Here is a 72,089-nt window from a genome sequence, read left to right on the forward strand (position 1 = left end):
AAGGAAGAAAACATTATATTTACAACATGTATGATATCCCAAGGAAGAAAACATTATATTTATAACATGTATGATATCCCAAGGAAGAAAACATTATATTTACAACATGTATGATATCCCAAGGAAGAAAACATTATATTTACAACATGTATGATATCCCAAGGAAGAAAACATTATATTTATTTATAACATGTATGATATCCCAAGGAAGAAAACATTATATTTACAACATGTATGATATCCCAAGGAAGAAAACATTATATTTACAACATGTATGATATCCCAAGGAAGAAAACATTATATTTACAACATGTATGATATCCCAAGGAAGAAAACATTATATTTACAACATGTATGATATCCCAAGGAAGAAAACATTATATTTACAACATGTATGATATCCCAAGGAAGAAAACATTATATTTACAACATGTATGATATCCCAAGGAAGAAAACATTATATTTACAACATGTATGATATCCCAAGGAAGAAAACATTATATTTACAACGTGTATGATATCCCAAGGAAGAAAACATTATATTTACAACGTGTATGATATCCCAAGGAAGAAAACATTATATTTACAACATGTATGATATCCCAAGGAAGAAAACATTATATTTACAACGTGTATGATATCCCAAGGAAGAAAACATTATATTTACAACATGTATGATATCCCAAGGAAGAAAACATTATATTTACAACATGTATGATATCCCAAGGAAGAAAACATTATATTTACAACATGTATGATATCCCAAGGAAGAAAACATTATATTTACAACATGTATGATATCCCAAGGAAGAAAACATTATATTTACAACATGTATGATATCCCAAGGAAGAAAACATTATATTTACAAGAAAACATGTATGATATCCCAAGGAAGAAAACATTATATTTACAACATGTATGATATCCCAAGGAAGAAAACATTATATTTACAACATGTATGATATCCCAAGGAAGAGAACATTATATTTACAACGTGTATGATATCCCAAGGAAGAAAACATTATATTTACAACATGTATGATATCCCAAGGAAGAAAACATTATATTTACAACATGTATGATATCCCAAGGAAGAAAACATTATATTTATAACATGTATGATATCCCAAGGAAGAAAACATTATATTTACAACATGTATGATATCCCAAGGAAGAAAACATTATATTTACAACGTATATGATATCCCAAGGAAGAAAACATTATATTTATAACATGTATGATATCCCAAGGAAGAAAACATTATATTTACAACATGTATGATATCCCAAGGAAGAAAACATTATATTTACAACATGTATGATATCCCAAGGAAGAAAACATTATATTTACAACATGTATGATATCCCAAGGAAGAAAACATTATATTTACAACATGTATGATATCCCAAGGAAGAAAACATTATATTTACATCGTGTATGATATCCCAAGGAAGAAAACATTATATTTACAACATGTATGATATCCCAAGGAAGAAAACATTATATTTACAACATGTATGATATCCCAAGGAAGAAAACATTATATTTACAACATGTATGATATCCCAAGGAAGAAAACATATTTACAACATGTATGATATCCCAAGGAAGAAAACATTATATTTATAACATGTATGATATCCCAAGGAAGAAAACATTATATTTACAACGTGTATGATATCCCAAGGAAGAAAACATTATATTTATAACATGTATGATATCCCAAGGAAGAAAACATTATATTTATAACATGTATGATATCCCAAGGAAGAAAACATTATATTTACAACATGTATGATATCCCAAGGAAGAAAACATTATATTTACAACATGTATGATATCCCAAGGAAGAAAACATTATATTTACAACATGTATGATATCCCAAGGAAGAAAACATATTTACAACATGTATGATATCCCAAGGAAGAAAACATTATATTTACAACATGTATGATATCCCAAGGAAGAAAACATTATATTTACAACATGTATGATATCCCAAGGAAGAAAACATATTTACAACATGTATGATATCCCAAGGAAGAAAACATTATATTTACAACATGTATGATATCCCAAGGAAGAGAACATTATATTTACAACGTGTATGATATCCCAAGGAAGAAAACATTATATTTACAACGTGTATGATATCCCAAGGAAGAAAACATTATATTTACAACATGTATGATATCCCAAGGAAGAAAACATTATATTTACAACATGTATGATATCCCAAGGAAGAAAACATTATATTTATAACATGTATGATATCCCAAGGAAGAAAACATTATATTTACAACATGTATGATATCCCAAGGAAGAAAACATTATATTTACAACGTATATGATATCATGTATGATATCCCAAGGAAGAAAACATTATATTTATAACATGTATGATATCCCAAGGAAGAAAACATTATATTTACAACATGTATGATATCCCAAGGAAGAAAACATTATATTTATAACATGTATGATATCCCAAGGAAGAAAACATTATATTTACAACATGTATGATATCCCAAGGAAGAAAACATTATATTTACAACGTATATGATATCCCAAGGAAGAAAACATTATATTTACATCGTGTATGATATCCCAAGGAAGAAAACATTATATTTACAACATGTATGATATCCCAAGGAAGAAAACATTATATTTACAACATGTATGATATCCCAAGGAAGAAAACATTATATTTACAACATGTATGATATCCCAAGGAAGAAAACATATTTACAACATGTATGATATCCCAAGGAAGAAAACATTATATTTACAACATGTATGATATCCCAAGGAAGAGAACATTATATTTACAACGTGTATGATATCCCAAGGAAGAAAACATTATATTTATAACATGTATGATATCCCAAGGAAGAAAACATTATATTTATAACATGTATGATATCCCAAGGAAGAAAACATTATATTTACAACATGTATGATATCCCAAGGAAGAAAACATTATATTTACAACATGTATGATATCCCAAGGAAGAAAACATTATATTTACAACATGTATGATATCCCAAGGAAGAAAACATTATATTTACAACATGTATGATATCCCAAGGAAGAAAACATTATATTTACAACATGTATGATATCCCAAGGAAGAAAACATTATATTTACAACATGTATGATATCCCAAGGAAGAGAACATTATATTTACAACGTGTATGATATCCCAAGGAAGAAAACATTATATTTACAACATGTATGATATCCCAAGGAAGAAAACATTATATTTACAACATGTATGATATCCCAAGGAAGAAAACATTATATTTATAACATGTATGATATCCCAAGGAAGAGAACATTATATTTACAACGTGTATGATATCCCAAGGAAGAAAACATATTTACAACGTATATGATATCCCAAGGAAGAAAACATTATATTTATAACATGTATGATATCCCAAGGAAGAAAACATTATATTTACAACATGTATGATATCCCAAGGAAGAAAACATTATATTTATAACATGTATGATATCCCAAGGAAGAAAACATTATATTTACAACATGTATGATATCCCAAGGAAGAAAACATTATATTTACAACGTATATGATATCCCAAGGAAGAAAACATTATATTTACATCGTGTATGATATCCCAAGGAAGAAAACATTATATTTACAACATGTATGATATCCCAAGGAAGAGAACATTATATTTACAACGTGTATGATATCCCAAGGAAGAAAACATTATATTTACAACATGTATGATATCCCAAGGAAGAAAACATTATATTTACAACATGTATGATATCCCAAGGAAGAAAACATTATATTTATAACATGTATGATATCCCAAGGAAGAGAACATTATATTTACAACGTGTATGATATCCCAAGGAAGAAAACATTATATTTATAACATGTATGATATCCCAAGGAAGAAAACATTATATTTATAACATGTATGATATCCCAAGGAAGAAAACATTATATTTACAACGTGTATGATATCCCAAGGAAGAAAACATTATATTTACAACGTGTATGATATCCCAAGGAAGAAAACATTATATTTACAACGTGTATGATATCCCAAAGAAGAAAACATTATATTTACAACATGTATGATATCCCAAGGAAGAAAACATTATATTTACAACGTGTATGATATCCCAAAGAAGAAAACATTATATTTACAACATGTATGATATCCCAAGGAAGAAAACATTATATTTATAACATGTATGATATCCCAAGGAAGAAAACATTATATTTACAACGTGTATGATATCCCAAGGAAGAAAACATTATATTTATAACATGTATGATATCCCAAGGAAGAAAACATTATATTTACAACATGTATGATATCCCAAGGAAGAAAACATATTTACAACATGTATGATATCCCAAGGAAGAAAACATTATATTTATAACATGTATGATATCCCAAGGAAGAAAACATTATATTTACAACATGTATGATATCCCAAGGAAGAAAACATTATATTTACAACATGTATGATATCCCAAGGAAGAAAACATTATATTTACAACATGTATGATATCCCAAGGAAGAAAACATTATATTTACAACATGTATGATATCCCAAGGAAGAAAACATTATATTTACAACGTATATGATATCCCAAGGAAGAAAACATTATATTTACAACATGTATGATATCCCAAGGAAGAAAACATTATATTTACAACATGTATGATATCCCAAGGAAGAAAACATTATATTTACAACGTATATGATATCCCAAGGAAGAAAACATTATATTTACAACGTGTATGATATCCCAAGGAAGAAAACATTATATTTACAACATGTATGATATCCCAAGGAAGAAAACATTATATTTACAACGTGTATGATATCCCAAGGAAGAAAACATTATATTTACAACATGTATGATATCCCAAGGAAGAAAACATTATATTTACAACATGTATGATATCCCAAGGAAGAAAACATTATATTTACAACATGTATGATATCCCAAGGAAGAAAACATATTTACAACATGTATGATATCCCAAGGAAGAAAACATATTTACAACATGTATGATATCCCAAGGAAGAAAACATTATATTTACAACATGTATGATATCCCAAGGAAGAAAACATTATATTTACAACATGTATGATATCCCAAGGAAGAAAACATTATATTTACAACATGTATGATATCCCAAGGAAGAAAACATTATATTTACAACGTGTATGATATCCCAAGGAAGAAAACATTATATTTACAACGTGTATGATATCCCAAGGAAGAAAACATTATATTTATAACATGTATGATATCCCAAGGAAGAAAACATTATATTTACAACGTGTATGATATCCCAAGGAAGAAAACATTATATTTACAACATGTATAATATCCCAAGGAAGAAAACATTATATGTATAACATGTATGATATCCCAAGGAAGAAAACATTATATTTACAACATGTATGATATCCCAAGGAAGAAAACATTATATTTACAACATGTATGATATCCCAAGGAAGAAAACATTATATTTACAACGTGTATGATATCCCAAGGAAGAAAACATTATTTTATAACATGTATGATATCCCAAGGAAGAAAACATTATTTTATAACATGTATGATATCCCAAGGAAGAAAACATTATTTTATAACGTGTATGATATCCCAAGGAAGAAAACATTATTTTATAACATGTATGATATCCCAAGGAAGAAAACATTATTTTATAACGTGTATGATATCCCAAGGAAGAAAACATTATTTTACAACATGTATGATATCCCAAGGAAGAAAACATTATATTTACAACATGTATGATATGCCAAGGAAGAAAACATTATATTTATAACATGTATGATATCCCAAGGAAGAAAACATTATATTTACAACATGTATGATATCCCAAGGAAGAAAACATTATATTTACAACATGTATGATATCCCAAGGAAGAAAACATTATATTTACAACATGTATGATATCCCAAGGAAGAAAACATTATATTTACAACATGTATGATATCCCAAGGAAGAAAACATTATATTTACAACATGTATGATATCCCAAGGAAGAAAACATTATATTTACAACATGTATGATATCCCAAGGAAGAAAACATTATATTTACAACATGTATGATATCCCAAGGAAGAAAACATTATATTTACAACATGTATGATATCCCAAGGAAGAAAACATTATATTTACAACATGTATGATATCCCAAGGAAGAAAACATTATATTTACAACATGTATGATATCCCAAGGAAGAAAACATTATATTTACAACATGTATGATATCCCAAGGAAGAAAACATTATATTTACAACATGTATGATATCCCAAGGAAGAAAACATTATATTTACAATGTGTATGATATCCCAAGGAAGAAAACATTATATTTACAACGTGTATGATATCCCAAGGAAGAAAACATTATATTTATAACATGTATGATATCCCAAGGAAGAAAACATTATATTTACAACGTGTATGATATCCCAAGGAAGAAAACATTATATTTACAACATGTATGATATCCCAAGGAAGAAAACATTATATTTACAACGTATATGATATCCCAAGGAAGAAAACATTATATTTACAACGTGTATGATATCCCAAGGAAGAAAACATTATATTTACAACATGTATGATATCCCAAGGAAGAAAACATTATATTTATAACATGTATGATATCCCAAGGAAGAAAAACAACATTATTTACCGTGACTGTCTAAATAAACGTATTCCAAAATATAAATGTGCCTTATACTGTATTACACAATTACTGTATATTCCTGTCTTCTTCACAAGAACAACCTTGTCGATCATTTTGAGTTGTCTTATGCCACACAAAAGTGTAATATCTCTTATGAGAGAACGTCAGTTCTTAGAGGGCAGTCTGCATATTTCTGCCAAACCGTTGAATCAGACCAAGCTGCTACAGAGACAGAGCGCATGATGCTGCATCTATTCTGGAGCTTCCAGTGAGATAAATCAGGATAAAGGAAACATTGGGGAAAACAAGTGCTGCTGCAATACGACGCAATCACTATACACTGTACTGTAGCTTCTCCATTATTCAATACAGAAGTACATCTAGTGAGAGAAGAGGAGAGGAGAGGAGAGGAAGACAGGGAGAGGAGGGGGAGAGGAGAGGGGAGGAGGGGGACTGGAGGAGAGGAGGAGAGGGGAGGGGAAGAGGGGGGGGGTAGGAGGAGAGGAGGAGAGGGGAGGAAGAGAGTGGAGGGGGAGAGGGGAGAGGAGGGGAAGAGGAGGGGAGAGGAGGAAGGGAGAGGAGCAGGGGAGGAGGAGTAGAGAGGAGCAGGGGAAGAGGAGGAGAGAGGAGCAGGGGAGGAGGAGGAGAGAGGAGCAGGGGAGGAGAGAGGAGCAGGGGAGGAGGAGGAGAGAGGAGCAGGGGAGGAGGAGGAGAGAGGGAGGGGAGGAGGAGGAGAGAGGAGCAGGGGAGGAGGAGGAGAGAGGAGCAGGGGGAGGAGGAGGAGAGAGGAGCAGGGGAAGAGGAGGAGAGAGGAGCAGGGGAGGAGGAGGAGAGAGGAGCAGGGGAGGAGGAGGAGAGAGGAGCAGGGGAAGAGGAGGAGAGAGGAGCAGGGGAGGAGGAGGAGAGAGGAGCAGGGGAGGAGGAGGAGAGAGGAGCAGGGGAAGAGGAGGAGAGAGGAGCAGGGGAGGAGGAGGAGAGAGGAGCAGGGGAGGAGAGGTACAGCGATACTGATCAATAACTGTAACTTTCCATTCACTTATATTTGTGATACTTTTTAGTAGCATAAACATATTACATTCTATCAGTGGAGGCTCCTCAGGGGAGGAAGGGGAGGACCATCCTCCTCAGTAAATAAAAATAAAAATAGTGAGACATTTAAAACGTTATCATTTTTAGAGAAAACTATAAATATATTCAGGTCAACAAATAATTGATTAAAAGACACTGTTTTGCAATGAAGGCCTACAGTAACCTGAAGGGTCGAACCATGGTGTAGCCGGAGGACAGCTAGCTTCGGTCCTCCTCTGGGTACATTGACTTCAATACAAAACCTAGGAGGCAGATGGTTGCCACCCCCTTTCATAGACTTACACAGTAATTATGACAACTTCTTGAGGACGTCCTCAACCTATCAGAGCTTTTGCAGCATGAGCATACATGTTGTCTACCCAATCAAAATGTCAAAGAATTCATCTAGTACTGAAAGCATAAGCTACAGCTAGTTAGCACTGCAGTGCATAACATGTAGTGAGTAGTTGACTCAAAGAGAGAGAAAGACAATAATTAAACAGTTTTCAACAAATATATTTCATAAATATATATATATAAATAAAAATGAAGGGGAAGCAAGAGAGAGAGAGCTATATTTAGTCATTTCTTTTCACGTTCACTTGCTTAGCTAGCAAATGTAGCTAGCTAGTTTAGCCTACTCAAACACCTGGCTCAAACAGAGGAATGCTATTTTAGCTAGCTGGCTATGACTAGGTAAGCTTTTGAGTTTACTAATTTATTGCCACTGGGGCCCGTCGGGGGGTAACTGCTGAACTGTTTGATGACTGTACGCTGTTTGTTTATGGCTATTATGACAGTCAACTGTGTTTCTGTGGGATCAGGAGTGTATTCATTCCGCCGATTCTGTTGAAAAACTTTTAAAATGGAACAAAACAAAGACAAAACATACCTGAATTTGTCCAATAGAAACTCTTGTTTGCAACTGTTGGACTAATTATTACACCCTAAATCCGCTAGATGCAGGCAAGAGTGTGGAAGGTGGTATTGAACGTATCACGGTCTCTCACCTAAAAAACGTATCTCGGCCTGTGTGCACCTACGTTGTAAACTTTAGTTCATAGGCTAGGTTGCAGCAACCTCATGATTGGTATCAAATCCTGTAGTAGCCTAAACCTATCAATGTTACATTGAACTGGGTGAATAGAATATGAAAGACAGTCATCCAAGACAGTGGTGATTTTAGCATATAAATCTTGGTGGGGCCAGCAAAGCACCACACAACACAACAATGCATGAATTGCACTATAATGATGACAAACAGTGCCCACAAACTGTTAGGGCCTACATAAAGCTGTCCCAACAGCAGAGCTTTCTTTTCAGCACCAAGGAGTGAATCCTTACCACCACTACACCTGGCTATCAGCGGAGCCTTGTCTGGCAGTCTGGCAGTTTATTAAGCCTCATTTAAGAAAATATTGTGGCAGACGGCAGGGAGAAGTGAGGGGAGCGGTAATTGAGGAGAGATAATTTGCAGGTCGCTGGCTCAGACCCAAGCCTTATATGGACTTCCTGCCCGAACGAGGCAAGACTGAGACTCGTTAAGCCAGGGAGTGCTTGGGGATAAAGGAGGAAGTAGCCTGCACAAAGGGGCAGAGGAGGTGAGAGACAAGGGAGGTAAGAAGAGCGAGAGAAACGAGAGCAAAATCTGTGAGATTGCCCGTTGTGACCTGGACTGTCGGACTACCCCCTGGTGTACCAGACCGGATTGGCTGAGAACCCGAGTGTGAGGACTACCCCCTGGTGTACCAGACCTTATTGGCTGACAACCAGAGTGTGAGGACTACCCCTGGAAAACGTAGACAATAACTATTTCTTCAGCACTTTTGAAATGTACTGCGACAGAATTCAGAACATGGGCCATTCTTGCAGTATTCTCCCTGTACACCAAGTCAGAACCGTAGGATAAATAAAGTGGGTATATAAGCAGACAATGAAAGCTCTTACAATATTCGATGATGACATTTCTCTAAAACAGACTATAGGCTACATGTGGACCACCAAGTCAGAACTGTCGGTTAAGTTATGAGGGGGAAGGGACCAAATTATTAGGGTGAGGCACATGAGCTACTAACAGCTTACTACACAACATACACTTAGTATTACTTTCTTAGCTACAGTAACATATCTCCCTGGTATATTAAATCCCTGGTATATTACATCCTTTATGCAGCAGCATACAAGACATGTTTGTACTCACCGTTGTGCTCACAGGAAGGTGGCGCAGCGGTCCTTCTTGTGGGCAACTGTGTCAACAAATTTTTGTCACGGATCTTCAGGTCGGAGTTCCCAACTTGGAATTCTGAGTTGGATGACGTGTTTTCCCAGTCAAAACTTGTTTGTTTCTTAGTTCCCAGTTGTCTTGAACTCACTGAAGTCTGAGATTTCCCAGTTCTGAGTTTCCAGTTGTTTTGAACTTGGCAGAAGTCATGCTGGATTGACAGCATGGCCAATGTATTCAAGCTTTTCTGGACCATGTTGTTGTGTGTGAATGCTTATCCTTTTAAGATTAGAAAAGAGACCCTTAAAACCAGACTTGGACCACACACCCTCTCCACCTTACATCAGGCAAAGCAAAATGGTCAAATCAAATTTTATTGGTCACATATACATGGTTAGCAGATGTTATTGCGAGTGTAGCGAAATGCTTGTGATTGCTTTGCAATGTTTGCAGTTAGCCACTAATTCCTTCCAAACCACTCACTGTTTATTTATTTTTTACATTGTTTGCACACTGACATGTGGCACGTATTAATGCCAAAATAACATGTAAAACAGGCAAATTATTTATTATTATCCAATATGCTGTAATAAAAATAAGGCCATGCTCATCATTTTAAAAATCTTCCTCCCTGATCTTAAACGGCACCGGCCCCCGCTGCATTCTATGCAAATGGTTGTGGTGCCTGTGCAATAGATGTGTAATTACCATTTGACCATTTGATCACGTAATTTCTTAAATAAATAAATAAATAGCATAAAGTAAAGTGCTACCCACCAGTAAACAAGCCCTCCTCCAGTCCCCTCACTGCGTTCCAAATGGCACCTTATACATTATATAATGCACTACCCTGTGGGCACTGGTTCAAGCTAGTGCACTAAATAGTGACTAGGGTGCCATTTGGGATGCACCCAGTGCCATTTACAGCTCGGATGCTCCCTGCATCGTGACTGTGGGTCGTGATCACTTAAACACAGTAAATAATAGGGTAATGTTGCTGTCTGAGTATGTGGTTTTCAGCGAAGATACAGAGAATTGTATGGCTGAAGTATAACATATGAGTGACAGATGTATGGCTGAAGTATAACATATGAGTGACAGATGTATGGCTGAAGTATAACATATGAGTGACAGATGTATGGCTGAAGTATAACATATGAGTGACAGATGTATGGCTGAAGTATAATATATGAGTGACAGATGTATGGCTGAAGTATAACATATGAGTGACAGATGTATGGCTGAAGTATAACATATGAGTGACAGGTGTATGGCTGAAGTATAACATATGAGTGACAGATGTATGGCTGAAGTATAACATATGAGTGACAGATGTATGGCTGAAGTATAACATATGAGTGACAGATGTATGGCTGAAGTATAATATATGAGTGACAGATGTATGGCTGAAGTATAACATATGAGTGACAGATGTATGGCTGAAGTATAACATATGAGTGACAGGTGTATGGCTGAAGTATAACATATGAGTGACAGGTGTATGGCTGAAGTATAACATATGAGTGACAGATGTATGGCTGAAGTATAATATATGAGTGACAGATGTATGGCTGAAGTATAACATATGAGTGACAGATGTATGGCTGAAGTATAACATATGAGTGACAGGTGTATGGCTGAAGTATAACATATGAGTGACAGATGTATGGCTGAAGTATAACATATGAGTGACAGATGTATGGCTGAAGTATAACATATGAGTGACAGGTGTATGGCTGAAGTATAACATATGAGTGACAGGTGTATGGCTGAAGTATAACATATGAGTGACAGGTGTATGGCTGAAGTATAACATATGAGTGACAGATGTATGGCTGAAGTATAACATATGAGTGACATGTGTATGGCTGAAGTATAACATATGAGTGACAGGTGTATGGCTGAAGTATAACATATGAATGACAGATGTATGGCTGAAGTATAACATATGAGTGACAGGTGTATGGCTGAAGTATAACATATGAATGACAGATGTATGGCTGAAGTATAACATATGAGTGACAGATGTATGGCTGAAGTATAACATATGAGTGACAGATGTATGGCTGAAGTATAACATATGAGTGACAGGTGTATGGCTGAAGTATAACATATGAGTGACAGATGTATGGCTGAAGTATGACATATGAGTGACAGATGTATGGCTGAAGTATAACATATGAGTGACAGATGTATGGCTGAAGTATAACATATGAGTGACAGATGTATGGCTGAAGTATGACATATGAGTGACAGATGTATGGCTGAAGTATAACATATGAGTGACAGATGTATGGCTGAAGTATAACATATGAGTGACAGATGTATGGCTGAAGTATAACATATGAGTGACAGATGTATGGCTGAAGTATAACATATGAATGACTGTGTGTAATGAGGTTGTAAAATGGATGGATTAAAAGGGTGTGTATGTGTGTGTGGTGAATGACAAGTGCACTCCCTGCAGTGGAACATTGCTGACTTCTTCCTTTCAGCAGCTCCTGTCTGGTACTGTGTATCGTCTACATCCAGGATGTGAGCTTATTACAGACATCCTGCTCCCCCTTTCTCTCTCCCGGTCTCTCTCTCTCAATTCAATTGACTTTATTGACAAAGTATCCATATAAAAATATATTTTAATTGGAGGGACCAACAGCAATAATAGTAGTAGTTGAAATGTGATTACCTTTAACAGCAACTACAACAATAATAATAACACAATAAAGCAATAGTAGTAGACCAGTCTCAACCTGACAGAGAAGACACATGACATGGTCTCTCTCTCCCTCTCTCTCTCTCTCTCTCTCTCTTTCTCTCTCTCCCTGTCCTCTCTCTCTCCCCTTCTCTCTGTCTGTCTGATGGATGTCTGTCTGATTTGTGCTGGTGCTGATGGCTACTAGCAGGTAATTAAAGAATTTGGTATTTTATGATAGAGATGTGTCTTGTCCCAAACAGTACTGAGAATTAGCCTCTTCCCTAGAATCATATCTTCTTCTGTGTTTGGCATCCCCCATACACTGTCTCCCATGGAATCTGTCACCTCATGTTCCCCATACCTGGCTGTCTATTCATTCTACACACACTCAGAACCCACTGTGGATCTCTCAACATCTGACACGTTCACTCCCTCATCTTCTATACCCTCATCCCCCTATTCTCTCTATTTTCATTCCTCTCCCTATCTGACTGCCTGGCTTGCTAGCACTCCTTCTCATTTACAGGGGCTATATCTGTCTCCCTAAATGTATTCAGGCTGTCCTTGCAAGCAGGCTACAGCGACCATCACATCTGAGCAGCCCTTGTAGAAGTAGAACTGCTCACAGTGTAATGAAATCTAACAGAGCTGTCCTTACAGCCGGGCAGGGCAGAGTGAGAGGGAGGGAGGGAGGGAGGAGGGGAGGAATGGAAGGAGGGTTATGTAAGGACTGGGCTGTGCTGCTGCTATTGGAACACGAGACATTCTCCTACAGAGAGAAACAACAGTCCTCTAAAGGGGAGAGAGAGAAAAAGAAAGAGAGAAAGAGAGAAATAGAGAGGAAACAGGACAGGGATAGAGAGAGAGGGCAGGGAGAGAGAGAGGGAGAGAGAGAGAGAGAGAGAGAGAGAGAGAGAGAGAGAGAGAGAGAGAGAGGGGACAGGGGGAAAGAGAGAGGACAGGGAGAGAGAGAGAGGACAGGGGGAGAGAGAGAGGACAGGGGGAGAGAGAGGACAGGGAGAGAGAGAGAGCGCAGACAGGGAGAAAGAGAGAGAGGACAGGGAGAGAGAGAGGACAGGGGGAGGGAGAGAGAGAGTAGGAGAGAGAGAGAGAGAGAGAGAGGACAGGGGGGAGAAAGAGAGAGAGGACAGGGGGAGAGATACACACATTGAGGGAATATAAGAGAGAGAGAGAGAGAGAGAGAGAGAGAGAGAGAGAGAGAGAGAGAGAGAGAGAGGACAGGGAAAAAGAGAGAGGAGAGGGAGAGAGAGAGAGAGAGAGAGAGAGAGAGAGAGAGAGAGAGAGAGAGAGAGAGAGAGAGAGAGAGAGAGAGAGAGAGAGAGAGAGAGAGAGAGAGAGAGAGAGAGAGAGAGAGAGAAAGAGATACACACATTGAGGGAATGTAAGAGAGGGAGAGACAGCAAGAGGATGAAAGAAAGGGAGAGGAACGATAGGATCATAGAGACAGCAAGAGAGGTATAGATTGAGAGAGGAAAGATAGGATCAGAGACAGGAAGAGAGGTATAGATTGAGAGAGGGAGGGGAACGATAGGATCATAGAGACAGCAAGAGAGGTATAGATTGAGAGAGGAACGATAGGATCATAGAGACAGCAAGAGAGGTATAGATTGAGAGAGGAACGATAGGATCATAGAGACAGCAAGAGAGGTATAGATTGAGAGAGGAACGATAGGGTCATAGAGACAGCAAGAGAGGTATAGATTGAGAGAGGAATGATAGGATCATAGAGACAGCAAGAGAGGTATAGATTGAGAGAGGGAGGGGAATGATAGGATCATAGAGACAGCAAGAGAGGTATAGATTGAGAGAGGAACGATAGGATCATAGAGACAGCAAGAGAGGTATAGATTGAGAGAGGAACGATAGGATCATAGAGACAGCAAGAGAGGTATAGATTGAGAGAGGAACGATAGGATCATAGAGACAGCAAGAGAGGTATAGATTGAGAGAGGAACGATAGGATCATAGAGACAGCAAGAGAGGTATAGATTGAGAGAGGAACGATAGGATCATAGAGACAGCAAGAGAGGTATAGATTGAGAGAGGAAAGATAGGATCATAGAGACAGCAAGAGAGGTATAGATTGAGAGAGGAACGATAGGATCATAGAGACAGCAAGAGAGGTATAGATTGAGAGAGGAACGATAGGATCATAGAGACAGCAAGAGAGGTATAGATTGAGAGAGGAACGATAGGATCATAGAGACAGCAAGAGAGGTATAGATTGAGAGAGGGCGGGAAAGAGAGTGTGTGTCAAAGAGAAAGAGTCAAATAAATTGAGTGAAATCGGGATCTGTGGGGCTGATAGGGGTTTTGCTCTGCAGCCCATTCTAAGCTTCCTGCGTTTGTCTGACTGCTAGGGTGGAGTCTGTGTGCTGTGTGAGGGACTGATGGAGGGATAAGTCAGAAGAAGGAAGGAGAAGACAGGATAAGAGAGGAGATGGAGAGAGAGAGTAGGAGAGAGCAAATGAGAGGTAAAGAGACAAGACGGGGAGAAGAGTGAGAGACGAGAGGAGTGGAGAGGGAAGAGGAAGAAGGGGGGGAGGAGAGGAGAGGAGTGGAGTGGAGAGGAGAGGAGAGGAGAGGAGACGAGAGGAGTGGAGAGGGAAGAGGGAAGAGGAAGGGGGGGAGGAGAGGAGTGGAGAGGAGAGGACAGGAGAGGAGACGAGAGGGAAGAGTAAGGGGGAGGAGAGGAGTGGAGAGAAGAGAAGAGAAGAGAAGAGGAGAGGAGAGGAGAGGAGAGGAGACGAGAGGAGTGGAGAGGAGAGGAGAGGAGAGGAGAGGAGAGGAGAGGAGAGGAGAGGAGAGGACAGGACAGGACAGGACAGGACAGGACAGGACAGGACAGGACAGGACAGGACAGGACAGGAGAGGAGAGGAGAGGAGAGGAGAGGAGAGGAGAGGAGAGGAGAGGAGAGGAGAGGAGAGGAGAGGAGAGGAGAGGAGAGGAGAGGAGAGGAGAGGAGAGGAGAGGAGAGGGAAGCGGGAGGGATGAAGGGAGTGAGGAGTGGACAGGAGAGAGGAAGGGGGGGAGGAGAGGAAAGGAGAGCTGAAGGGCATGAGGAAAGAGGGAGTGAGGGGAGAGAAGAGGGAGAGATAAAGGGAGTGAGGAGAGGACAGGAGAGAGGAAGGGGGTGAGGAGAGGAAAGGAGAGCTGAAGGGCATGAGGAAAGAGAGAGTGAGGGGAGAGAAGAGGGAGAGATAAAGGGAGTGAGGAGAGGAAGGGAGTGAGGAGATAGGGAGTGAGGGAAGAGGGAGAGAGGAAGGGAGTGAGGAGAGGAGAGGACAGGAGAGGAGAGGAAAGGAAAGAGGGAGAGATGAAGGGAGTGAGGAGTGGACAGGAGAGGAGAGGAGAGAGGAAGGGAGGGAGGAGAGGAAAGAGGAAGGGAGAGAGGAGAGGAAAGAGGGAGTGAGGAGTGGACAGGAGAGGTGAGGAAAGAGGGAGAGATGAGGGATAATTTGTGGAAAGGAGAGGAATTGAAGAGGGAAGAGGCTAATGTGGGGGAGGTGGAATGAATAACAACACATCCACAATGGTGGGATGCAGAGGAAAGAAAGGAGGGGAGAAGAGGGGGGTGGGAGAGGGGTGGGGCTCCTGTAGACTATACGCATAGGGAAACCACTGCATTCTCCTCTCTCTCTCCCTTCCTCCCTGTCTCAGTCACATGCAGACAGGGAAGAAGTGCACCTTGCAAGGCTCTTAGCTACGCTCTTAGCTATGCTATACACCCTGTACTTAACTGCTACTTAACATAGAAATTACCCTCCCGCAGTTTTATCAATGAAAGAGCCTGTCTATTTCCCTCTGCATAGCTACAACTAGGACACCTCTCTCCCTCTCCCTCTCCCTCTCCTTTCTCCTTCATTCTCCTTCTCTCTCCTTCTCTGTCTCTCTCGGTCTCTGTCTCTCTCTGTATCTGTCTCTCTCTGTATCTGTCTCTCACTCTCTGTCTGTGATGCTCTCCTAACAGAGCTGTTGTGGTGGGGGAGGGGAAAGACAGAGCTGAAGAGGGAATGGAGGCTGAGTCACAGTCTACAGACAGACGATGCCTTCCAGGTCCCTCCAACCTTGGTCCTCCTCCCTATTCACATAACCACATCTGCTACCCACGATAACCCCCGCCTCCACTCCTCCCTACCACTCCCTCCCGTCCTCCTCCATTCATTGTGTCTAAAAGTGTATACATGACCTTTTAATTACGTGCCTCCGAATGACCTCTACTGTCAGCTTAGTTAGTTGGTGTCGTGTAAATATTTGGAACATGGGAAGGGAATGTGGAGTGAGAGAAACACCACCACCTAGTGGGGGAGGTTGGGTTCTGCATGTAGTGATGGGCGTTGTTTGACTGCAGTTGCAAACATGGTTTAGGTTGACCAGTCTGAGGTGAATTTTGTCGTTACATTTTCAGGTTACCATATGTGTGTATTTATATGTGTACCGGGCATTGTGTACTGCTTGCTTGTTCACATCTATTAATCACTGGTACACACGCGCACGCACACGCACACACACACACACACACACACACGCACGCACGCACGCACGCACGCACGCACACACACACACACACACACACACAGTGGGCCAAATATGTGTATTCAAATGTGATTTAACACAGAATGAAGACCTACCGTCTACAGTCCACTCTTGGTTATAAGACCACACAACAGCCCATAGACTCCTCTACTTCACTAAATCCCATTGTGAAGTATAGAGCTGTAATATGGGTCAAGGACACTCACTTGCAGACAATTCATTTGAAACACACTGATGAATTGACTGACACTTCTGACATCGCTCTACAACATTCAGATCAAAAGCCATAAAAGGACAGTTCAACTGGGACATGAGAGAGATATACGGACATTAGACTAGAATGGTAACAATTTGGCCACCTGTCTGGATGCCAGTCCCCTTTAGCCTGATAAAATTGCATTCCATCAATCTTACAGCCTTGAGGGGAGCCAGATACTCTACTTTAAGTGGATGAGGTTTGTCCATTTGGCCTAATATTGACATCCAGTATTTCCTCTAACATAGACCACAGCATTCACTGTGTAAAGCTCTCGATACACGGAGAGCTGTTGGGACTAGGGGGTGATGGGGGTTAGAGTACTGCTCAGCACCCACTCACCTCTACCCAATGGAACTTCACGTGGATCTAGATGGACTGGATGGGTGTGTCAGCAGTATGGTGAACATACTTATCCCATCACAGGGCTAAGTGGAGCTATCACCTATTTCAATATTGCAAAACAAAATAAACAGTCCAAATCAAACCTCTCAGATCGACAAGAAATGCCCCCACCACCAGAAGCAGGAAATACGCCCACCACCAGAAGCAGGAAATGCCCCCACCACCAGAAGCAGGAAATGCCCCCACCACCAGAAGCAGGAAATGCCCCCACCACCAGAAGCAGGAAATGCGCCCACCACCAGAAGCAGGAAATGCGCCCACCACCAGAAGCAGGAAATGCCCCCACCACCAGAAGCAGGAAATGCCCCCACCACCAGAAGCAGGAAATGCCCCCACCACCAGAAGCAGGAAATGCGCCCACCACCAGAAGCAGGAAATGCCCCCACCACCAGAAGCAGGAAATGCCCCCACCACCAGAAGCAGGAAATGCCCCCACCACCAGAAGCAGGAAATGCCCCCACCACCAGAAGCAGGAAATGCCCCCACCACCAGAAGCAGGAAATGCGCCCACCACCAGAAGCAGGAAATGCGCCCACCACCAGAAGCAGGAAATGCAACCACCACCAGAAGCAGGAAATGCCCCCACCACCAGAAGCAGGAAATGCGCCAGAATTTAGCAGCCAAACAAAAGTCATAGGTCCTAGTTGTGGGACCCTAGTTGTGGGACCCTAGTTGTGGGACCCTAGTTGTGGAACCCTAGTTGTGGGACCCTAGTTGTGGGACCCTGGCTATGTCACAAACGGCACCTGATTCCCTACAGAGTGCACTACTCTATAGCAAATAGGGTGCCATTTCTCTTTAAAATCTCTTCACTGAGAAGACGAGGCCATGTCTGCTGAGGCGGTTGATGAGAGTGGTCCTGGCAAACGCTGCTCCTGGACTGGATGTGTTAATTAACCACAGCACAGGGTTTAGTTCTCGCCCCTGTATCTGTTTGCATTATCGTGTATCTACCTTCACAATGTCATGAGAGAGAGACTTGATAGGAAGGAATTGTGGTTCATTCAGAATGGTGATCGCTGTCTGTACAATAGCGACAGGCGTGGCTACATGGCCAGGCTCTGTGGACCAATCAAAGTCAACATAGTAAATCAACACAAATGATGTTTACCAATGATAATCAAGACGTAGATAAGAATAAGCAAAAAACTGTGGACAGTGGACAGACCATGAACAGACACAACCCTGGCCTGCATTACTAGCAAACCAAACCAACACATCAACCAGAGACTGCGCCAACCTGCTCCATGTTTCTGGGTACAGATCCTAGCGTTGGGTGTTCCCTGAGAGGGGTGCAGAGCCTCAGCATAACCATACCTGAAAATCATTAGACTGAAAGATCTTCGTTCCATCTGTTAGAGGAGAGGGAGCAGTGACAGGGAGCACTCAAAGTTTTGACTGCTAGCCTCCACTTCCATAAACTGATCAAATGAATACAGTGCCTCATTTTAAATAATAATGAATTAAATATGTTTCTACTTATCTAATCAACGATACCTGCATCCAAAACTTGAATAAGCATAAAACATTTATGGCGGTTCTTCTCATTAGACACATGGCTGACTGGACTATTCATATAAATGTCTCATCAGGCCTGAGTCGACTACAGGGCCTGCTTCCTGCTGGGTCCAGCCTTGGTGAGCACGCCAAAGGAGAACTCTGGAAACTGAGGAGCAGAAAAATCAACCAATTAACTGGAAAATTTAGCTCATTACCTTATAGTCCAATACAGATCATTTCTTCTTGTTATCGTTTTCCAGTACAGTAACTGTGTGCTATATTCACACAGATCTGACAGCTATAGAGGTTAGCTCAGCGAGGGACTCACAGTTCAATGAAGAGGAGGCTATTCATTTGTCTCGTCTCTCTACTCTGCCCTTCTTTCACTGCCCTTAATATGGCCAACCAACTGTGACTGTCCCTTTCTTTTACAAGATTGGTAACCAAGCTTCCTGATTAAGCTAATTACCACACACATCTAATGTGGAAAAATACACTGTATGTGCCAATATGGACTCTAGTGCACTCTAGTGCACTATGTACTGTAATGAATGGGGTGTTAGGCCCTGGTCAGAAGTAGTGCACTATGTACTGTAATGAATAGGGTGTTAGGTCCTGGTCAAAAGTAGTGCACTATGTACTGTAATGAATGGGGTGTTAGGCCCTGGTCAGAAGTAGTGCACTATGTACTGTAATGAATGGGGTGTTAGGCCCTGGTCAGAAGTAGTGCACTATGTACTGTAATGAATAGGGTGTTAGGCCCTGGTCAGAAGTAGTGCACTATGTACTGTAATGAATGGGGTGTTAGGCCCTGGTCAGAAGTAGTGCACTATGTACTGTAATGAATAGGGTGTTAGGCCCTGGTCAGAAGTAGTGCACTATGTACTGTAATGAATGGGGTGTTAGGCCCTGGTCAGAAGTAGTGCACTATGTACTGTAATGAATAGGGTGTTAGGCCCTGGTCAGAAGTAGTGCACTATGTAGAGTATAGGAGCTTCAATCACCAGATGCCACCAACACCTTCATGCACAGAGTACTGAACCTGGGGAGGGAGGAAAGGGAAGGAGGGAGAATGGGAGAGAGAGAGAGAGGGGGAGAGAGAATGGGAGAGAGAGGAGAGGGAGAGGGAGAGGGAGAATGGGAGAGAGAGGAGAGGGAGAGGGAGAGGGAGAGAGAGAGAGAGAGAGAGAGAGAGAGAGAGAGAGAGAGAGAGAGAGAGGGAAAGAGAGAATGGGAGAGGAGAGAGAGAGGGGGAAGAGGGGGAAGAGAGAATGGGAGAGAGATGAGAGGGAGAGAGAGAGAGAGAGAGAGAGAGAGAGAGAGAGAGAGAGAGAGAGAGAGAGAGAGAGAGGGAGGGGGAGGGAGAGAGAGGGAGAGAGAGAGAGAGAGAGAGGGGGAGGGAAAGAGAGGATGGGAGCGAGAGGAGTGGGAGAGGGCGAGGGAGAGGGAGAAGGGGAGAGAGAGGGAGAGGGAGAGGAAGAGAGGGAGAGATAGAGAGAGAGAGATAAAATATATATGAATAACATTTAACACGTGTATGTTCCTGTAAGCTACTGATGCCAGGTGAAAGGTACAGTAGAGGTAGGACACATCACAGGCATTATATTCCCGAGTGCAGCATTGTTGTCCAGAACCAGTGTTGAGACACTCCACAGACATAATGAGGAGAGAAATATGATGAATCACTTGAGACTGATGTATGACTCATTATCATCTAGCTCTCTCCACATGAAGAAAGACACGGGTTGTTTACAATCTTTTTTCTTTCCACATTGGATGTTTGTGAGTAAATGAGGCTTCACCAGAAACAGTAGTTTCATCAGAAGCTAGTAATTTAAAAAATATGTGGACGGTCGCTGTTGCTTGACCTAATTAGTAGTGAAAGCAGGGAAGGGGAGAGAGTTGAAGATACTAAGGTAGACTATGGACATGGCAGGAGTTCTACCTATAATATAATACACACTTTTAGCGCATGAATTCCAGTCATGCGTGCATACATTTTAGATACTAGGTGGTCCCGGGAATCAAACACACTAACCTGGCGCTGCAAGCACCATACTGGACCAACTGAGCTACAGAGGACCACCTACATGGGTACAGGTGGGTACAGTACGGAACAGTAGATGGGCTTGAACAGTGGGCTTGGTATTGAGTAGGTTGGGTAGCCATGATGGATAAAATACTGGCTAAAGAAGGGGTAGCCAGGTTACCAGTCCATTTCTGCTTTGGTAAAACTGGTCAAAACAGCTACTCATCAGCAAGACAACAATGTAGCATTATTGAGTAATTGAATGCAGGCAGACACGGTCAGGTCCAGAGGGTCAAGGTTTGTTGTTGTGTTACATCTTAACGTTGACTCCTCCTCATACAGGAAGCGCTGGAATCTCCTGACCACCCATGGGTCTGAGCCAATGAAGGATATGGCATGCTGGACAATCTGCTTACTGAAGAACAGGCTAGCCCTGAGGAATACACACACACATACATACACATACACATACATACGCACATGCACATGCACAGGCATATACACGCACACACACACAGTCATAGTACTTCCAAATGCACTCTCGATTTGCACCATCACCCACAGAATTCAACACAGACAGATGCCATTAACTAATTTCATATACTTTCATCTATTCATCTATAGACGTGTCCTCTAAATCCACCTCAACATTGCCAAGAACTGACTGTCCCATACCAATAAAATGACATTACTTTGAATGGGAATGCAGTGAACACAGACAGTCTGTACATCAGAGATCTGCCAATACCTCTTCTTAACTTTGGCTCCTACAATGGGGAGAGGTTGGTGGTCAAATTTCTTCCTCAGCTTTCTCAGGGAGCCGCTCTCTGCAAAGCCGTAGATGGCTTACTTCCGTGTCACAGCCTCCCTACAGGGAAGGGAGGAACATCTCTTTAGCCAAGTCACCATCACAACAAACTGTTAAAGAGATATTTCACTTTAAAAATTCAGTCTGTCAGAATTCACCATGGCAACAAACATATTTTTAAGGGATAGTCCACCCCTAAACGAACATTTGGCTGATATTTTCTATCCTCAAAAATGGTTTATGAGACCACATCTCATGTGAATTGTCAATTCTTCACAGATGGCTGCCGGTACAAACACGCAGACATAAACAAAAACATTCACGAACACAACTAACAGTGCAGCTCTCTACCTTTTTAAACTGGTCCCTGGTGTACAGGATGCTCATGTCAGCTGGGATGGAGTCAAATCCACAGCTGCCAATCACACCGCTCTGCTGAGGTGGTCCAGCTGCATTCTCTCCAGGAACTATGGACCTTAACACAACACGACCATACAAACTACCATTCAAACACTATGCCAATCGAGCAAAGGTTCTGTTGTCTTTTCAGGTCTGATATCTGATTCAAGGTTAATTTTACAGTAATGCTATTGGTCAACTACTCAGATTTTGAATGTAAACAACTCTGATGTTATAAAAGGGTCTTAGGTTCATTGTCTCTTTCTCTTTTTTGCTCCTGATCTGTGTTGGTGAATCTCTCCCATAAGCTATGGGCCTTGGCACTCTCTCTCTCTCCCATAAGCTACGGGCCATGGCACTCTCTCTCTCCCATAAGCTATGGGCCATGGCACTCTCTCTCTCCCATAAGCTATGGGCCATGGCACTCTCTCTCTCCCATAAGCTATGGGCCATGGCACTCTCTCTCTCTCCCATAAGCTATGGGCCATGGCACTCTCTCTCTCCCATAAGCTATGGGCCTTGGCACTCTCTCTCTCTCCCATAAGCTATGGGCCATGGCACTCTCTCTCTCCCATAAGCTATGGGCCTTGGCACTCTCTCTCCCATAAGCTATGGGCCATGGCACTCTCTCTCTCCCATAAGCTATGGGCCTTGGCACTCTCTCTCTCTCTCTCCCATAAGATATGGGCCTTGGCACTCTCTCTCTCCCATAAGCTATGGGCCTTGGCACTCTCTCTCTCCCATAAGCTATGGGCCATGGCACTCTCTCTCCCATAAGCTATGGGCCATGGCACTCTCTCTCTCTCATAAGCTATGGGCCATGGCACTCTCTCTCTCTCATAAGCTATGGGCCATGGCACACTCTCTCTCCCATAAATGGGCTATGGGCCTTGGCTCTCTCTCTCCCATAAGCTATGGGCCATGGCACTCTCTCTCTCCCATAAGCTATGGGCCATGGCAGCTATGGGCCTCTCTCTCCCATAAGCTATGGGCCTTGGCTCTCTCTCTCTCCCATAAGCTATGGGCCATGGCTCTCTCTCTCCCATAAGCTATGGGCCTTGGCACTCTCTCTCTCCCATAAGCTATGGGCCTTGGCTCTCTCTCTCTCTCCCATAAGCTATGGGCCATGGCACTCTCTCTCTCTCTCCCATAAGCTATGGGCCTTGGCACTCTCTCTCTCCCATAAGCTATGGGCCTTGGCACTCTCTCTCTCCCATAAGCTATGGGCCATGGCACTCTCTCTCTCATAAGCTATGGGCCATGGCACTCTCTCTCTCCCATAAGCTATGGGCCTTGGCTCTCTCTCTCCCATAAGCTATGGGCCTTGGCACTCTCTCTCTCCCATAAGCTATGGGCCTTGGCACTCTCTCTCTCCCATAAGCTATGGGCCATGGCACTCTCTCTCTCTCCCATAAGCTATGGGCCATGGCACTCTCTCTCTCCCATAAGCTATGGGCCTTGGCACTCTCTCTCTCCCATAAGCTATGGGCCATGGCACTCTCTCTCTCCCATAAGCTATGGGCCATGGCACTCTCTCTCTCTCCCATAAGCTATGGGCCATGGCACTCTCTCTCTCTCCCATAAGCTATGGGCCATGGCACTCTCTCTCTCCCATAAGATATGGGCCATGGCACTCTCTCTCCCATAAGCTATGGGCCATGGCACTCTCTCTCTCCCATAAGCTATGGGCCATGGCACTCTCTCTCTCCCATAAGCTATGGGCCATGGCACTCTCTCTCTCCCATAAGCTATGGGCCTTGGCACTCTCTCTCTCTCCCATAAGCTATGGGCCATGGCACTCTCTCTCCCATAAGCTATGGGCCATGGCACTCTCTCTCCCATAAGCTATGGGCCATGGCACTCTCTCTCTCCCATAAGCTATGGGCCATGGCACTCTCTCTCCCATAAGCTATGGGCCATGGCACTCTCTCTCTCCCATAAGCTATGGGCCTATGGGCCATGGCTCTCTCTCTCCCATAAGCTATGGGCCATGGCACTCTCTCTCTCCCATAAGCTATGGGCCATGGCACTCTCTCTCTCCCATAAGCTATGGGCCATGGCACTCTCTCTCCCATAAGCTATGGGCCATGGCACTCTCTCTCTCCCATAAGCTATGGGCCATGGCACTCTCTCTCCCATCCCATGGCATGGGCCATGGCTCTCTCTCTCCCATAAGCTATGGGCCATGGCACTCTCTCTCCCATAAGCTATGGGCCATGGCTCTCTCTCTCCCATAAGCTATGGGCCATGGCACTCTCTCTCTCCCATAAGCTATGGGCCATGGCACTCTCTCTCTCCCATAAGCTATGGGCCATGGCACTCTCTCTCCCATAAGCTATGGGCCATGGCAGCTATGGGCCTCTCTCTCTCCCATAAGCTATGGGCCATGGCACTCTCTCTCCCATAAGCTATGGGCCATGGCACTCTCTCTCCCATAAGCTATGGGCCATGGCATGGGCCTCTCTCTCTCCCATAAGCTATGGGCCATGGCACTCTCTCTCTCCCATAAGCTATGGGCCATGGCACTCTCTCTCCCAGCTGGGCCATCTCTCTCCCATAAGCTATGGGCCATGGCACTCTCTCTCTCCCATAAGCTATGGGCCATGGCACTCTCTCTCTCCCATAAGCTATGGGCCATGGCACTCTCTCTCTCCCAGCTATGGGCCATGGCACTCTCTCTCCCTATGGGCCATGGCACTCTCTCTCTCCATAAGCTATGGCCATGGCATGGGCCTCTCTCTCCCATAAGCTATGGGCCATGGCACTCTCTCTCCCATAAGCTATGGGCCATGGCACTCTCTCTCCCATAAGCTATGGGCCATGGCATAAGCTATGGGCCATGGCACTCTCTCTCCCATAAGCTATGGGCCATGGCACTCTCTCTCTCCCATAAGCTATGGGCCATGGCACTCTCTCTCTCCCATAAGCTATGGGCCATGGCACTCTCTCTCTCCCATAAGCTATGGGCCATGGCATGGGCCTCTCTCTCTCCCATAAGCTATGGGCCATGGCACTCTCTCTCCCATAAGCTATGGGCCATGGCACTCTCTCTCTCCCATAAGCTATGGGCCATGGCACTCTCTCTCTCATAAGCCATGGCACTCTCTCTCTCTATGGGCCATGGCACTCTCTCTCTCCCATAAGCTATGGGCCATGGCACTCTCTCTCTCCCATAAGCTATGGGCCATGGCACTCTCTCTCCCTCCCATAAGCTATGGGCCATGGCACTCTCTCTCTCCCATAAGCTATGGGCCATGGCACTCTCTCTCTCCCATAAGCTATGGGCCATGGCACTCTCTCTCCCATAAGCTATCTCTCCCATGGCACATGGCTCTCTCTCTCCCATAAGCTATGGGCCATGGCACTCTCTCTCCCATAAGCTATGGGCCATGGGCTATGGGCCATGGCACTCTCTCTCCCATGGCACTATGGGCCATGGCACTCTCTCTCCCATAAGCTATGGGCCATGGCACTCTCTCTCTCCCATAAGCTATGGGCCTCTCTCTCCCATAAGCTATGGGCCATGGCACTCTCTCTCCCATAAGCTATGGGCCATGGCACTCTCTCTCTCCCATAAGCTATGGGCCATGGCACTCTCTCTCTCCCATAAGCTATGGGCCATGGCACTCTCTCTCCCATCTATGGGCCATGGCACTCTCTCTCTCCCATAAGCTCCCATGGGCCATGGCACTCTCTCTCCCATAAGCTATGGGCCATGGCACTCTCTCTCTCCCATAAGCTATGGGCCATGGCACTCTCTCCATAAGCTATGGGCCACTCTCTCTCTCTCCCATAAGCTATGGGCCATGGCACTCTCTCTCTCTAAGCTCTCTCTCCCATAAGCTATGGGCCATGGCCCACTCTCTCTCTCCCATAAGCTATGGGCCATGGCACTCTCTCTCTCCCATAAGCTATGGGCCATGGCACTCTCTCTCTCCCATAAGCTATGGGCCATGGCACTCTCTCTCTCCCATAAGCTATGGGCCATGGCACTCTCTCTCTCCCATAAGCTATGGGCCATGGCACTCTCTCTCCCATAAGCTATGGGCCATGGCACTCTCTCTCTCCCATAAGCTATGGGCCTCTCTCCCATAAGCTATGGGCCATGGCACTCTCTCTCTCCCATAAGCTATGGGCCATGGCTCTCTCTCTCTCCCATAAGCTATGGGCCATGGCACTCTCTCTCTCCCATAAGCTATGGGCCATGGCACTCTCTCTCCCATAAGCTCTCTCTCTCCCATAAGCTATGGGCCTTGGCTCTCTCTCTCTCCCATAAGCTATGGGCCATGGCACTCTCTCTCCCATAAGCTATGGGCCATGGCACTCTCTCTCTCCCATAAGCTATGGGCCATGGCATAAGCTCTCTCTCTCCCATAAGCTATGGGCCATGGCACTCTCTCTCTCCCATAAGCTATGGGCCATGGCATGGGCCATGGCACTCTCTCTCCCATAAGCTATGGGCCATGGCTCTCTCTCTCCCATAAGCTATGGGCCTTGGCTCTCTCTCTCCCATAAGCTATGGGCCTTGGCACTCTCTCTCTCCCATAAGCTATGGGCCATGGCACTCTCTCTCTCCCATAAGCTATGGGCCATGGCACTCTCTCTCTCCCATAAGCTATGGGCCATGGCACTCTCTCTCTCCCATAAGCTATGGGCCATGGCTCTCTCTCTCCCATAAGCTATGGGCCATGGCTCTCTCTCTCCCATAAGCTATGGGCCATGGCTCTCTCTCTCTCCCATAAGCTATGGGCCATGGCACTCTCTCTCTCCCATAAGCTATGGGCCATGGCACTCTCTCTCTCCCATAAGCTATGGGCCATGGCACTCTCTCTCTCCCATAAGCTATGGGCCATGGCTCTCTCTCTCTCCCATAAGCTATGGGCCTTGGCACTCTCTCTCTCCCATAAGCTATGGGCCATGGCACTCTCTCTCCCATAAACTATGGGCCATGGCACTCTCTCTCTCTCCCATAAGCTATGGGCCATGGCACTCTCTCTCTCCCATAAGCTATGGGCCATGGCACTCTCTCTCCCATAAGCTATGGGCCTTGGCTCTCTCTCTCCCATAAGCTATGGGCCATGGCACTCTCTCTCTCCCATAAGCTATGGGCCATGGCACTCTCTCTCTCTCTCCCATAAGCTATGGGCCATGGCACTCTCTCTCTCCCATAAGCTATGGGCCTTGGCACTCTCTCTCTCCCATAAGCTATGGGCCATGGCACTCTCTCTCTCTCTCTCCCATAAGCTATGGGCCATGGCACTCTCTCTCTCCCATAAGCTATGGGCCATGGCACTCTCTCTCTCCCATAAGCTATGGGCCTTGGCACTCTCTCTCTCTCCCATAAGCTATGGGCCATGGCACTCTCTCTCTCCCATAAGCTATGGGCCATGGCTTGGCCATCTCTCTCTCTCCCATAAGCTATGGGCCATGGCACTCTCTCTCTCCCATAAGCTATGGGCCATGGCACTCTCTCTCTCTCCCATAAGCTATGGGCCATGGCACTCTCTCTCTCTCCCATAAGCTATGGGCCATGGCACTCTCTCTCTCTCCCATAAGCTATGGGCCATGGGCTATGGGCCATGGCTCTCTCCCATAAGCTGGGCCATCTCTCTCTCCCATAAGCTATGGGCCATGGCACTCTCTCTCTCCCATAAGCTATGGGCCATGGCACTCTCTCTCTCCCATAAGCTATGGGCCTTGGCACTCTCTCTCTCCCATAAGCTATGGGCCATGGCACTCTCTCTCTCCCATAAGCTATGGGCCATGGCACTCTCTCTCTCCCATAAGCTATGGGCCTTGGCACTCTCTCTCTCCCATAAGCTATGGGCCATGGCACTCTCTCTCTCCCATAAGCTATGGGCCTTGGCACTCTCTCTCTCCCATAAGCTATGGGCCATGGCACTCTCTCTCTCTCCCATAAGCTATGGGCCATGGCACTCTCTCTCTCCCATAAGCTATGGCACTCTCTCTCTCTCCCATAAGCTATGGCACTCTCTCTCTCTCCCATAAGCTATGGCACTCTCTCTCCCTCTCTGATCATGCTTAGAATAATGCCTTTATTAATGCATTGTAGATTAAGCTTTCTGCCTTGTAAATGTAATCCAGTAATGAAATACACTTGTATTTAGAATTCCATTCCCCAACATTTCTTGATCGCCTATTAACTCAAATATTTTTTATTTTACCTTTATTTAACTAGGCAAGTCAGTTAAGAACAAATTCTTATTTTCAAATTCAATGACGGCCTAGGAATAGTGGGTTAGATTTGTACCTTGTCAGCTCGGGGGTTTGAACTGGCAACCTTCCGGTTACTAGTCCAACAGTCTCACCACTAGGCTACCCTGCCGCCCCACTATGGTCTCTTGCATGATGCTAAATCATCTTTATGGAGTCAGGTAAACATTTCAATAGGCTAATTGCATAGTCTTATTCGGGGTCGCATATGAGATATTTATAATATCATATATATCCAATAATACCTCACTACAGTAAGTGGTGACCCCGACGTGATGCTCAGACCTCCAAACAATGTCATAAAGTGTGATTGAGTCATCACGCTGGGCCATGGTGCCATCAAGTCGCCAGTCGCGAGTATTACCTGCTTTCATTCTTGCACTACGTGTGTGTGTGTGTGTGTGTGTGTGTGTGTGTGTGTGTGTGTGTGTGTGTGTGTGTGTGTGTGTGTGTGTGTGTGTGTGTGTGTGTGTGTGTGTGTGTGTGTGTGTGTGTGTGTGTGTGTGTGTGTGTGTGTGTGTGTGTGTGTATGTTAATCAACTCATCATCACCTTATCAGAAGTCAAAAGTATACCATCATCTCCTTATATGATTCCCATATCTTTGCTTTTGCCAACATATTATTATGGTCCATACATACTGATAGAGCAGAGTCTACTGTAATGTACTGCAGTACCCAGGACACAGCTACAGTCAGCATATTCCTTACAAGCTTAATGCACAGCGACAGTTTTCCAATTATCATTGGGGACAGGAGTACCTTGGGAGTCTGGACGAATGACAACTCAGGCCCACAGCTGTGAGAGGCCAACCAGATGCCTCCTTCCTCCCAGGTCTCAACAACAAAAACACTCATTATAACTGGCCCCACACAGTTGAGAACAACCAGTCCTTGTTGGCACATGATGGCCCATGAGTCTGCTTCGGAAACATCAGCCATTAATATTTCAACTTCAGTCCTCTAATAGCTCTGGCTTACCTGGAAACTGAGATCAGAGTTGTCCTGAATGCATGCACTGGTTAAAACACCCACGTTTACAGTGAATCATAGTAGTTGTCCTGAATGAATGCACTGGTTAAAACACCCACGTTTACAGTGAATCATAGTAGTTGTCCTGAATGCATGCACTGGTTAAAACACCCACGTTTACAGTGAATCATAGTAGTTGTCCTGAATGAATGCACTGGTTAAAACACCCACGTTTACAGTGAATCATAGTAGTTGTCCTGAATGCATGCACTGGTTAAAACACCCACGTTTACAGTGAATCATAGTAGCTGTCCTGAATGCATGCACTGGTTAAAACACCCACGTTTACAGTGAATCATAGTAGTTGTCCTGAATGCATGCACTGGTTAAAATACCCACGTTTACAGTGAATCATAGTAGTTGTCCTGAATGAATGCACTGGTTAAAACACCCACGTTTACAGTGAATCATAGTAGTTGTCCTGAATGCATGCACTGGTTAAAACACCCACGTTTACAGTGAATCATAGTAGTTGTCCTGAATGCATGCACTGGTTAAAATACCCACGTTTACAGTGAATCATAGTAGTTGTCCTGAATGAATGCACTGGTTAAAACACCCACGTTTACAGTGAATCATAGTAGTTGTCCTGAATGCATGCACTGGTTAAAACACCCACGTTTACAGTGAATCATAGTAGTTGTCCTGAATGAATGCACTGGTTAAAACACCCACGTTTACAGTGAATCATAGTAGTTGTCCTGAATGCATGCACTGGTTAAAACACCCACGTTTACAGTGAATCATAGTAGTTGTCCTGAATGAATGCACTGGTTAAAACACCCACGTTTACAGTGAATCATAGTAGTTGTCCTGAATGAATGCACTGGTTAAAACACCCACGTTTACAGTGAATCATAGTAGCTGTCCTGAATGCATGCACTGGTTAAAACACCCACGTTTACAGTGAATCATAGTAGTTGTCCTGAATGAATGCACTGGTTAAAACACCCACGTTTACAGTGAATCATAGTAGTTGTCCTGAATGCATGCACTGGTTAAAACACCCACGTTTACAGTGAATCATAGTAGTTGTCCTGAATGCATGCACTGGTTAAAACACCCACGTTTACAGTGAATCATAGTAGTTGTCCTGAATGCATGCACTGGTTAAAACACCCACGTTTACAGTGAATCATAGTAGTTGTCCTGAATGAATGCACTGGTTAAAACACCCACGTTTACAGTGAATCATAGTAGTTGTCCTGAATGCATGCACTGGTTAAAACACCCACGTTTACAGTGAATCATAGTAGCTGTCCTGAATGCATGCACTGGTTAAAACACCCACGTTTACAGTGAATCATAGTAGTTGTCCTGAATGCATGCACTGGTTAAAACACCCACGTTTACAGTGAATCATAGTAGTTGTCCTGAATGCATGCACTGGTTAAAACACCCACGTTTACAGTGAATCATAGTAGTTGTCCTGAATGACTGCACTGGTTAAAACACCCACGTTTACAGTGAATCATAGTAGTTGTCCTGAATGACTGCACTGGTTAAAACACCCACGTTTACAGTGAATCATAGTAGCTGTCCTGAATGCATGCACTGGTTAAAACACCCACGTTTACAGTGAATCATTGTAGCTTAATAAAATAAGCATTTCGACTGATCGTACAGTTTGGAAACATTTGCGTTGTAAGACCAGTTTGCACTGTTACTGATCCCACAAGGCAGTGGGATCACTATTCATTCATAGAGTAATTGGTTTATTTATTAATTGATTAATTAATTCAGACTTAGTCATTATAAATCACATAGTTATAACACCAACTGGGATTCAACTGCAGTATGCACCCATTTAGTGTTTAAATATTAAGTTGTGTTGTTGTTTATCTGTAGAGAATGCATGCATACTGGTGTGCATAAACTGTGAGTGCCCACGTTTACTGGAAGTGTAAATCATAGCCTAGTCAAACCATGACTAACATCAAATCTTTATTTTACTGGCAGCTGGTTAACAACTTCTCTTTTCTGGTTACGTTACAACAGTATGGAACTCAGGCGTGGTTCAGACCTCCCTCCAGCCACTGTCTGCTCTGTCCAGCCAAGGCCCATTTCAGAGACCCACTGGGACCTTCAGCGCTCTGAGCCTCTTCCACCACAAACTGCCTGTTAAAACCAGAGGCTCCGAATATGATAATGTTGTCAGGCCTGGCAGAGGTTACAGTCAACATTGTGCACTAATGCCTATTTACTCAGTGCAATGTGTAAATGGATCTGGTGCAGGGCAGACTACTCTAAATCGCCCCTAGTATTGACTTGTGTTGTGATGTCAACCAATGCAACTACTATAATTTCAACCAATGCATTCGGTATTACTACAATGGTAGGCGGAATATAGCCATAATGAAATACTACACCACATGGGTTGGCATAATCTGAAATAACTCAAACTTTGTCTGAAAACATATAAACTACGCAGAAGTCTTGTTTGAGTCGACTGAGCTGTAGTCCAAAGCTTAATAGTATGCAGTATAATTAATACTACATTGATATTTTTCTAGATTCATAGTGGCTGGTTGGGTTTCAAGGTTTACTGAGACATCTTGTGGCCAGTTGGTGATATTACATCTTGAGTGGAGGCACTGTGTGTAGGCTACAACGTTGCACAACTCATGCCAGTGTGAACTGTAAAATAACATCAACATACCAAGTTTCCTTCATATAATTTATATTCCATCCATATATTCCATTCTACACCTGCATTGCTTGCTGTTTGGGGTTTTAGGCTGGCTTTCTGTACAGCACTTTGAGATATCAGCTGATGTATGAAGGGCTTTATAAATACATTTGATTTGATTTGATTGAGAAAACAAGTCAACAAAAATACGGCAACATTTAAACATGGATTACATGATGCTACACAATAGTAAACAACATACGGTGAAAATTAGAGGCAACATTTAAACATGGATTGCATGATGCTACACAATAGTAAACAACATACGGTGAAAATTAGAGGCAACATTTAAACATGGATTACATGATGCTACACAATAGTAAACAACATACGGTGAAAATTAGAGGCAACATTTAAACATGGATTGCATGATGCTACACAATAGTAAACAACATACGGTGAAAATTAGAGGCAACATTTAAACATGGATTACATGATGCTACACAATAGTAAACAACATACGGTGAAAATTAGAGGCAACATTTAAACATGGATTACATGATGCTACACAATAGTAAACAACATACGGTGAAAATTAGAGGCAACATTTAAACATGGATTACATGATGCTACACAATAGTAAACAACATACGGTGAAAATTAGAGGCAACATTTAAACATGGATTGCATGATGCTACACAATAGTAAACAACATACGGTGAAAATTAGAGGCAACATTTAAACATGGATTACATGATGCTACACAATAGTAAACAACATACGGTGAAAATTAGAGGCAACATTTAAACATGGATTGCATGATGCTACACAATAGTAAACAACATACGGTGAAAATTAGAGGCAACATTTAAACATGGATTACATGATGCTACACAATAGTAAACAACATGGTGAAAATTAGAGGCAACATTTAAACATGGATTGCATGATGCTACACAATATTAAACAACATACGGTGAAAATTAGAGGCAACATTTAAACATGGATTGCATGATGCTACACAATATTAAAAACATACGGTGAAAATTAGAGGCAACATTTAAACATGGATTGCATGATGCTACACAATAGTAAACAACATACGGTGAAAATTAGAGGCAACATTTAAACATGGAGTAAACAATCAGTAAACAACATACGGTGAAAATTGGCAACATTTAAACATGGATTGCATGATGCTACACAATAGTAAACAACATACGGTGAAAATTAGAGGCAACATTTAAACATGGATTACATGATGCTACACAATAGTAAACAACTACGGTGAAAATTAGAGGCAACATTTAAACATGGATTACATGATGCTACACAATAGTCAACCGGTGAAAATTAGAGGCAACATTTAAACATGGATTACATGATGCAACAATAGTAAACAACATACGGTGAAAATTAGAGGCAACATTTAAACATGGATTACATGATGCTACACAATAGTAAACAACATACGGTGAAAATTAGAGGCAACATTTAAACATGGATTAATGATGCTACACAATAGTAAACAACATGGTGAAAATTAGAGGCAACATTTAAACATGGATTACATGATGCTACACAATAGTAAACAACATACGGTGAAAATTAGAGGCAACATTTAAACATGGATTGCATGATGCTACAATAGTAAACAACATCGGTGAAAATTAGAGGCAACATTTAAACATGGATTACATGATGCTACACAATAGTAAACAACATACGGTGAAAATTAGAGGCAACATTTAAACATGGATTGCATGATGCTACACAATAGTAAACAACATACGGTGAAAATTAGAGGCAACATTTAAACATGGATTACATGATGCTACACAATAGTAAACAACATACGGTGAAAATTAGAGGCAACATTTAAACATGGATTACATGATGCTACACAATAGTAAACAACATACGGTGAAAATTAGAGGCAACATTTAAACATGGATTACATGATGCTACACAATAGTAAACAACATCGGTGAAAATTAGAGGCAACATTTAAACATGGATTACATGATGCTACACAATAGTAAACAACATACGGTGAAAATTAGAGGCAACATTTAAACATGGATTACATGATGCTACACAATAGTAAACAACATACGGTGAAAATTAGAGGCAACATTTAAACATGGATTGCATGATGCTACACAATAGTAAACAACATACGGTGAAAATTAGAGGCAACATTTAAACATGGATTACATGATGCTCACAATAGTAAACAACATACGGTGAAAATTAGAGGCAACATTTAAACATGGATTGCATGATGCTACACAATAGTAAACAACATGTGAAAATTAGAGGCAACATTTAAACATGGATTACATGATGCTACACAATAGTAAACAACATACGGTGAAAATTAGAGGCAACATTTAAACATGGATTACATGATGCTACACAATAGTAAACAACATACGGTGAAAATTAGAGGCAACATTTAAACATGGATTACATGATTTAGTAAACAACATTTGAAAATTAGAGGCAACATTTAAACATGGATTAATGATGCAACAATAGTAAACAACATACGGTGAAAATTAGAGGCAACATTTAAACATGGATTACATGATGCTACACAATAGTAAACAACATACGGTGAAAATTAGAGGCAACATTTAAACATGGATTACATGATGCTACACAATAGTAAACAACATACGGTGAAAATTAGAGGCAACATTTAAACATGGATTACATGATGCTACACAATAGTAAACAACATACGGTGAAAATTAGAGGCAACATTTAAACATGGATTACATGATGCTACACAATAGTAAACAACATACAGTGAAAATTAGAGGCAACATTTAAACATGGATTACATGATGCTACACAATAGTAAACAACATACGGTGAAAATTAGAGGCAACATTTAAACATGGATTACATGATGCTACACAATAGTAAACAACATACGGTGAAAATTAGAGGCAACATTTAAACATGGATTACATGATGCTACACAATAGTAAACAACATACGGTGAAAATTAGAGGCAACATTTAAACATGGATTACATGATGCTACACAATAGTAAACAACATACGGTGAAAATTAGAGGCAACATTTAAACATGGATTACATGATGCTACACAATAGTAAACAACATACGGTGAAAATTAGAGGCAACATTTAAACATGGATTGCATGATGCTACACAATAGTAAACAACATACGGTGAAAATTAGAGGCAACATTTAAACATGGATTGCATGATGCTACACAATAGTAAACAACATACGGTGAAAATTAGAGGCAACATTTAAACATGGATTGCATGATGCTACACAATAGTAAACAACATACGGTGAAAATTAGAGGCAACATTTAAACATGGATTACATGATGCTACACAATAGTAAACAACATACGGTGAAAATTAGAGGCAACATTTAAACATGGATTACATGATGCTACACAATAGTAAACAACATACGGTGAAAATTAGAGGCAACATTTAAACATGGATTACATGATGCTACACAATAGTAAACAACATACGGTGAAAATTAGAGGCAACATTTAAACATGGATTACATGATGCTACACAATAGTAAACAACATACGGTGAAAATTAGAGGCAACATTTAAACATGGATTACATGATGCTACACAATAGTAAACAACATACGGTGAAAATTAGAGGCAACATTTAAACATGGATTGCATGATGCTACACAATAGTAAACAACATACGGTGAAAATTAGAGGCAACATTTAAACATGGATTACATGATGCTACACAATAGTAAACAACATACGGTGAAAATTAGAGGCAACATTTAAACATGGATTGCATGATGCTACACAATAGTAAACAACATACGGTGAAAATTAGAGGCAACATTTAAACATGGATTGCATGATGCTACACAATAGTAAACAACATACGGTGAAAATTAGAGGCAACATTTAAACATGGATTACATGATGCTACACAATAGTAAACAACATACGGTGAAAATTAGAGGCAACATTTAAACATGGATTACATGATGCTACACAATAGTAAACAACATACGGTGAAAATTAGAGGCAACATTTAAACATGGATTGCATGATGCTACACAATAGTAAACAACATACGGTGAAAATTAGAGGCAACATTTAAACATGGATTACATGATGCTACACAATAGTAAACAACATACGGTGAAAATTAGAGGCAACATTTAAACATGGATTGCATGATGCTACACAATAGTAAACAACATACGGTGAAAATTAGAGGCAACATTTAAACATGGATTGCATGATGCTACACAATAGTAAACAACATACGGTGAAAATTAGAGGCAACATTCATTGACATTACTCAACCACAACCATTTAGAGAGCATGGAAAGAGAAAATAAGACGTTGACCAAAGACAACAATGTCAGAGACAATAGATAGAACAGAAGTCTGGGAAGTCTGGGACATTCCAATGGTAAACTGGGACTTCCTGTCTGATGTCCATCAAACACAGATTTGTGTGTGCTCTCTGTGCTGTCTGAACCAGCAGGAGAACACAACTGTCAGTCAACGAAGCACTGTGTGTCCTGGAGAACTACTGGGTCTAGATCAGGGTTCTCCAACTCTGGTCCCGGAGAGATACTGGGTCTAGATCAGGGTTCTCCAACTCTGGTCCTGGAGAGATACTGGGTCTAGATCAGGGTTCTCCAACTCTGGTCCTAAAGAGCTACTGGGTCTAGATCAGGGTTCTCCAACTCTGGTCCTGGAGAGATACTGGGTCGAGATCAGGGTTCTCCAACTCTGGTCCTGGAGAGATACTGGGTCGAGATCAGGGTTCTCCAACTCTGGTCCTAAAGAGCTACTGGGTCTACATCATGGTCCTGGAGAGATACTGTGTGTGCATGATTTTGATCCAGCCTTGCAATATAGTCTTCAGATTGGACCACAGTTAGCAGAATCAGGTGTTACTGCTGGGCTGGAATGAAAGCCTGCACACCCACTAGATCTCTGATTTGTAGATCCTTGACGTACAGTAGATATACGTAAACAACGTCTATTCATGAAATAAAGGGAATGTATTTGTATTGAATACATTCAGATATACTCATAGAATAGAATACAAACAAAGGACGGATACATGAGCAGCACAACTAGACAAAAGTGCCTGAGATGTTGAGTAATCCGTACAGTACTGAATGTCACGACTACATTCAAATGCATTACTGTATGAACATTGACCTTAGTTCATATTGTCATACCAAGAGCCATACATACGGTATCTATCATGCATATTTCTATTGATATCGTTACTCGGTTATCAGCAAATTACTTCACAATGTGCCAATTCCAGAGAGCCGTTCTTCACAAATGTGAACTTTCATTTGCAGTGGTCAACAACCATGAGTTCCTTCAGGGGAATGTACGGAGTAATTCCAAACCCAAGTCTCCACGTACAAAAACATCTGGAAAATGTACAACACGTAGGCTACATTTGACAAGTCAAGGAGTCAAGGAGACAAGTCAAGGACTTGGGGCAACAAGTCGAGGAGGAAGTGTCCTTTCAATCCCCAACAAGTCTTTGTTTTTTAATAGCATACTGTACCCCAAGTTTTACTATGAGGCTCTCAAATCCAGATAAACATATTTACTGTTTATCGAATTGTATCTGTTCTTCAGATAAACATCTTTGCAAATTCAGATAAACATATTTTCTAATGAAAAATTTGAACTGGAATATACAGGTAACTACCAAGATAAAGGAAAAACATGAGTAAATGAGGGATACAAAGGATATTGACAGCAGGTGCTTCCACACGGGTGTGGTTCCTGAGTTAATTAAGCAATTCACTTCCCATCATGCTTAGGGTCATGTATAAAAATGCCGATGCCCACTATTTAGGGATCGAAGTGCTTCCACACAGTGTGTTTCCTGAGTTAATTAAGCAATTATCATCCCATCATCCTGTCTGTCTGTCTGTCTGTCTGTCTGTCTGTCTGTCTGTCTGTCTGTCTGTCTGTCTGTCTGTCTGTCAGTCTCCAGATCTCAACCAAATTGAACACTTATGGGAGATTCTGGAGTGTTTTCCACCACCATTAACAAAACAAACAATGTCTTGTGGAAGAATGGTGTTGCATTCCTCCAACAGAGTTCCAGACACTGGTAGAATCTATGCCGAGGTGTATTGAAGCTGTTCTGGCAGCTCGTGGTGACCCAACTCCCTATTAAGATACTTTATGTTGGTGTTTCCTTTATTTTGGCAGTTACCGGTACTTTACAATGCTATGCTTTGTTCCTCTGTGGTTTTGGGAGCTCTTTTGTGCAGCGTCCACAAGTTAAAACAAGAGGTTAAAAACAAGATGGGGGCAGTGTTCTGGAAACAGTTTGGACTGCATCTGAAATGTCACTCGGTAAAAACGTCTCCTGTTGGGTCACTGATCATAAGCCCATTCAGTCTTTATTTCAGGCCCACAGAACAACAATGACCTTATGACTGCTACAGGAAGTAGGTTCTTCTGTATGTTTAGTCCATGGACTGCTACAGTAGGTAGGTTCTTCTGTATGTTTAGTCCATGGACTGCTACAGTAGGTAGGTTCTTCTGTATGTTTAGTCCATGGACTGCTACAGTAGGTAGGTTCTTCTGTATGTTTAGTCCATAGACTGCTACAGTAGGTAGGTTCTTCTGTATGTTTAGTCCATAGACTGCTACAGTAGGTAGGTTCTTCTGTATGTTTAGTCCATAGACTGCTACAGTAGGTAGGTTCTTCTGTATGTTTAGTCCATAGACTGCTACAGTAGGTAGGTTCTTCTGTATGTTTAGTCCATAGACTGCTACAGTAGGTAGGTTCTTCTGTATGTTTAGTCCATAGACTGCTACAGTAGGTAGGTTCTTCTGTATGTTTAGTCCATAGACTGCTACAGTGGGCTACTGACTGCATGTCCTGAGTAAGTGACTGCATGTCCTGACTGCAGCAGTAAGTGACTGTATGTCCTGACTGCAGCAGTAAGTGACTGTATGTCCTGACTGCAGCAGTAAGTGACTGTATGTCCTGACTGCAGCAGTAAGTGACTGCATGTCCTGACTGCAGCAGTAAGTGACTGTATGTCCTGACTGCAGCAGTAAGTGACTGTATGTCCTGACTGCAGCAGTAAGTGACTGCATGTCCTGACTGCAGCAGTAAGTGACTGCATGTCCTGACTGCAGCAGTAAGTGACTGTATGTCCTGACTGCAGCAGTAAGTGACTGCATGTCCTGACTGCAGCAGTAAGTGACTGCATGTCCTGACTGCAACAGTAAGTGACTGTATGTCCTGACTGCAGCAGTAAGTGACTGCATGTCCTGACTGCAGCAGTAAGTGACTGCATGTCCTGACTGCAGCAGTAAGTGACTGTATGTCCTGACTGCAGCAGTAAGTGACTGTATGTCCTGACTGCAGCAGTAAGTGACTGCATGTCCTGACTGCAGCAGTAAGTGACTGCATGTCCTGACTGCAGCAGTAAGTGACTGTATGTCCTGACTGCAGCAGTAAGTGACTGTATGTCCTGACTGCAGCAGTAAGTGACTGTATGTCCTGACTGCAGCAGTAAGTGACTGTATGTCCTGACTGCAGCAGTAAGTGACTGTATGTCCTGACTGCAGCAGTAAGTGACTGCATGTCCTGACTGCAGTAGTAAGTGACTGTATGTCCTGACTGCAGCAGTAAGTGACTGTATGTCCTGACTGCAGCAGTAAGTGACTGTATGTCCTGACTGCAGCAGTAAGTGACTGTATGTCCTGACTGCAGCAGTAAGTGACTGTATGTCCTGACTGCAGCAGTAAGTGACTGTATGTCCTGACTGCAGCAGTAAGTGACTGTATGTCCTGACTGCAGCAGTAAGTGACTGTATGTCCTGACTGCAGCAGTAAGTGACTGTATGTCCTGACTGCAGCAGTAAGTGACTGCATGTCCTGACTGCAGCAGTAAGTGACTGTATGTCCTGACTGCAGCAGTAAGTGACTGCATGTCCTGACTGCAGCAGTAAGTGACTGTATGTCCTGACTGCAGCAGTAAGTGACTGCATGTCCTGACTGCAGCAGTAAGTGACTGCATGTCCTGACTGCAACAGTAAGTGACTGCATGTCCTGACTGCAGCAGTAAGTGACTGCATGTCCTGACTGCAGCAGTAAGTGACTGCATGTCCTGACTGCAGCAGTAAGTGACTGCATGTCCTGACTGCAGCAGTAAGTGACTGTATGTCCTGACTGCAGCAGTAAGTGACTGCATGTCCTGACTGCAGCAGTAAGTGACTGCATGTCCTGACTGCAGCAGTAAGTGACTGTATGTCCTGACTGCAGCAGTAAGTGACTGTATGTCCTGACTGCAGCAGTAAGTGACTGTATGTCCTGACTGCAGCAGTAAGTGACTGTATGTCCTGACTGCAGCAGTAAGTGACTGTATGTCCTGACTGCAGCAGTAAGTGACTGCATGTCCTGACTGCAGCAGTAAGTGACTGTATGTCCTGACTGCAGCAGTAAGTGACTGTATGTCCTGACTGCAGCAGTAAGTGACTGTATGTCCTGACTGCAGCAGTAAGTGACTGTATGTCCTGACTGCAGCAGTAAGTGACTGTATGTCCTGACTGCAGCAGTAAGTGACTGTATGTCCTGACTGCAGCAGTAAGTGACTGTATGTCCTGACTGCAGCAGTAAGTGACTGCATGTCCTGACTGCAGCAGTAAGTGACTGCATGTCCTGACTGCAGCAGTAAGTGACTGTATGTCCTGACTGCAGCAGTAAGTGACTGCATGTCCTGACTGCAGCAGTAAGTGACTGCATGTCCTGACTGCAGCAGTAAGTGACTGCATGTCCTGACTGCAGCAGTAAGTGACTGTATGTCCTGACTGCAGCAGTAAGTGACTGTATGTCCTGACTGCAGCAGTAAGTGACTGTATGTCCTGACTGCAGCAGTAAGTGACTGCATGTCCTGACTGCAGCAGTAAGTGACTGTATGTCCTGACTGCAGCAGTAAGTGACTGTATGTCCTGACTGCAGCAGTAAGTGACTGTATGTCCTGACTGCAGCAGTAAGTGACTGTATGTCCTGACTGCAGCAGTAAGTGACTGTATGTCCTGACTGCAGCAGTAAGTGACTGTATGTCCTGACTGCAGCAGTAAGTGACTGTATGTCCTGACTGCAGCAGTAAGTGTGTATGTCCTGACTGCAGCAGTAAGTGACTGTATGTCCTGACTGCAGCAGTAAGTGACTGTATGTCCTGACTGCAGCAGTAAGTGACTGTATGTCCTGACTGCAGCAGTAAGTGACTGCATGTCCTGACTGCAGCAGTAAGTGACTGCATGTCCTGACTGCAGCAGTAAGTGACTGTATGTCCTGACTGCAGCAGTAAGTGACTGCATGTCCTGACTGCAGCAGTAAGTGACTGCATGTCCTGACTGCAGCAGTAAGTGACTGCATGTCCTGACTGCAGCAGTAAGTGACTGTATGTCCTGACTGCAGCAGTAAGTGACTGTATGTCCTGACTGCAGCAGTGACTGTATGTCCTGACTGCAGCAGTAAGTGACTGTATGTCCTGACTGCAGCAGTAAGTGACTGTATGTCCTGACTGCAGCAGTAAGTGACTGTATGTCCTGACTGCAGCAGTAAGTGACTGTATGTCCTGACTGCAGCAGTAAGTGACTGTATGTCCTGACTGCAGCAGTAAGTGACTGTATGTCCTGACTGCAGCAGTAAGTGACTGTATGTCCTGACTGCAGCAGTAAGTGACTGTATGTCCTGACTGCAGCAGTAAGTGACTGTATGTCCTGACTGCAGCAGTAAGTGACTGTATGTCCTGACTGCAGCAGTAAGTGACTGTATGTCCTGACTGCAGCAGTAAGTGACTGTATGTCCTGACTGCAGCAGTAAGTGACTGTATGTCCTGACTGCAGCAGTAAGTGACTGTATGTCCTGACTGCAGTAGTAGTCCTGACTATGATCGTATGGGCATCCAGTGGCTGAACCTATCCAGGAAGCGTTGTACGTGCACAACGTAAAAGTCTACGTTGTGAGAGAAATCAATGCAGATGCTACTGTATGTGTCCGCTAGAGTGCAGTACAGAGCCGTCCCGCCCAGACTGATCACCACGGTTACCAGGCACAACAACAGCAGGATCAAACACGAGTCTCCGCCCACCGCGTCTGCACAGAGAAAAAAACATACTAATTCATATTTTGAACAAGATAATGGTGGTTGGTGCAGATGGTATACACAGATGGTATGAGGTGTTAGTACAATGTTATTATATTTGTATTAATTTATAATACGTATAGCTTATATAGACTGTGGCGGGGGCATGGTGCTCACAACACCAGGGTTGTGGGTTTGATTCCCACAGGGGACCAGTATATATATATATACACACACTCACTATTTTTTGGGCTGATCCCTACCTGGTTCCATGCCGTCCTCTGGCTGGCTGAAGTGCACCTTTCGTTTGGAGTTGTGTTTGGCTGCATCGGGACCCTCGGGGGGCAGGCCATATAACGATGCCCTCCTCCTCTTTAGAATGGACACCAGGCCATCTGCTGAGGAGCTCTGGATGGGAGCAGAGTGCTGGGAGTCAGAGATATTATTACAGGGAATAGATGGAAAATAAAAGGCTATATCTGAAATGGCACCATGTTCCCTATATACAGAGCTAACTTTGACCAGCTCAATAGGGCCACCTAGAGGTGAAATGATGTGTATGTTTGCACAACAAACTGCAATGATGCACAGATGTATGATTTGATCACCTTGCTGTTGCAGGAAACACAAACTGTATTCAAGGTCTATAAAAGGTTGTAATGTTTTGTCATTTGAGGACATCATTGTCACAACCATTGACTGATTTATCGAACAGGACCTGTATGTGAGCTATTTGTTCCACAGGCGTCTATTGTGGCCCTTTAATGACATCATAGCCTCTGTGTCCTGTCCTCAAATCTCACTGAGTTCCACCCATGGCCACGTTGCTTGGTGTGGCACAGGACATGGAATGAAGTAACAAACACAGCCAACTCCGATTACAGACCCAGCTCCTCTGCCAAGACTTCTCTGGGCTCCCTTGAGCCTGTCCAGGGCTGTGCGTCAATCCAAAAATGTGTGTCCCCTCCCAAACAAGAGACAGAGACAGAGAGAACAGGCAGAGACAGAGACGGAGAGAGAAGAGACGGAGAGAGAAGAGAGAGACAGAGAGAGAGAGAACAGGCAGAGACAGAGACGGAGAGAGAAGAGAGAGAGAGAAGTGAGAGACAGAGACAGAGAGAGAAGTGAGAGACAGAGACAGAGAGAACAGGCAGAGACAGAGACAGAGAGAGAAGAGACAGAGACAGAGAGAACAGGCAGAGACAGAGACAGAGAGAGAAGTGAGAGACAGAGAGAGAGAGACAGAGAGAGAAGTGAGAGAGAGAGAGAGAGACAGAGAGAGAAGTGAGAGACAGAGAGAGAGAGACAGAGAGAGAAGTGAGAGAGAGAGAGAGAGACAGAGAGAGAAGTGAGAGACAGAGAGAGAGAGACAGAGAGAGAAGTGAGAGACAGAGAGAGAGAGACAGAGATAGAAGTGAGAGACAGAGAGAGAGAGACAGAGAGAGAAGTGAGAGACAGAGAGAGAGAGACAGAGAGAGAAGTGAGAGACAGAGAGAGGAAGCGTTAAACATGAGACCGTTATGTCTCAGTGTTTCCTCACCTCCTCCACTTGAGACAGTTTGTCCAGGTCTTCGGCTGAGGCTTGGGGAACCCCCACTGGCCACTCCACCACCTGCACCTCCTCTTCTGGACTCTCCTCAAACACCTCCTCTTCATCCACCCCCTGCCCTTCCTCCTCCAACTCTTCCTTTCCTCGCTCTCCCTCCTCTCCTCCCTCCTCCTCAGCCATGTCAGGGACAGCTCCTGTTGACGTGGTCTCCTTAACATCCTCATCACTCTGTCTTACAGGGTTGTTGACTCTGACTGCAGAGACAAGAGAAGTGTTTCTTAAAGCATGGACACAATGGTAGCGTTTGCCAGCCAAGAGTACTCAGCACCTCTAAACAGAGTGTCGGACGTAATTTGCAAATCGAGTGCAAACCGGTTCTACATGTAGAATCACGCAAAAACGGCATCAGTTAGACGGCCACCGGCAGAGTGGCCCCTCAAACACACACGCCGAACGAACGGCGAGAAGATCAGCAGATCGATTACAGTACTACTGATCACCTGGCTTCACCATAGACAGACACACACACACACTAACACACTAAAAGTACTGTAGATATAGCTAAGACAGTACAGAAGCATCATCTGGCATCAGATTCCATTTTATGAGCCCTTATTGATTAGAACCAAACTACAGTCTGAGGCTTTCCAGTGAACAAAGAGGACGATATCATCAACCTCGTATTCACATCTCTAGGCTAAGTGGCCATACTATAATATTGATTTAGGAATTCATATGATGTGTTGATGTGTTTTGTGTTGACCTTTTCCATGATGGGATGGTGACCTTTCTTTCTCTCTCCCATCACACTGCCCCCTGGTGTTGTGGCTGTCTTTCAGCACCGTGTCTGCCATGCTCTGGGGGAAATAACAACTCTATCATGAATGTCACACCACAAAAACACTCATCTTATGTGATGGATTAAGAAACATGATCAAAATGATGGTGTGTAGTGTACTGTTATGTATGTTCTTACCATTTTCGCACTAAGCATTGGTCTATTACGAGAGAGAGAGAGAGAGAGAGAGAGAGAGAGAGAGAGAGAGAGAGAGAGAGAGAGAGAGAGAGAGAGAGAGAGACACAGAGACACAGAAACACAGTGAGAGAGACAGTGAGAGAGACACAGAGAGAGACACAGACACAGAGAGAGAGAGACAGAGAGAGAGAGAGAGACACAGAGAGAGAGTCAGATTGGGTAAACTGATGTTTTGAAGCCATTTGATTTTAAAATGTTAAAGCTAACATGACCGGAGGCCACTACAGCAAGTTGGTGTCTGGCATCCAGCTGAATCAATCTACCACAAGCTACTGGATCGTTGAACCAATTAGGTGCCTTTTCCGTTGTGTAACTCATAAAAAGAGTTTGAATAAAAAAAAACATTTTCCCATCTCAAAAAATAAAGTAACGGGGTTGACAATTTCGTCTTACTGTAAATCAGTCATAAATCCCCATGTGCTTGTTGTGTGCAACAGGGAGGGGCAATTGAATGCAAGCTTCACAAAACGAAAACATTTTGAAAAAATGTCTTGCCTGTCTATCTCTGGGTAACGGGGTTGGCGTGTTATGTTCGACCCGCTCAGTTTTACACCACAAAACACCAGAAAATGGTCAAAAAGAGTCAAACCAGCTCACCTGCTTTTACACTATGATTAGATGTTCAACATTTCTTTAGAATTTTTTTTTTTTTAAAAGGAAGAGTCACGATATTAAAAAGATAGTTCAGTTCACGTAAGAGGGTTGAACTTAAAATGAGAGCCCGGTTGTTGTTGTTTTTTACCTTAAAATTAATCATATGAAGTAAATCATTATCTTCACAAATGACTAGGGCTTTACAATGATGGTGAAAACATGGAGAAATGTTGAGGTTACATGGGTTAAAATCTTCCTAAAAGTCACATAGGATATAGGACATAGGACATAGGATATAGGACATAGGATATAGGATATAGGACATAGGATATAGGATATAGGACATAGGATATAGGACATAGGATATAGGATATAGGATATAGGATATAGGATATAGGATATAGGACATAGGATATAGGATATAGGACATAGGATATAGGATATAGGATATAGGACATAGGATATAGGACATAGGATATAGGATATAGGACATAGGATATAGGATATAGGACATAGGATATAGGACATAGGATATAGGACATAGGATATAGGATATAGGATATAGGACATAGGATATAGGACATAGGATATAGGATATAGGACATAGGATATAGGATATAGGATATAGGACATAGGATATAGGATATAGGATATAGGACATAGGATATAGGACATAGGATATAGGACATAGGATATAGGATATAGGACATAGGACATAGGATATAGGATATAGGACATAGGACATAGGACATAGGATATAGGACATAGGATATAGGATATAGGACATAGGATATAGGATATAGGACATAGGATATAGGACATAGGATATAGGACATAGGATATAGGATGCACAGGGGGACAATTTTGACACTTTAGCAAGTCTTTATTCATATTCAAAATCAGATTTATCGAATTTTCCAAACGGTCTATATTAAAGGGCACTTCATTTAATAAGACAGGCTTTTAAAATGCAATAATTGTGTACAATTCCTACTTGAAATACCAAAGGTAAGCAAAAAGGCACTCATTTCATGGAACGCCCCTACGAACACACCAAGCGACATGGGCAGGGTTCTGTGACTGAAAACATATCTGAGTCTATAGCTTAGTAGAGTAAGTAAGTCAGTCAATCACGGATTACAAAAAGAGAACCAGTCCAGTCACGGACCAGGATGTCTTGCTCCCAGGCAGACTAAATAACTTTTTTGCCCGCTTTGAGGACAATACAGTGCCACTGACACGGCACGCAACTAAAACATGCGGACTCTCCTTCACTGCAGCCGACGTGAGAAAAACATTTAAACGTGTCAACCCTCGCAGGGCTGCAGGCCCAGACGGCATCCCCAGCCGCGCCCTCAGAGCATGCGCAGACCAGCTGGCCGGTGTGTTTACGGACATATTCAATCAATCCCTATCCCAGTCTGTTGTTCCCACATGCTTCAAGAGGGCCACCATTGTTCCTGTTCCCAAGAAAGCTAAGGTAACTGAGCTAAACGACTACCGCCCCGTAGCACTCACTTCCGTCATCATGAAGTGCTTTGCGAGACTAGTCAAGGACCATATCACCTCCAACCTACCTGACACCCTAGACCCACTCCAATTTGCTTACCGCCCAAATAGGTCCACAGACGATGCAATCTCAACCACACTGCACACTGCCCTAACCCATCTGGACAAGAGGAATACCTATGTGAGAATGCTGTTCATCGACTACAGCTTGGCATTTAACACCATAGTGCCCTCCATGCTCGTCATCAAGCTCGAGACCCTGGGTCTCGACCCCGCCCTGTGCAACTGGGTACTGGACTTCCTGACGGGCCGCCCCCAGGTTGTGAGGGTAGGCAACAACATTTCCACCCCGCTGATCCTCAACACTGGGGCCCCACAAGGGTGCGTTCTGAGCCTTCTCCTGTACTCCCTGTTCACCCACGACTGCGTGGCCACGCACGCCTCCAACTCAATCATCAAGTTTGCGGACGACACAACAGTGGTAGGCTTGATTACCAACAACGACGAGACGGCCTACAGGGAGGAGGTGAGGGCCCTCGGAGTGTGGTGTCAGGACAATAACCTCACACTCAACGTCAACAAAACTAAGGAGATGATTGTGGACTTCAGGAAACAGCAGAGGGAACACCCCCCTATCCACATTGATGGAACAGTAGTGGAGAGGGTAGTAAGTTTTAAGTTCCTCGGTGTACACATCACAGACAAACTGAATTGGTCCACCCACACTGACAGCGTCGTGAAGAAGGCGCAGCAGCGCCTCTTCAACCTCAGGAGGCTGAAGAAATTTGGCTTGTCACCAAAAGCACTCACAAACTTCTACAGATGCACAATCGAGAGCATCCTGTCGGGCTGTATCACCGCCTGGTACGGCAACTGCTCCGCCCACAACCGTAAGGCTCTCCAGAGGGTAGTGAGGTCTGCACAACGCATCACCGGGGGCAAACTACCTGCCCTCCAGGACACCTACACCACCCGATGTCACAGGAAGGCCATAAAGATCATCAAGGACAACAACCACCCGAGCCACTGCCTGTTCACCCCGCTATCATCCAGAAGGCGAGGTCAGTACAGGTGCATCAAAGCTGGGACCGAGAGACTGAAAAACAGCTTCTATCTTAAGGCTATCAGACTGTTAAACAGCCACCACTAACATTGAGTGGCTGCGGCCAACACACTGACTCAACTCCAGCCACTTTAATAATGGGAATTGATGGGAAATTATGTCAAATATATCACTAGCCACTTTAAACAATGCTACCTAATATAATGTTTACATACCCTACATTATTCATCTCATATGTATATGTATATACTGTACTCTATATCACCTACTGCATCTTTATGTAATACATGTATCACTAACCACTTTAACTATGCCACTTTGTTTACATACTCATCTCATATGTATATACTGCACTCAATACCATCTACTGTATCTTGCCTATGCCGCTCTGTACCATCACTCATTCATATATCTTTATGTACATATTCTTTATCCCCTTACACTTGTGTCTATAAGGTAGTAGTTTTGGAATTGTTAGCTAGATTACTTGTTGGTTATTACTGCATGTCGGAACTAGAAGCACAAGCATTTCGCTACACTCGCATTAACATCTGCTAACCATGTGTATGTGACAAATAAGATTTGATTTGATTTGATTAAATGAGCATTAGTTAATTAAGGTGTGGTTTCAAGTCTAGACAAGAATCACTAGCGTGGGATGCTTATAATCAACATTCAAATATAGGGTATGATCTCACATATTCTGACTTTAGCTAATAAATCAAATGAAAATGAACAAATGAAAATACACATTTAAATGCAGACCGTGTTTGTTGTTCAGATTCCTTTGATCCCTGTATGGAGCGGTAGTATTGTGGGTGGTGACAGACTGTGACAAACTAAAGTAAATAGGCATGATTTGCTTTCCCTTCTACTGACACAATCAGTAACACTGCTGCAACTAACTGTCCAAGTGATTGTGCATTTAGTCCCAGTTCTAGAACAGAATTATAACAAATCAGTAAGTATCTAGCTCACCTCTGGTGCGTCCTGCAGATCTGGCTCAGCATTTCTATGTGTTCCTGTCCAGTGCTGTTGGTCTCAGCTGGGGAGGTGCTCACTGCTACTCTGTTACGCTCTCTCCACTGGCTCTCTGAAAGCACACAGAACACACAGGTTATGATTAACACACACACACAGTGCAATTGGAAGAATGACAGGGTTATATTTTGTCAGTGATGGGTTCAGGACTTCAGGCTGCAGTGACAGAAAAGATGTGTGGAGTAGAGTGCAGTACCCCAGTCCTCCTGCAGGGCAGCAAGATTGGACAGGAGGCGCTCATGGTAAAGTTTCTCCAGCTGCAGGAACTGCACCGCCCACTGGTCTGATAACCATTAGCAGTTAAGGAAACCAGATACCACAACAGCCAATAACAGCTGTCCCTGAGGCTGTCAACTCGGGATTCAAAAGACAGGATCATATTAACAAACTTGTGACAAATAAGCATCTGGTGTTTTGAAGATGACATAAATAAATACTGTAATTTTAAAGCTACTCCAGGACATGTTCTGCTGCTCAATAAATAAAATATTTGACCAGAATATGTACTTTACTATTTTTCAGTCGACTGTGTTGGATTATTTCCAGTAGAACCCTTTTCTCTCCCCAGAACATCCACACCCGGTTCTCCCAGAAATCAACCACCACTATGGTTGCATCTTAGGGTATAGGGTGCCATTTGAGAAGCACACTATGTCTCTGGACATAGACACAAACCTTTCACATCCACACACAACTCTCTCTATACCGCGGGGCCCAGTTACCATGGTAACAGAGCAAACAGGGCGACAGAGTAGACTCCAGCTAGGAGACTCCAGAGGAAACAGACTGCAAGGGACAAAGGGAAATCCACCCGTGACAGAACAGGCCAAATACTAAGGACCTCGCCTCACACGAAAATACCCCACCAATAGAAACTCAGAAACTAAACATCATATTCCGCTCTGCCCAGCACACTTGGAAACACGTTATCTTGGTTACCCAGAGGTCAAATTCTCTCGCAAATGTTTGTCATTTCCTATTTGTCTTCTGGGGAAAATGCCATTAACAATTGTGATAACCTTTGTGCAAAGGAAGGAAGCGAAGTCTCCTCCCTCTCAAATGGAAATTTGAGGCGAAACCCCTTCCCCCTGCTAATTTCACCTGTGTTTATAATGGCCAAAAGAGACTCTTTGTTTTTATGCATTTTTACAATATAGACAATTTTGACTTTGTGTCTGTGGAATCTAGTAGAAACGGTTTATCATCTGCTGGGAAATCACTGCACAAGCACCGCCTTGGCCCAATCCAGATTCGTTCAAATAATCAATGAAGAAAACCCAAAACCAGGAACTGCTGCTGCTCGTAATCACATAGTTCTACGTGAGCCTTGACAGATTCTCATTTGTCCACGTGAATCTGTCCATGAGAGATTAGGAAACACTGCAAAAAAAATGGTCCCTTTCCTTCAGCCAGTTGAATGGATCTTAAAGTAACATTTTAAATACTGTCACCACAGTTCCCAGAGTGGCATCATAAATCACTGTCACCACAGTTGCCAGAGTGACATCATAAATCACTGTCACCACAGTTCCCAGAGTGACATCATAAATCACTGTCACCGCAGTTCCCAGTGACATCATCAATCACTGTCACCACAGTTCCCAGAGTGACATCATCAATCACTGTCACCACAGTTCCCAGAGTGACATCATCAATCACTGTCACCACAGTCCCCAGAGTGACATCATCAATCACTGTCACCACAGTCCCCAGAGTGACATCTTAAATCACTGGCACCACAGTGCCCAGAGTGACATCATAAATCACTGTCACCACAGTCCCCAGAGTGACATCATAAATCACTGTCACCACAGTTCCCAGAGTGACATCATAAATCACTGGCACCACAGTCCCCAGAGTGACATCATAAATCCCTGGCACCACAGTTCCCAGAGTGACATCATAAATCACTGTCACCACAGTTCCCAGAGTGACATCATAAATCCCTGGCACCACAGTTCCCAGAGTGACATCCTAAGTCACTGTCACCACAGTTCCCAGAGTGACATCATAAATCACTGTCACCACAGTTCCCAGAGTGACATCATAAATCCCTGGCACCACAGTTCCCAGAGTGACATCATAAATCACTGGCACCACGGTCCCCAGAGTGACATCATAAATCCCTGGCACCACAGTTCCCAGAGTGACATCCTAAATCACTGTCACCACAGTTCCCAGAGTGACATCATAAATCCCTGGCACCACAGTCCCCAGAGTGACATCCTAAATCATTGTCACCACAGTTCCCAGAGGGACATCATAAATCACTGTCACCACAGTCCCCGGAGTGACAAAATAATTACCTGGCACCACAGTCCTCAGAGTGACATCATAAATCACTGTCACCACAGTCCTGAGTGACATCATAAATCACTGTCACCACAGTTCCCAGAGTGACATCATAAATCACTGTCATCATCAATCACTGTCACCACAGTTCCCAGAGTGACATCATCAATCACTGTCACCACAGTTCCCAGAGTGACATCATCAATCACTGTCACCACAGTCCCCAGAGTGACATCATAAATCACTGTCACCACAGTCCCCAGAGTGACATCTTAAATCACTGGCACCACAGTGACATCTTAAATCACTGGCACCACCGTCCCCAGAGTGACATCATAAATCACTGGCACCACGGTCCCCAGAGTGACATCATAAATCCCTGGCACCACGGTTCCCAGAGTGACATCATAAATCACTGTCACCACAATTCCCAGAGTGACATCATCAATCACTGTCACCACAGTTCCCAGAGTGACATCATCAATCACTGTCACCACAGTCCCCAGAGTGACATCATCAATCACTGTCACCACAGTCCCCAGAGTGACATCTTAAATCACTGGCACCACAGTCCACAGAGTGACATCTTAAATCACTGGCACCACAGTGCCCAGAGTGACATCATAAATCACTGTCACCACAGTCCCCAGAGTGACATCATAAATCACTGTCACCACAGTTCCCAGAGTGACATCATAAATCACTGGCACCACGGTCCCCAGAGTGACATCATAAATCCCTGGCACCACAGTTCCCAGAGTGACATCATAAATCCCTGTCACCACAGTTCCCAGAGTGACATCATAAATCACTGGCACCACAGTTCCCAGAGTGACATCATAAATCACTGGCACCACAGTCCCCAGAGTGACATCATAAATCCCTGGCACCACAGTTCCCAGAGTGACATCATAAATCCCTGGCACCACAGTTCCCAGAGTGACATCCTAAATCACTGTCACCACAGTTCCCAGAGTGACATCATAAATCCCTGGCACCACAGTCCCCAGAGTGACATCCTAAATCATTGTCACCACAGTTCACAGAGGGACATCATAAATCACTGTCACCACAGTCCCCGGAGTGACAAAATAATTACCTGGCACCACAGTCCTCAGAGTGACATCACAAATCACTGTCACCACAGTCCTGAGTGACATCATAAATCACTGTCACCACAGTTCCCAGAGTGACATCATAAATCACTGTCATCATCAATCACTGTCACCACAGTTCCCAGAGTGACATCATCAATCACTGTCACCACAGTTCCCAGAGTGACATCATCAATCACTGTCACCACAGTCCCCAGAGTGACATCATAAATCACTGTCACCACAGTCCCCAGAGTGACATCTTAAATCACTGGCACCACAGTCCCCAGAGTGACATCTTAAATCACTGGCACCACCGTCCCCAGAGTGACATCATAAATCACTGGCACCACGGTCCCCAGAGTGACATCATAAATCCCTGGCACCACGGTTCCCAGAGTGACATCATAAATCACTGTCACCACAGTTCCCAGAGTGACATCATAAATCCCTGTCACCACAGTTCCCAGAGTGACATCATAAATCCCTGGCACCACAGTTCCCAGAGTGACATCCTAAATCACTGTCACCACAGTTCCCAGAGTGACATCATAAATCACTGTCACCACAGTTCCCAGAATGACATCATAAATCCCTGGCACCACAGTTCCCAGAGTGACATCATAAATCACTGGCACCACGGTCCCCAGAGTGACATCATAAATCCCTGGCACCACAGTTCCCAGAGGGACATCATAAATCACTGGCACCACAGTCCTCAGAGTGACATCATAAATCACTGTCACCACAGTCCTCAGAGTGACATCATAAATCACTGTCACCACAGTCCCCGGAGTGACATCATAATTCCCTGGCACCACAGTCCTCAGAGTGACATCATAAATCACTGTCACCACAGTCCTCAGAGTGACATCATAAATCACTGTCACCACAGTTCTCAAACTTCGAAAGAAACACACTGCAATTCAACAGCTCAATTAAAACAAAAGACATAGTGGAGATAAGTATTAGCAATGTGATGGCAAGGATACAGTCCTCATCCAGGGAGTAGGCCTCTGCTATCTGTGAAGAATGAGACAGAGAGAGAGAAAGAGTTAACATCTGGCAATGTTAACATATGTTTCACATGCCAATAAAGTCCTTAAATTGAAATTGAATTGAGAGAGGGGGGGGACATTACAAACCAACCTGCTTATTCTGTTACTTGGATAACTCACTCAGAATCAGACTTGTACGTATGTCGGGGCTTTACTTAAAAATATAATGTGCTCTCAATATGTTACATAAAGGAAATACATAAACTAGATAGTTTAATTTAGAAAGCTATTTTGCTGAAGAAAAATGGTGTACTTGCTTTAGCTGCAGACTCAAGAATAGATATTCTCGTGCTTGGGAATGATGTATTGGAAGGTATAGGGAAAAAAGACTCAAGATGGGACTCAGATGTCACGTGGTAAATAACAAGGCGTTGTGTGTCAGGTTCACTTATAACATGACACGCAGCAGAACTCAAAACAACTCTGCCTGTCCCTGCCTCAACTCTGTAGAGCCACACACATACTCCAGATGCCATGAGATTTCCCATAGAGGTCAACGCCTGTTTACAAGGAGTTTACTTCTCTTGGCCAGTTATTCTGCCAATACTCCACTGATTGTACCAGTCTGATCACAGAGCAACTCTTTCTTCTGTATCAGTGTATAAGAGGCCTGTCCCAAATGGCACCCTGTTCCCTGTATAGAGCACTACTTTTGACCCGGGCCCATAGGGAATGACCATATGTAGGGAATAGAGTGCCATTTGAGACGTAGCCCTTAGTGTTGCCGGTCCTTTCAATGGGGAGTCTAAATCATAGCTGGGTCTTTGTTCCATGATGATCAGAATTGACAAAGACAGAAAAACAACTACAAGGCTATTACAGTACTATGGGGGCCAACGTAGTGACAGAATAAGATTAGAACAGTGTACAGAGAAAGGGCATCATACCTTTAAAAATGTGCTTGTCTTGTCCTAGTGGCAATGAATTTGCTGATAACTACTTTAATGAGGGAAACAATGACATGTTGTTGTCTCACCTAGCCATCTTTAGATTAATACACTAACTGTAAATCACTCTGGATAAGAGCATCTGCTAAATGACTAAAATGTCAAATGTAATGATTACATTTCTTAAAGCTTGATGTATTCTCCCTACAAACGAAAACAAAACAGAACGGAAAGACAAGATGTTTCAATGGCAAAAAATAGGTGACAGAAGAGGATGGTACAAAACACAATCGGCCCTTAGGACCAATCCACAGAGGACCAGAACACAGAGGACCAGAACACAGAGGACCAATCCACAGAGGACCAGAACACAGAGGACCAAAACACAGAGGACCAATCCACAGAGGACCAATCCAGAGAGGACCAATCCACAGAGGCCCAGAACACAGAGGACCAATCCACAGAGGACCAATCCAGAGAGGACCAATCCACAGAGGACCAATCCACAGAGGACCAATCCACAGAGGACCAATCCACAGAGGACCAGAACACAGAGGACCAATCCACAGAGGACCAATCCACAGAGGACCAATCCACAGAGGACCAGAACACAGAGGACCAATCCCAGAACACAGAGGACCAATCCACAGAGGACCAAACCACAGAGGACCAATCCACAGAGGACCAGAACACAGAGGACCAATCCACAGAGGACCAATCCACAGAGGACCAGAACACAGAGGACCTGAACACAGAGGACCAATCCACAGAGGACCAGAACACAGAGGACCAATCCACAGAGGACCAGAACACAGAGGACCAATCCACAGAGGACCAGAATACAGAGGACCAATCCACAGAGGACCAGAACACAGAGGACCAATCCACAGAGGACCAGAACACAGAGGACTGTGTGAGGGTGAAAAAACACATACACACACACAAACACACACACCTGGTGTAGAGACTGTGGCAGCAGTGTGTGGTCATTGTGTTCTCCCAATGACTGTAGTGAGGCAAGCAGGTCAGGGCTGGGGCCTGGGTGACCACTTCCTGAAAGCACACACATTGTCATGTGCAATACAAAGTTGATGAATAGAGATGCAGTAGAATGATTAGGTGTAACATTTTAAAAGGTATGCAGTAGAATGATTAGGTGTAACATTTTAAAAGGTATGCAGTAGAATGATTAGGTGTAACATTTTAAAAGGTATGCAGTAGAATGTATAGGTGTAACATTTTAAAAGGTATGCAGTAGAATGTATAGGTGTAACATTTTAAAAGGTATGCAGTAGAATGATTAGGTGTAACATTTTAAAAGGTATGCAGTAGAATGAATAGGTGTAACATTTTAAAAGGTATGCAGTAGAATGTATAGGTGTAACATTTTAAAAGGTATGCAGTAGAATGATTAGGTGTAACATTTTAAAAGGTATGCAGTAGAATGAATAGGTGTAACATTTTAAAAGGTATGCAGTAGAATGAATAGGTGTAACATTTTAAAAGGTATGCAGTAGAATGAATAGGTGTAACATTTTAAAAGGTATGCAGTAGAATGTATAGGTGTAACATTTTAAAAGGTATGCAGTAGAATGATTAGGTGTAACATTTTAAAAGGTATGCAGTTGAATGATTAGGTGTAACATTTTAAAAGGTATGCAGTAGAATGTATAGGTGTAACATTTTAAAAGGTATGCAGTAGAATGATTAGGTGTAACATTTTAAAAGGTATGCAGTAGAATGTATAGCTGTAACAGTTTAAAAGGTATGCAGTAGAATGTATAGCTGTAACAGTTTAAAAGGTATGCAGTAGAATGTATAGGTGTAACATTTTAAAAGGTATGCAGTAGAATGAATAGGTGTAACATTTTAAAGTAATCTGTTAGATTTTACCTTTTGAGGCTACTCTTAAGGTGTTATCATGGCAGCCATAAAGAGTAAGGACATTCTAGTGCTCTAGTAGCAAAGATACAATTTGTGCTTGTCTTTTGAAACAGCTTGAGGTAGGTGACCCAGATATACTACACAGTAAATATGTCCCGTATACTACACATGAAGTACTGAACGAGAGGTGTGCTTTATGCGGAGTGCTAGGCTACCTGAGGCAGTTCCAGTGTTGGTTCTCTCCTCTCTCTGAGTAGTATCAGTGTCTGGGTCTCTGGAGGGGCTGCTGCTCTTGTTACCCATCCTCTCCTTCACACTGTTGTTCTCCTCCAACTCAGTGGTTCCCAAACAGTGGGAGGGACGTGGCTGGCTGCCTTAGGGTTGCCACTTACTAGTATTGGATTCTGGCTAGAGATATTGATTTGGTTCAGGATTACTCTATGGGTCACAGAAAACTCCAAAAGCTTTAGGTCAGCTTAATAAAATGTGGGATCCAATGTTCTAGGTTCACCAGTTTGTTGTTGTTGTTGTTGCAGTTTGGAAAATATGAGTAGACGGTTGTATCATCAGTGAGTGGATAAGGTCTATTATTTCATCTCTTTGAATTCTGGTCTTCTTGTTGGGGTTGTTTGGGGCTCTCCCTGATCCTCGAAAACCCTTGACGAGCTCACCAAGGAGCTTATTCCTCTCCTCTTCAACACCCTGCTGGATATAAACAGATGTGATTGTGTTAGTATCAGCGTGTGTTTCCAACCCAGAGATAAACTGCATTATTTCCTTACTGACTGCACTCCTACTTGAGTTAGTGAGAAAACTCAATGTGCAGAAGAGTAGGAGTGAAATGCTAGTTATTTTGCTGAGTGAATCTTTTCTGAGAGAACTCTTTGTGTTACAAGCCTGACCTCCAGGGGACCCAACATACACAAAATAATCTTGGTTGGGGGCCACCTGGAGGTCGGGGGCCCCCCAGATTGCATATGAACACATAAGCAATGGCAACATGTGTAGAATTGCAGGGAATTAGCTTTAAGAGAGAGAGACAGACAGAGAGAGAGAGACAGAGACAGAGAGAAAGCCAGTTGACACAGTGTTTAATAAACAACCTCCAACATTTATGCTTGAATGAATGACCAGAGAGTATGGATGGAAAATGCACAGAGTGTCAGCTCGGAACACTTGGTGCCATGTTCACAGTCATGTGGATGTGAGCGGGTTTAGAACATAGAACTAGAAAATAGAATGTGACAGTTAGAACACAGCTTAGAGCAAGGAGGACTGTACTCATATGGTGTGAATCATGTCTACTGTGTAGTAGTGGCTGGCCTTTACCCTCCTATTATCAAACCACTGTGACTGAGCATTACTCATAGCTCTTACATAGATTTAAAGTGACAAAACTCACAGAACATTTGCACACCATTTCTCAACCATGTTTGTATCATCCAACCTGAAACTGACAAGACTACTGATTACAATTAACCGTTTTGATATATAGAGTAATATGTGAAACAGAAATGTTGTCATTTCAGAGATCTATTTGGTCTTATTGGGTTATTTTTCTTGTAGTCATGTGTACTTTTATTTTGTGACGTTTGCAGGACCATGTATTTAAATCAAGGCTACTTCATGTCGCCAACCAATAGTGAAGAATTGATGCTGAAGCTGATGCGTTCTGCTTTCAAGTTCGTGCTCTGCTCGGTGTTGTCGAAATGATCAGTACAAGCCAAGCCTTTCATGTTGTTTCAATTCATGTACATACTGTTTAAGTCTACACAGTAACAGTAATAAACAGGATTCATGCGCTACAATATCGCAATTTACAGTAAATATGTTCACCTAATTAACAAGTTCATGTTTATTATTCGGCAAGGAAGAGCAAACATTTCAGGCTAGTCCAATAAATGTTACCGATTCAAAAAGCCATTAATGCGAAATTTAGGCTATAGCTTTATAGGCTAACATGCTGTCATAATTATACCCGAAGAGCACTCAATGATAACAACAGTACAAACTGTGGTAGTACAAACTGTGGTAGGCTACCTCATCACGCGGATGTATGCATACTCACACATGCAGTATAATGTCCCGCGGTAGACAGCAGATACGTGGGTGACAATCACCACGGTCATTAACGGTCATACAACTCAATCCCTTCCATTCTGAACGCGATGTTGTAAATGCACATGATGCTATAATCGTGAGTGTCACCGTGGGTAGTGATTTTTAGAATCTGTCAACTAAAGGGATGTTCTCTGCGGATCCATGGTTGTTTACGATCTAATCCGGGAAATTTCTGTTGCAGCTCCTCATTGCAAAATATATCACTTTATTGTACAAACAACGGAGGCAATGGGGACATCTTCTGGCTGAACTCTTATATCCCTCACCGATTGGCCTGCAGTAACTGTAACTAGAGGAATGGATTTATGGGCTTGCATGTGTTTTTTGCCCAGTATTTACAAAATGTGGGAAAGTATTGTGTAAAAGGCATCTCCTTAGAAACCGTATATAACAATATATATTAGAGAGCTTTGGTATCATTCTCATGGAAAGCTTATTCAATATCTGACACTTGATATTGCACTGGTGTATCATCAGTAAAGTAACTGAGTCCGTGTTCTTCTAGCCTACTCCTATATGCATGTGCTTGATACCTCTGGGGTCCTCTGTGCAGGTTTCCATTATAATTAAATGGTCAAAATGTATTTGAATAATCCCATGGGTAACTTACTATTTAAAAAGATGCATAGCCCTCGTCTGTGTATATGTAGATAATATTTCTAGAAATGGTGATTCAAAGTGTGAAATCCAACAGTCACAGTGTTGAGAATCCTTTGTAACAACGTGGGGGCACATCCAACACAGGCAGCTCAGTAGTATTAACCCTCTGAATGACCCTTATCATACTGTACGTCTGTCCTTTCTAGATATAGTTGCCCTGTTCACATCTGCATTGGTATTTTCATGGAGACTTCAAATGAGTCCTAAATGATGGTGAAGTAGAGCAGAAAGAGAGAAAGGCTGGAACGATCTGTGTGTGTGGGGGGGTCTGACTTTGTAATGGGCTACCTTTAGAAGTGAACTCTGGCTGACTGGGCATCCTCATTACCTTCCCACTGGAAAACAGCCGTAGCGACAGAAGCTAATGGCTAAGCTGTTGCATCATGTTACAATAATGTACCTTAAAGGCCCACCACTGCTAAAAAACGTGATGTTCCTGTGTTTTATATACATATCCACACTAACAGGTTGAAATAATGTTGTAAAATTGTAAATTATGATAATACCCTTTTGGTTTAAGAGCTGTTTGAAAAGACGCCTGAAATTCCAGCCTGTTTTGGTGGGATGGTCTTTTGGCCTGCCTGGTGACATCACCAGGCTGTAAATTAGTTATTTGACCAATAAGAAAGATAGTCCAAACCTCTCTGCCAATAAAAGCTAGTTTTCAGTTTCCCACTCAGACTACTCTCAGACAGTCCTAGCAAAATTCTTTCTTGAGAAATTTATTTTTGCTAAAAATCTAATCACATTCCGTAAATACAATAGAGCACCACACAAGAAGGTCTTAATACCCATAAAACCTAGCGGTCAAACATGGAAATGGTTCCAATCATTTTTCCACCATTCATTTTTCCCATAGGGTATATTTGAAACACTAACATAAGGCCTGTGTTTGGTGTAGACTTCCCCTGGCTTGATGTTTTGACAACCATGTAAATCTCTCTCGGACAAGGTAACTTTTATCAATATATCTGGCTTTATTTACTCTCAGATTCAAACATGCTAATTAGTATCGAAATAGACATCATGCAAGACTACAAATACCTGTAAGCTCCTGCACATCATCTCTAGCTGACTCTTTTGCTAACAGGTATTGTGTCAATTTAAAACTTGCACAAAACAATTCACAAAATTGTCCATTTAAAGACATTTAGCCAATTTATTAATTACTAAATTTAGCTAACATTTGAAAGTTAATCCTGAGATTCTGTCCTTTGCCTCAATTCAGCAGTCTAATCCAGATCATCATGGCATTTGTACAGTAGTTTTTTTATGATTGCCATATTAGCAACTAATCAGCATTTTATTTTGGGGTGTTAAATGCAGGCGAATATATTGAATAAAGCCACCTTATCCTAGAGAGTTTTACATGGTTATTAAAATGTCACGCCTAAATAAAAAAGGAAATAGTAACACAATAAAAACAATAACGAGGCTTTATACAAGAAGAACCAGTACTGAGTCAATGTGCAGGGGTACTTTATACAAGAAGAACCAGTACTGAGTCAATGTGCAGGGGTACTTTATACAAGAAGAACCAGTACTGAGTCAATGTGCAGGGGTACTTTATACAAGAAGAACCAGTACTGAGTCAATGTGCAGGGGTACTTTATACAAGAAGAACCAGTACTGAGTCAATGTGCAGGGGTACTTTATACAAGAAGAACCAGTACTGAGTCAATGTAGTTTTATACAAGAAGAACCAGTAGTGAGTCAATGTGCAGGGGTACTTTATACAAGAAGAACCAGTACTGAGTCAATGTGCATTTTATTTTGGGGTACAAGAAGAACCAGTACTGAGTCAATGCAGGGGTACTTTATACAAGAATAACCAGTAGTGAGTCAATGTAGGGGTACTTTATACAAGAAGAACCAGTACTGATCAAAGCTTTATACAAGAAGAACCAGTAGTGAGTCAATGTGCAGGGGTACTTTATACAAGAAGAACCAGTAGTGAGTCAATGTGCAGGGGTACTTTATACAAGAAGAACCAGTACTGAGTCAATGTGCAGGGGTACTTTATACAAGAAGAACCAGTACTGAGTCAATGTGCAGGGGTACTTTATACAAGAAGAACCAGTAGTGAGTCAATGTGCAGGGGTACTTTATACAAGAAGAACCAGTACTGAGTCAATGTGCAGGGGTACTTTATACAAGAAGAACCAAATCAATGTGCAGGGGTTATACAAGAAGAACCAGTACTGAGTCAATGTGCAGGGGTACTTTATACAAGAAGAACCAGTACTGAGTCAATGTGCAGGGGTACTTTATACAAGAAGAACCAGTACTGAGTCAATGTGCAGGGTACTTTATACAAGAAGAACCAGTACTGAGTCAATGTATACAAGAAGAACCAGTACTGAGTCAATGTGCAGGGGTACTTTATACAAGAAGAACCAGTACTGAGTCAATGTGCAGGGGTACTTTATACAAGAAGAACCAGTACTGAGTCAATGTGCAGGGGTACTTTATACAAGAAGAACCAGTACTGAGTCAATGTGCAGGGGTACTTTATACAAGAAGAACCAGTACTGAGTCAATGTGCAGGGGTACTTTATACAAGAAGAACCAGTACTGAGTCAATGTGCAGGGGTACTTTATACAAGAAGAACCAGTAGTGAGTCAAAGTACTTTATACAAGAAGAACCAGTACTGAGTCAATGTGCAGGGGTACTTTATACAAGAAGAACCAGTAAGTCCAGTACTTTATACAAGAAGAACCAGTACTGAGTCAATGTGCAGGGGTACTTTATACAAGAAGAAAGTAGTGAGTCAATGTGCAGTACAAGAAGAACCAGTACTGAGTCAATGTGCAGGGGTACTTTATACAAGAAGAACCAGTAGTGAGTCAATGTGCAGGGGTACTTTATACAAGAAGAACCAGTACTGAGTCAATGTGCAGGGGTACTTTATACAAGAAGAACCAGTACTGAGTCAATGTGCAGGGGTACTTTATACAAGAAGAACCAGTACTGAGTCAATGTGCAGGGGTACCACTAGCCTCCTCTGGTGTGTGTGTGTGTGTGTGTGTGTGTGTGTGTGTGTGTGTGTGTGTGTGTGTGTGTGTGTGTGTGTGTGTGTGTGTGTGTGTGTGTGTGTGTGTGTGTGTGTGTGTGTGTGTGTGTGTGTGTATGGGCACAAGCACTGCTCATTGGTGGAGAGAAGATGTTGCAGGTTTAAACCTTATTTCTATTCTATTCTACACATTTTGCCATGGGGTACAGATAACTTTTAGCTGTTTTAAAGCTCTATCATTCTATTGTATACATTTTGACATGTCTAATGCGCATTTGTGTGATATTTGAAAGACTCAAACATTACAACAAAATCTGTGGGCTAAAAAAAATTAGCTGACATGGGCTAGTTGATCTGGACATTTCTGGCAAGTTATAAATATCTCTCTGAGGTACCATATACAATGACTGATATGGCAAGAGGAGACTGGCTTCCTTTGTTATGATTTTGTTATTTTGTCACCAGAATAAGACCCTAGATATTTATTAGAAAGGAGCATCAAGCTCATCACCAGCTTGCACTTTCCCCACCCTGTGAAGTTCATCGCAGTTTATTCCATCTGGAGCCTAATAAACTGCATGGTTTCCCGAGTCGTAGGAGGACGACACACCATATCATCTCGTGACTCCAAGTTGACTTTGTTATGACAGTTATTATATCAATATTTGCACATAAAGCCAAAACACTTTTTTATACATTGATATAATAACCATCATTAAAACCGCCATTTCTTGCCTAATTAATTTTACCGACACAAAAAGATCCCACCATGTCGAACGAACAAATTGTCTGTCGCCATTTATAAAATTGTACACATACTTTGTTTCCATCACAGCTGTCCTGATCATTTTAATATGCGGTAACTTTACTCATATAAAAACTGTTGATGGAAGCGTGGTCAATCTGTAGAAAATGCATCCTTTATCTGCCGTTTCCATTAACCTGGGGTAACTTTACTCATATAAAAACTGTTGATGGAAGCGTGGTCAATCTGTAGAAAATGCATCCTTTATCTGCCGTTTCCATTAACCTGGAGTAACTTTACTCATATAAAAACTGTTGATGGAAGCGTGGTCAATCTGTAGAAAATGCATCCTTTATCTGCCGTTTCCATTAACCTGGGGTAACTTTACTCATATAAAAACTGTTGATGGAAGCGTGGTCAATCTGTAGAAAATGCATCCTTTATCTGCCGTTTCCATTAACCTGGGGTAACTTTACTCATATAAAAACTGTTGATGGAAGCGTGGTCAATCTGTAGAAAATGCATCCTTTATCTGCCGTTTCCATTAACCTGGAGTAACTTTACTCATATAAAAACTGTTGATGGAAGCGTGGTCAATCTGTAGAAAATGCATCCTTTATCTGCCGTTTCCATTAACCTGGGGTAACTTTACTCATATAAAAACTGTTGATGGAAGCGTGGTCAATCTGTAGAAAATGCATCCTTTATCTGCCGTTTCCATTAACCTGGGGTAACTTTACTCATATAAAAACTGTTGATGGAAGCGTGGTCAATCTGTAGAAAATGCATCCTTTATCTGCCGTTTCCATTAACCTGGGGTAACTTTACTCATATAAAAACTGTTGATGGAAGCGTGGTCAATCTGTAGAAAATGCATCCTTTATCTGCCGTTTCCATTAACCTGGGTTAACTTTACTCATATAAAAACTGTTGATGGAAGCGTGGTCAATCTGTAGAAAATGCATCCTTTATCTGCCGTTTCCATTAACCTGGAGTAACTTTACTCATATAAAAACTGTTGATGGAAGCGTGGTCAATCTGTAGAAAATGCATCCTTTATCTGCCGTTTCCATTAACCTGGGGTAACTTTACTCATATAAAAACTGTTGATGGAAGCGTGGTCAATCTGTAGAAAATGCATCCTTTATCTGCCGTTTCCATTAACCTGGGGTAACTTTACTCATATAAAAACTGTTGATGGAAGCGTGGTCAATCTGTAGAAAATGCATCCTTTATCTGCCGTTTCCATTAACCTGGAGTAACTTTACTCATATAAAAACTGTTGATGGAAGCGTGGTCAATCTGTAGAAAATGCATCCTTTATCTGCCGTTTCCATTAACCTGGAGTAACTTTACTCATATAAAAACTGTTGATGGAAGCGTGGTCAATCTGTAGAAAATGCATCCTTTATCTGCCGTTTCCATTAACCTGGAGTAACTTTACTCATATAAAAACTGTTGATGGAAGCGTGGTCAATCTGTAGAAAATGCATCCTTTATCTGCCGTTTCCATTAACCTGGGTTAACTTTACTCATATAAAAACTGTTGATGGAAGCGTGGTCAATCTGTAGAAAATGCATCCTTTATCTGCCGTTTCCATTAACCTGGGTTAACTTTACTCATATAAAAACTGTTGATGGAAGCGTGGTCAATCTGTAGAAAATGCATCCTTTATCTGCCGTTTCCATTAACCTGGGTTAACTTTACTCATATAAAAACTGTTGATGGAAGCGTGGTCAATCTGTAGAAAATGCATCCTTTATCTGCCGTTTCCATTAACCTGGAGTAACTTTACTCATATAAAAACTGTTGATGGAAGCGTGGTCAATCTGTAGAAAATGCATCCTTTATCTGCCGTTTCCATTAACCTGGGGTAACTTTACTCATATAAAAACTGTTGATGGAAGCGTGGTCAATCTGTAGAAAATGCATCCTTTATCTGCCGTTTCCATTAACCTGGAGTAACTTTACTCATATAAAAACTGTTGATGGAAGCGTGGTCAATCTGTAGAAAATGCATCCTTTATCTGCCGTTTCCATTAACCTGGGTTAACTTTACTCATATAAAAACTGTTGATGGAAGCGTGGTCAATCTGTAGAAAATGCATCCTTTATCTGCCGTTTCCATTAACCTGGGTTAACTTTTACTCATATAAAAACTGTTGATGGAAGCGTGGTCAATCTGTAGAAAATGCATCCTTTATCTGCCGTTTCCATTAACCTGGGTTAACTTTACTCAATAAAAACTGTTGATGGAAGCGTGGTCAATCTGTAGAAAATGCATCCTTTATCTGCCGTTTCCATTAACCTGGGTTAACTTTACTCATATAAAAACTGTTGATGGAAGCGTGGTCAATCTGTAGAAAATGCATCCTTTATCTGCCGTTTCCATTAACCTGGAGTAACTTTACTCATATAAAAACTGTTGATGGAAGCGTGGTCAATCTGTAGAAAATGCATCCTTTATCTGCCGTTTCCATTAACCTGGAGTAACTTTACTCATATAAAAACTGTTGATGGAAGCGTGGTCAATCTGTAGAAAATGCATCCTTTATCTGCCGTTTCCATTAACCTGGAGTAACTTTACTCATATAAAAACTGTTGATGGAAGCGTGGTCAATCTGTAGAAAATGCATCCTTTATCTGCCGTTTCCATTAACCTGGGGTAACTTTACTCATATAAAAACTGTTGATGGAAGCGTGGTCAATCTGTAGAAAATGCATCCTTTATCTGCCGTTTCCATTAACCTGGGTTAACTTTACTCATATAAAAACTGTTGATGGAAGCGTGGTCAATCTGTAGAAAATGCATCCTTTATCTGCCGTTTCCATTAACCTGGGTTAACTTTACTCATATAAAAACTGTTGATGGAAGCGTGGTCAATCTGTAGAAAATGCATCCTTTATCTGCCGTTTCCATTAACCTGGAGTAACTTTACTCATATAAAAACTGTTGATGGAAGCGTGGTCAATCTGTAGAAAATGCATCCTTTATCTGCCGTTTCCATTAACCTGGAGTAACTTTACTCATATAAAAACTGTTGATGGAAGCGTGGTCAATCTGTAGAAAATGCATCCTTTATCTGCCGTTTCCATTAACCTGGAGTAACTTTACTCATATAAAAACTGTTGATGGAAGCGTGGTCAATCTGTAGAAAATGCATCCTTTATCTGCCGTTTCCATTAACCTGGGGTAACTTTACTCATATAAAACTGTTGATGGAAGCGTGGTCAATCTGTAGAAAATGCATCCTTTATCTGCCGTTTCCATTAACCTGGGTTAACTTTACTCATATAAAAACTGTTGATGGAAGCGTGGTCAATCTGTAGAAAATGCATCCTTTATCTGCCGTTTCCATTAACCTGGGTTAACTTTTACTCATATAAAAACTGTTGATGGAAGCGTGGTCAATCTGTAGAAAATGCATCCTTTATCTGCCGTTTCCATTAACCTGGAGTAACTTTACTCATATAAAAACTGTTGATGGAAGCGTGGTCAATCTGTAGAAAATGCATCCTTTATCTGCCGTTTCCATTAACCTGGAGTAACTTTACTCATATAAAAACTGTTGATGGAAGCGTGGTCAATCTGTAGAAAATGCATCCTTTATCTGCCGTTTCCATTAACCTGGAGTAACTTTACTCATATAAAAAAACTGTTGATGGAAGCGTGGTCAATCTGTAGAAAATGCATCCTTTATCTGCCGTTTCCATTAACCTGGAGTAACTTTACTCATATAAAAACTGTTGATGGAAGCGTGGTCAATCTGTAGAAAATGCATCCTTTATCTGCCGTTTCCATTAACCTGGAGTAACTTTACTCATATAAAAACTGTTGATGGAAGCGTGGTCAATCTGTAGAAAATGCATCCTTTATCTGCCGTTTCCATTAACCTGGAGTAACTTTACTCATATAAAAACTGTTGATGGAAGCGTGGTCAATCTGTAGAAAATGCATCCTTTATCTGCCGTTTCCATTAACCTGGAGTAACTTTACTCATATAAAAACTGTTGATGGAAGCGTGGTCAATCTGTAGAAAATGCATCCTTTATCTGCCGTTTCCATTAACCTGGAGTAACTTTACTCATATAAAAACTGTTGATGGAAGCGTGGTCAATCTGTAGAAAATGCATCCTTTATCTGCCGTTTCCATTAACCTGGAGTAACTTTACTCATATAAAAACTGTTGATGGAAGCGTGGTCAATCTGTAGAAAATGCATCCTTTATCTGCCGTTTCCATTAACCTGGAGTAACTTTACTCATATAAAAACTGTTGATGGAAGCGTGGTCAATCTGTAGAAAATGCATCCTTTATCTGCCGTTTCCATTAACCTGGGGTAACTTTACTCATATAAAAACTGTTGATGGAAGCGTGGTCAATCTGTAGAAAATGCATCCTTTATCTGCCGTTTCCATTAACCTGGAGTAACTACTCCGATACTGGGAAAAACCTCCCTTTCCTTTGAACAACATTTCATTAAATAACTAAAAACGTGTAAACTCTAACCACTTATTATCCTTCATAGTTTGTTTGCCTAACCATTACCATCATCCACATAACTTTTTTTTAAATAGCAAACTCTGCTTTTTTGTGCAAGCAATTGTTCTTGGGTGTAGTTACCCCACGTTACCCTACGCAAGTTGCAACGTTGCTTTTGTCAAATGAACCTGGGGCAATGGAAATCTACTGTTACTCTTGTTTACTGTGGTAGTGTTTTGTCACCCTTCTCCAACTAGCGTTTAAAACAGTAGTCTGTGTTGGCATTATTAATAACACATCAGCATGTTGTGCCAAGCTTCCAGCTCTCACACAAAGCCATTCGACTCAGCTGAATGAACAAAGCACAAGAGGGTACACAACCACAACTTTGGCATGAAAGTTGTAGGACACAGTACATACCAATACCATAATAAATACAGAGAAATATGAAGTCATGTAGCTTATAAAGTGTTGACACACAACATGCTGATACTGTAAATAAGATTCATAAAACAAACATCATGGAGTGTGTGTCAGAGGAGGCTGGTGGGAGGAGCTATAGAAGGATGGGCTCATTGTAATGGCTGGAATGGAATCAATGGAATGGAGTCTAACATGTTGTTTCCATGTGTTTGATGGTGTGTGTGTGTGTGTGTGTGTGTGTGTGTGTGTGTGTGTGTGTGTGTGTGTGTGTGTGTGTGTGTGTGTGTGTGTGTGTGTGTGTGTGTGTGTGTGTGTGTGTGTGTGTGTGTCATCCAGGTGAAGCTGTGGTATATGTATCAGTGAGTCATTGTGATTAATTGGAGTGTGTGTTGGAGTGCCTTGAGCAGATCGATCAACATAACAGTGAATACTGATCTGCATGAGTCAGAACATACATCATTCGGAGTGAGTGTGCTCTGTGATCTTCCGCGATTTCAATCCCTCTTCTTCATGAGAAGTCCACACTGAGTGATACTTCAACCTACTGGTAGGGAGTTGAAATACAAATGTTTATGTTTTCAAGATTAATTCAGATAAGCACCAAAAAAAAATGGTCAAAACTTTTCTGTGACGGTGGTATTACATTGTGGCGTTCTCTCTGTACCACTATTAACAACACAAATGACACAAAATGAACACTAAATACCCATGAATCCTTGCTGCTGTCCGTCGACGACATAGATGACCTTGAGTCAGACCCACTGGCTCAAGGTCATCTATAAGTCTTTGCTAGGTAAAGCCCTGCCTTATCTCAGCTCACTGGTCACGATAACAACAACCACCCATAGCACACGCTCCAGCAGGTGTATCTCACTGATCATCCCTAAAGCCAACACCTCATTTGGCCGCTTTCGTTCCAGTTCTCTGCTGCCTGCGACTGGAACGAATTGCAAAAATCGCTGAAGTTGAGACTTTTATCTCCCTCACCAACTTCAAACATCTTCTATCTGAGCAGCTAACCGATCGCTGCAGCTGTACATAGTCTATCGGTGAATAGCCCACCCATTTTTACCTACCTCATCCCCATACTGTTTTTATTTATTTACTTTTCTGCTCTTTTGCACACCAATATCTCTACCTGTACATGACCATCTGATCATTTATCACTCCAGTGTTAATCTGCAAAATTGTAATTATTCGCCTACCTCCTCATGCCTTTTGCACACAATGTATATAGACTCTCTTTTTCTACTGTGTTATTGACTTGTTAATTGTTTACTCCATGTGTAACTCTGTGTTGTCTGTTCACACTGCTATGCTTTATCTTGGCCAGGTCGCAGTTTCAAATGAGAACTTGTTCTCAACTAGCCTACCTGGTTAAATAAAGGTGAAATAAAAATAAATAAAAGGTTGGACAGGGGGTTAAGGTGGACAGCAAGGTCATCGGGTGCAATAGGCACATCTCTCAGTGACATTCAGAAAGCAAGTGGTGAGGAGAGCTAACAGCAGCTCATGAATCAGGCACTTGTATCTACAACAACTTACAATATGACCATTTGGCAAAACTGGTTGAAATTACATCATTATCACGTCATTTCAACCAGTTTTGTCCAGTTTTGTTCGCTGGGTGTGCATTCAACTAAGGAATTACTCAGATCCGATCTTACCATTGTTGCTCCTCCTATTAGGGTTCCTCCCAATCTGGGTCACACTGATAATAAGGCGCGGTACAAGGCGCGGTGGTGGGGTCTGAGGCGACCGGGTCTGGTTACGGCTTAGAGACTTGGTGGACCAGGGTGGACTTTGCTCAGGACTCTTCCCATCAGTGGAAAGACCGGTGCTCCTGTTGATGGACTGATGGAGATCCTTGAGAGAAAAGCTGAGGTTCTTGGTACTAGGGATGGAGATCCGGCAGGCATTAGGGCTGGTCATCATCAGTTTCCCTGCTGCAGAGAGCTTAGACCGGCCGGATCTTGGAGACTGTAGGGCTGTGTTGGGGTCAGTTATTGTTAGAGGAAATTATAGTTTAGATGATTAATTATGTATACATTATTGATTAGAACCATTTATTCTAATACTATTATGTTATGATTTGAAAAGTATGAGTTTTTGGTTGAGCTGTTACTGAAAATGTAAGCAGAATGAATTAATTGCCTGATGCTTCCTGGGAAATTTAAGGAGGAGGGATACGATAGTTTTTCAAACAGATAAGAATGTTTTGGTTGGATTCCATTAGTGGAGAGAAGTATATCTTTAAGACAGGTTGGAATGTAGTTTATGAGGGGAGTAAAACTTCTCTAGGACTGAATACTACCTATTGTAAGGATGGGAGAGGGTGTGAAACTGATGACGTCATTTTATGTTCCCTTTCTTTAAAATGTAATGTTCTTTGTATTTTGGGTCAGTACTCTTCAAGAATAAATGCTGAACTTGTTTTTAAGACTGGTCTCTTGCTAATTCATGCAAATGATAAACTTACAACTTATCATGAATTAGAAATGAGTGCAGGAATTGAATTGGTTTTGGCAATAAAACATAAAGGAATTTAGAATTCCTCTATCAGTTATAAAGGTTGACCTGCTGGTTTTGGGAAAATGGACTGTGTTGGGGGTGTTGTTATGCATCAAGGGAATGGGCCTAGGGGACCTCCTTGGGCTCCTGCTGGCCCAGGATAGGGTGGGATGGTTTGACTCCCATTCAAAACTTTTGGACTCCTTGGAGCTCACAGAGGACAGGCTACTGCCTCGGCCCAGAGTGTGGAACTCCAGAGGTATTCTACCTAAAGAGTTGGTCCTGTTAGCCAACTGCTCTAGTTTAGCACTGAACACCCTAATGCTTTCCTCTACAGGGAGTTTCAGCTTCCCGCTATCATGTCTAACACTCAGAGTGGATGGCATGGGCACCAACGGTGAACTACTGGCTGTGCTGAGAGAACTGTCACTAGTTCTCTGTCTCTGGGTATGCTGCTCCAGGCTGTACTTCCGAACTGGTGAGAAGGGGAGAGGGAGGCTCTCCCTGGCCCAGGAGAAGATCCCCTGCCTGGCTGAGGATGGCCTCCTCTCCAGGGTCACCCTGGGACTACCAGGGGTGGATGATGTAACATCTAGTTCCATATTTGTATACTCCTCTCTCATCAGACTATAGCTCTCCTGCTTGTTGATATTATGCCTGCCTCTTGGTAGACTGGCTATTCTGTGTTGGTTAGCTGCAGGGTAACCAGGGTTACAGTTCTCTGGTGTATTCTGGCTGCTTTCACTACAGTCCCCAGACAGCTTTGCAGTAATTAAGGAAGAGGGAACAGGTAGGAGGACTCTGTCATGACAGGTGAGGGAACAGGTGGTAACATCCCCTCTTCTGGGATAGCACCTATTTGCTTGGTTACCATCCCTTCCATTGGCCCTATTCTCTGATGACATCGTCTCATAGCAATCAGCCTCCTTCCAGGCATGTGTGTCACATGATGCTGTACCACTAGTTTGACCCAGAAAAGACATCAACACGCTCTCGTTGGTCTTCCTCTCGTAATTCCTTTCATTTCCTGAACCTTTTAGATGATTGTCCTTCTCAGGTTCAGCTGAAGTATCCACTGGCATGGTGAGAGTGTTAGACACCCCTCTGGGATGAGACCCCTCCACATCACTACCCCTATTAACATCAGCGAGCAAGGGGTTTATAAAGGAGGGCAAGAACCTGTTCTCCACCCTGTAAAGAGAAGACATGGCCTTGGGTTTGGTGTTGACTTCAACAGCCATGGTCTTAGTGGTATTAGCATGGTCCATGGCCTTGATAGTGGAGCCTGTAGTAGAAGCTGGATCTTCACTGAAGTTACTGATAATCCTGATGGGAAGGGAACCCAGTACAGACACTGAAGCCTGGCCAGAGGAGGAGTGGGCATCCCTGATTTTGATGATGTTCCTCGCCCGGCCTCT

At 42.4% G+C, this 72,089-nt stretch overlaps 1 protein-coding gene and 1 pseudogene across 2 annotated transcripts; both read right to left on the reverse strand.

The window, feature by feature from the left end:
• Positions 1 to 19,536: 19,536 nt before the first annotated feature.
• LOC127931296 (saccharopine dehydrogenase-like oxidoreductase) lies at positions 19,537 to 32,116 on the reverse strand (annotated as a pseudogene).
• Positions 32,117 to 42,073: 9,957 nt separating this feature from the next.
• On the reverse strand, positions 42,074 to 59,024 carry LOC118387210 (consortin-like). Of its 2 annotated transcripts, none has more exons than XM_035775377.2 (11): positions 58,782 to 59,024; positions 56,929 to 57,415; positions 55,785 to 55,882; positions 53,877 to 53,907; positions 49,695 to 49,781; positions 49,436 to 49,550; positions 45,232 to 45,253; positions 45,019 to 45,112; positions 44,247 to 44,509; positions 42,970 to 43,114; positions 42,074 to 42,717 (listed from the first exon to the last, which is right to left on the reverse strand). In XM_035775377.2, exons 2-11 carry the CDS (start codon positions 57,014 to 57,016, stop codon positions 42,509 to 42,511), a joined length of 1,152 nt encoding a protein of 383 aa, XP_035631270.1. In that variant the 5' UTR covers positions 57,017 to 57,415; positions 58,782 to 59,024; the 3' UTR covers positions 42,074 to 42,508. The 2 variants fall into 2 exon arrangements, with proteins under 2 accessions (XP_035631270.1, XP_035631269.1); XM_035775376.2 differs by having other exon boundaries at positions 56,929 to 57,418.
• Positions 59,025 to 72,089: the final 13,065 nt, after the last annotated feature.

Source organism: Oncorhynchus keta, chromosome 8 (genome assembly GCF_023373465.1).
Source record: "Oncorhynchus keta strain PuntledgeMale-10-30-2019 chromosome 8, Oket_V2, whole genome shotgun sequence".
Lineage (NCBI taxonomy): Eukaryota > Metazoa > Chordata > Actinopteri > Salmoniformes > Salmonidae > Oncorhynchus > Oncorhynchus keta.

Excerpts from the sequence above, each read along its gene's own strand:
- LOC118387210 (XM_035775377.2), bottom strand. The coding sequence starts at position 57,016 with ATGGGTAACAAGAGCAGCAGCCCCTCCAGAGACCCAGACACTGATACT. Across the intron at positions 45,113-45,231 it reads CAATGCTTAGTGCGAAAATG|AGCATGGCAGACACGGTGCT; the intron begins GTAAGAACATAC and ends TATTTCCCCCAG. Across the intron at positions 42,718-42,969 it reads AGAGGACGGCATGGAACCAG|ACGCGGTGGGCGGAGACTCG; the intron begins GTAGGGATCAGC and ends TTCTCTGTGCAG.